The sequence below is a fragment of the Ovis aries genome, chromosome 3 (assembly GCF_016772045.2).
Source record: "Ovis aries strain OAR_USU_Benz2616 breed Rambouillet chromosome 3, ARS-UI_Ramb_v3.0, whole genome shotgun sequence".
Lineage (NCBI taxonomy): Eukaryota > Metazoa > Chordata > Mammalia > Artiodactyla > Bovidae > Ovis > Ovis aries.
In genome coordinates this window covers 216,599,239-216,669,377 of record NC_056056.1, presented here as the reverse complement: position 1 = coordinate 216,669,377, position 70,139 = coordinate 216,599,239, and the positions used below count along the sequence as shown (strand labels likewise).

Here is a 70,139-nt window from a genome sequence, read left to right as displayed (position 1 = left end):
CTGGGGTGGGGGGAAGATCCACTTTGCACTCTGTATCCTGGGCATTTCTTGAATTGTTCTAAAATGCAATGTGCCTTCCCATAAAGCAAACACAACCCTGTGAATTAGACAAAAGGTTCCAAACTCGATTATTTAAACCCAAGCTCTGAATCCAGGCTCCCTGGGTGCAAGTCTTGACTCAGCCCATTGTTAGCCTTGAGACCAAGCAGGCTACCCACTGTCTGCATGTGTCAGTTTCCTCATATGAAAATATTTTGGGGGCAGAAACAGCACCCATCTCACAGGGCCTGAGTGAGGACGGAATAAGAGCATGGATGCGAAGAGCTGTGCACCGGCTTAGATGAAGGCTCACGATTATTACCCTCTCCCGTCTGCTGCGAGCACTGGGTGGCGCCTAGCGGGGACAACCCATCTAGCACCCCCGCCTTGGCCTCAGCCACGAGAGCGCTGACCAACAGGCTTCAGTCCGTTTCTGTCCACATGAGGCCGCTCATGCCAACTCTGGCCTGCCAGGCCCCGTGGCACCGGATGCTGCCTGTGGCTTTGACCCAGCTCCCTAACTGACCCCCTGCCAGCCTGGTCTACAGGATCCTGACTCCTAGACTACTGGGTCCAGGGCCTGCCCTACACCAACCTCTCTGGGAGGATGAAAGAATCTCCTTGGGCTCTGAACTACCTCAACTCTAACTCTTGTCCCCAGAGCCTACAATCTGTTATCTGCCCCTGGGCCTCTGGTTTTCCAGACAAATGAGGGGCAGCTGGGCCGGCACTTACCTGAGTAGGTCGACATCAGTGTACCCGTACTTGACCTTGTAATCCCCGATGCGCCTGGTGCTCTCCTGCCCACAGATGACCCCCACTTGCTTGATCTTTCCTGCATCCAAACCTACCAAAGGGAGAAAAACACACCTCAGGCTTTGTTCATAAAGAAGAACCCAGCGGCTTCCCTGGTGGTCCAGTGGTTAAGAATCCACCTGCCAGTGCAGGGGACAAGGGTTCAATCCCTGGTCTGGGAAAACAGCACGTGCTTCAGAGCAACTAAGCCCATGTGCACAACTACTGAGCCTGCAGGCCCCAGAGCCCGTGCTGCATGAGAGAAGCCACCAGAGGGAGGAGCCTGCACGCCGCAACCAGAGACGAGCCTCCGCTCTCCACAGCTAGAGAAAGCCGTGCACAGCAACAAGGACCCAGCGCTGCCAAAACCAATAAAAAAAAAAAAAAAAAAAAAGAACCGAAAGGGGACAACACAGACATGTCCACAAAAACAAAGCAATGGGGACCCACTGAACAGGAAGCGAGGTCACAGCAGGGAGCCTTGGAAGGCAGCTAACCCCAAGTGCCCCAGTGTCCCCAGCCCCCCTGCTGTCGGAACACGCCTGGCTCAGAGTCCCTCCCCGACGGGAGACGAGACCCAGCACCAGCCAGCCAGGCTTCCTCTGCGGCCTGAGCTCACAGGGGAGAGCGGGGGTGGCCGTGGTAGGGCTGGAATCCCAGGACTTCTTTGGCCTCTCAGGCTCCACCAGCAACAGTGAGCACCAGGGACACTTGGAAGCAACGCCCACGTGATAACCCTTTCAACCCTTACACCATCCTGAGTGTTACTACTATCCTCGGTGCACAGAAGGGGAAAGTAAGGCACAGAAAACCCGAGTAAGATCCCAAACCACCAGCGAGTAAGTGGTCGAGCTGGGATTCGACCCCAGGCAGGCCAGTCCCAAGCCCAAGATCACAGCCTGTCCACGTTGTGCCTCTCTCTACACGGCCACAGAATGAGCCGCTGGGTTCGAGCCCCTCCCCCCAGAGCCCTCGGTCTGCACTGCCCGCCCCCACTCACCCAGCTGCGAGAGCCGGAAAAGCTCATCCTCGTTCTCTGTGGTGTGGTCCACGTTCAGCTGCGTCACCTGCAGGCCATCCACCGTGGATTTGCATAGGAGTGCGCGGTTTGTACCTGCAGCGGAATGTGAGCAGCTGAGCTAAGACTGAGAACACAGCGAAGAACAGGACACGTTGTGAAAAAGAGAGACAAGAGGCAGGCGTCTCACATGCGGAACTCCCTCAAAACAGCAAAGAAAACAGGCTCAGACCACTGGAGCAAGTCACTAGCTGGGGAGAGCTGAGGAGATCAAGGAATTCGTTCAGACTTTTCCAGTGTCAACCAAGGATGATTATGATTTGAATAAGAGACCTTTTTTCTAAGGAGACACACTGCAATATTTACAGATAACACGACAGTGTCAGGATTTGCTCCACAACAAGGCAGGGACAGAGGGCTGTGGATGAAATGAAACTGGCCGGGGGAAGGGATGTTGGGGCTGGGAGAGGGGCACACGGAAGTTCATTAAATGCTATTCTATTTGTTTACACTTTTGAATTTTTCCCATAATGAAATCTTAAGGGAAGGAGGAAGAGAAGAGGCACCATGTCAGAGGGATCTCTCGGAGCCCCTGCAGTAGCCTGCACCCAGGGGGCACCAGCTTCTCGGGTTCCCAGATGGCCTTTCTTTGCCTACAAACCCCATCAGCCCTGGGACCCCGCCCCACCTCCGGGCTGCACCTAGCCCATCTTGGTCCCCTTCACAGGACGCCACATGGGTCTTCCACAGCCAGGCAGCCTCTTCCTTCTCAGAGGAAGCCACTGAGGCAGAGCAGAGAGGGGATGCAACTCCCCAAGCCACAAGCCAGTTAGGGACAGAGTAGGGACTAATGCTAGGATGCCCGCCTCCTAGCAGGTACTTCAAACACTCTGGGCTGGGACCGAGATATCGTGTGCAGTAACGGGAAACACCCAGCGGCCTCAGGGCACTTGAGCTGCAGGTCTTGTGTGTCTGGGGAGCAGGCTGGCTGCCCAAAGGACTCCTGGATCCTGAGGTGGCCTTCTTCCCCACCGCCCGGCCTCGGGACAGGCAGGCGGCTCACCGACGTTGGCCACGTAGAGCCTGTTGTTGAGAAGGACTGCCACGACGGCCATGGCTCCTCCCGAGACCTCCTTCTCCAACGCCTTGAGTCTGTCGAGGATCTTCTGATACTGAGGCGGCAGCTGGTGCTGAGGGACACCCTAGAAGCCATCATGGGGGTTCAGAGCAGGCCAGGACCTGGAGACCATCTCACCCACCTGGCCCCCCTAAAGAGCGGGCATCTGAGGCCCGGCTGGGAGGGAAGCTGGCTGCAGCGCCAGAGCAGGTGTCTTTCAGGACAACCAGGCACGACCTCACTTGTCCCGGCAGCCCCGAAGGCGCCTAAAGCATGACGTGAGCAGGCAGATGACGAGGCCTGGACTGATTCGGGCCAAGGACCGACCTGACAGGGGCTTCTCTCACACCCCTGCCCACCCTAGCAGAGCCTCAGAGCACGGCTGCTCACAGCTAGCCAACAAGGTCCCTAAGGGACAGAACTTTCGCCCACCCACATCCCATCAGGAACTATCCCCCTAATGCCTGCTGCTCTGGCCCAGCTGTGTCAATGGCTCAGGAGGGACACAGCAGATGAGTCCTTGCTCCAAGCAAAGACGGGCCTTGCTTCTCCAGGGGCACAGGCTGAGGACATTACCTCGGGCAGCTGGGACTGGAGGCTCGCCTTCTCAGCCAGTGCGTCATCAATGGACTCCAGGAAGCTCCTCTCCACCACATCAAAAGCCTAGATGCAGGGGACAAGGAAGCGAAGGCAGGTTGAAATACCACTGTCACCTGAGGCTGATACGCCCCTTATTAATAGCAACAAGTCATAGCAACCACAGGTTGCCACGTGATGAGGCTTCACACAGGGCACCGCCAGGCACTGCTGCTCCTGCAGAGCAAGGTCTGACAAAGACGGCCCCGTGGGGCTGGTACCTTCCAGGAGGCATCACAGAGCAACCAGAGAAGCAAGAGATGGCAGAGAGGCTAAGGGCACAGGCTTACAGTCAGGCCACCTGGGGGTGAACGTCAGCTCTGCCCCTGCCAGCCAGTCTCAGCCCCTCATTGATGACACAGAGAAAGTGCTGCCCGAGAGTCACTGAGAGCATCCCCCCGAGCACCCAGCCCTGGCTCAGAGTGAGTCTAGGTCAGTGACAGCTAATGTCACCGCCACATCCTGAAGGCCCCTTGACACAGGCCATGCCACCACCTTCCTCAGGGGCAGCTGATAGCTCTGGGCCCTGGCCCCGAGTGATCAGGCCTTTGGGTGCCAAGGCAGGAAAATGGCTGGGAACGCTGTTATCGAGGAACCAGAATCCACCATTCTCATCTACAATCAAGCAAGCCTTGGGACTTGCTTCCAAAAGGAGATGCCAGGAGGAGAAACTCCAGAACCACAGTAAGCAGGAACGCAGAACTGGAAAACGACACCAGCCAACCAGGAGTGAGGGGCTGCAGGGAGCAGGGCCCAGGAGCTGCAGTCACCCAGGCCAAGCATCTGAGCCTCGTGGAAAGAAAGGGATCACCCTAAACACCCTGCTTCTACCAGGGCTCAGCAACTCCCACCTCAGCCCTGGGTCCAAGGTGATGCCCATAAGCCCTTCCCCAGGAGGATCTCCTCTGGGCCAACCCTGGAAGTCACAGTCGGCCTGCCCGAGCCTGGTACCTGCAGTAGCACCCGCCGCACGTCGGCCTCGGTGTGCTCAGCGTTGAGCTGACCCAGCAGGAGCTCCGCCGACAGCCGCTGGGCCACGAAGTTGGTCACCCGGTTGCCATCGTAGCCATTGAAGACCCCGTACAGGAAGCAGTTGTTCTCACTCCTGACAGAGAGACAGGGCAGGAGAGGCCTGAGACCAGGGCTTCGTAGGAGACTGACTCCAGCTCCAGAGTGAGAGGATGAGGAAAGCAGCCAGGGAGACAAAAGACACAGCGGCTGTGGCTTCAGGTGAGCACCTGGGTCCCACTCTGACCATCATTTCTCTCTGGCCATGACCTTCTGGGATGCCCTCTGTCCCCTGGCGCAGGCCCTCGGCTAGTCTGAGGTCTAGATGTGGAAGGGACAGCACAGACACCACCTCCTGTGGGCCACGCTGCACTGGTAAGCCCCACGCAAAAGAGCTGCCAAACTGCTTTTGTTGCAAGCCTGCTTCTGCCACCCAGCAGAGCAGTGGCGGCACCTCACCTGAACTTGAGCCAGTTGTCCTCTGGTGGATGGCTCTCAGTGCCCTTGCCGTCAGCGGAGTAGCTGCGGTTGGAAGCTGAGCCGACCCCCGAGAGGTGGCAGAGCGGCAGGTCGTCCGTCCAGCTGGGCTGCTGCTCCTGGGAAGGACACCAGGACACCAAGACACATTACCTTCTCGCCCAGGGCAGACCCCACCTCATCTTCTTTTTCTTCCCCAGCAAAAACCTAGCAAGCCCAAAGCCCCACCCAGAAGGTTCCACTTCCTCCTGGAAAACAACGATGCATTTATGAACAAACACCTGCAGAAGGGTTTGTATGGTTTCCGTCTAATCCACAAACGGTCCCCAAGACACCTGGAAAAGACTGGAGTCCCCAAACGCAAGGCTCAGCAGTGGTCTCCAGGAAGGTGCTGCACTACGGACGCCGCACGAGTCACAGACACAAGTGAAGGAAACTCCTCGCGTGAAACTCCCTGGTGGTCCCCACCTCACACCGCAGCCCCTGCGGCGCTGTTTCAAACTGCAGATTTCCAGGCCCTTCCAGAGTGTCTGATCCTGGTGGGGCTCAGGCTGTCTGCAGTACAGGCAGCTCTTCCCAACCTTGAGAAACTGACAAAGCTCAGCTGCACTCACTCTTCCTGGTACTAGGGTCTCCACCCCTGGTTCCTGCTTCACCCTGGAGTCCAGTCCCATCTGCACCCACCCCCACATGCTTCTCTACTAGTATCAAATGCCTGGAGTGCCTGCCCACATCTCACTCTTTCTTCCTGTATGGACAGCCTCTTTGTCTAATAATTCTCCCTGTCCTTCGCGACTCTGGCTAGGGAGTCACCGCCTCCAAGCAGTCTTCCTTCAGGAAGACCTTCTTCCAGACTTGGTTGCCAGCCCTCTTGCGTATCCCTACTACACCTGGTCCCACCAACCCTGCCTGTGTCTGACCCCCATTCTATCCCATAGGTCTCAAAGCAGGCTGTTCAGTACAACCAAGATGGAGCTTTAAAACATGCACAGCTGTCTAGGCGCCAGCTCAGACAGACTCTGCATTTCCTCAAGCTCCTTGGAGGACACACTGAACACCTGCATTCTCTAAGCCCCGAAACGACCCTGACACAAGGCCCAGGTGTGATCCATGGCGTCCCACTGGAAGCCTCCCCTCCACCCGGCCCCCACCGGGGAGCTGTGCCTGGTTCACAGAGGCACTCCTGTGCCCACCATGTTGAACTAGAGCAAACTAAAACAGCTGGGAAAATCCAAGTTCAGCTCAAGGAGAGCAACATTTGGATTGAAAGCTTTACTGAAAATTGAACAAGCACGAATACTGTGCACAACTTCTTACAAGTCAGCAGTCGCAGTCTTCAAAAAAGGATGTGAAAACCACTTCAGCCGGCTTTTGCAATCAGATATGTAAAACGCCTGTGGTTTAGCTTTTGTGGCACATTTCGTCTTTTGTTTATTTACATATTGACAGGGAGGGACTTTACAGCTTTTTTTTTTTTTTTTCCATTTTAATTGCTTCTATGCTGCACTTATTTCAGCAGTTTAGTTGTATGCTTTGCACCACAGAGCAACTTCAGCAGGCTGTGGGAGTTCATTTTTATTTTTAAATTAGCCTATAGTAACACTGCCTTTCTGGTGGGTAGGCCTATGAATTTTAACACTTGTAGAGATTTGTGTAACAAACTGAGACACCGAACAGCCACAACTGAGACAAAGAACAGCCCAGCAACCCCAAACGTACCCTCAGGTGCCCCTCTGAAGCCACACCCTCCTCTAACTCCTGGCAACCACTGACCTGTGCCCCATCGCTATGCAGTCTTTTCAAGAATGCCATAAATGAAATCACAGGGTACATAACTTTCTCCCTCGTTTACTGTGGTTAGCACATGGAAGATAAGCTTTATCATTGCAACCGTTTGTAAGTGCGCATCTTACTGCTATTAAATAAATTCCCAATGTTGTGCAGCATCACCACCATCCATCCCCAGAACTCTTTCCATCTTGTGAAACTGAAACTCTAAACCCATCAAACAAAAACTCTCCATTCTCCCCCTCCTCCAGCCCCAGGCCACCACTACTGTACTCCAGGTCTTTAAGGGCATAACCTTTTGACGCTGGCTTCTCTTGCTCAGCATTATGCCTTTGAGATTCATCCAAGTTGGTGCCTGCATCAACAGTTGGTCCCTTTTTATCGTACAGCAGTATTTCATCATACGCATGTAGCAGAGTTTATCCATTCATCCCCTGAAGGGCATCTGGGCTGTTTCCGGTTTGGGGTAATTACGAAGAGAGCTATTATAAACACTCATGGGCAGGTTTCTGTGTGAACATAGCTCTTCATATCGCTAGGGTAAATACCTAAGAGTGGGACTGCTGTTTAACTTTGTAAGAAACTGTCAAGTTGTCTTCCAGAGCGGTGTACCAGTTGCATCCCACAGGTAACGCACAAGAGTTCCAGCTGCTCTCCGTCCTCACCACTGCGTAGTATTTTTTTTCTTTAAGTCAGGCATTCTAAGAAGTGCGTACTTATATCTCATCACACCTTTAATTTGCATCTCCTAATGACTAATAATGACGTGGAACATCTTTTCATGGGCCTTTTTCGTCATCCACATTTCCTCCTTGGTGAAGCATCTGTTTAAGTCTCATGCCCATGTTTTAACTGAGTTGTTTTCTTAACTGGTGAATTTTGAGAGTTCTTTATATATTTTGGATAAAAGTCATTTCTTGCATATGGAATTTGCAAATATTTCCCCCAGTCTGTAGCCTGCTATTTCATTCACTTACTCGTGTCTTTTGAAAAGCAACTTTTTAGCTTTAGTAAAATCCATTTAATCATTTTTTTCTTTCATGGTTCATACTCTTGATGTAATGTCTAAGAACTCTCTGCCCAGTCCCAGGTCAAGAGATCTTCTGTTTTCTTCTAAAAGTATTATTGTGTTACATTTAGACCTGCGATCCATTTTGAGTTAATTTCTATATAAGGCAGGAGATTTTGGTCAATTTTTTTTTGCAAATGGATGTCCATTTTTTCTGATACTATTTGTTGAAAAGATTATTCTTTCTCCACTGAATTATCTTTGCATCTTTGTCAGAAATTAACTGGCCATACTTGTATGTGTCTATTTCTGGATTCTGTTCTACTCTGTTGATCTATGTGTCTATCCCTCAACCAACTCAATAATCTTGATTACCTCGACTTTCAGTTCAGTTCAGTTCAGCCGCTCAGTCGTATGTGATTTTAAGTCTATATTTTAAATCTACATTATAAAATTGGTCAGTGTGATGCCTCTAACCTTAATCTTTTTCAGGACTGTTTTGGCTATTCTAGTTCCTTTACCCTTTCCTATAAATTTCAGAATCAGCTCGTCTGTATCCACCAGAAAATCCTGCTGGAGTTTTGACTGGAATTGTTTTAAATCTATAGATCAATGTGAGGAGATGTGATACCTTCACTAGGTTGAATCTTGCAATTCATCAACATGGTATGTCTTTAAGTGCCCTTGTGTTTTCTTTACAGGATTTTTTAAAAATACACACAATTTCACCATAAGGGCTAAAAAACTATCCCGTGACAACATAAAATATGACTGAAACCTGTGAGTGGAATAGGAACAGCAATAAGAGCTGAGTTTCTTCTCAGCTCCCGGTGATGCTGGCTATTTATTAGATTGGTGTGAAAGTAACTGGTTTTGCACTGTTGATGAACTTTGCTGTTTGATACTGGCATATATCCTTAAATAAATGTGGTTATGTTATACATAATTTTAATGCACATTTCTCCCTTTTTTTTTTTGCTAATAATTTATTACTGCTGTTTATATTTACTTTAGACTAGGGAAATGATGTTAGACACAAAGAAAATTCAAGTGATCTTCTTATTTGAGTTCAAAATGGGTCATAAAGCAGCAGAGACAACTCGCAATATCAACAACGCATTTGGCCCAGGAACTGCTAACGAATGCACTGTGCAGTGGTGGTTCAAGAAGCTTTGCAAAGGAGACGAGAGCCTTGAAGATGAGAAGCGTGGTGGCCGGCCAGGAAGTTCACAATGACCAATGGAGAGCCATTATCAAAGCTGGTCCTCTTACAAGTACACAAGAAGTCACTGAAGAACTCAGTGTTGACCATTCTACAGTCATGCAGCATTTGAAACAAATTGGAAAGGTGAGAAAGCTCAATAAGTGGGTGCCTCATGAGCTGATCCCAATCAGAAAAATCATTGTTTTGCTTGGTAGGTGGATTCTTTACCACTGAGACACCAAGAAGACCCTTAAAATCATTTTGAAGTGTCATCTTATGCAAAGCAACAATGAACCATTTCTCACTTGGATTGTGATGTGCAACAAAAAAGGATTTTTTTTTTTTTTTTTAATCACTCCCTGGCCCAGCTGCCATGCTTCAAAGCTACACTCAGCCCTCTCCACATCTACTTTATCCCTGGAGGAAATCGGAACAAATCAGATCCCAAAACCTCCATGTCTCCCCATTCACAATACAGACCAGGTAAAGGGCCTGCCTGGGCTGAGGTGTATATGGGGTGGGTTTACTCTGCCTCCTCTTTCTATACAGTCAGTGTAAGAACACAGCCTGTGGTAAGCATCAGGAGGCCAAAAAAGGATTTTATATGACAACTGGCAATGACCAGCGCAGTGGCTGGACTGAGAGGAAGATCCAAAGCTTCTTCAAACTTAGACCCAAAGACAAACTTGCGCCAAAATAAAAAGGTCATGGTCACTGGCGGTCTGTTGCTGTCTGATCCACCATAGCTTCCTGAGTCCTGGCGAAAACATTAATCAGAGAAGTATGCTCAGCAAATAGATGAGATGCACTGAAGATTACAAGGCTGCAGCATTGGTCAACAGAAAGGGCCCGATTCTTCTCCAACAATGCCCGACCACCCGTCATACAACCAGCACTTCCAAAGTTGAATGAATTGAGCTATGAAGTTTTGCCTCATCTGCCATATTGACCTGACCTCTCACCAACGGCCTACCACCAAGCATCCTGACAACTGTTTGCATGAAAAATGCTTCCACAACCAGCAGGAGGCAGAAAATGCTTCTTAAGAGTTCACTGAATTCTGAAGCATGGATTTTTATGCTACAGGAATAAACAGACTTATTTCTCATTGGCAAAAATGTGTTGAATTTGTAATGTGTTGACTATTTGGGGCTTCCCTGGTGGCTCAGGCAGTAAAGAAACTGCCTGCAATGCGGGAGACCTGGGTTTGATCCCTGAGTTGGGAAGATCCCCTGGAGGAAGGCATGGCAACCCTCTCCAGTATTCTTGCCTGGAGAATCCCTAGGGACAGAGAATCCCTACAGTCCATGGGGTCGCAGAGTCGGATAGGACTGAGTGACTAAGCACAGCACATTTTGATTAATAACTGTGTTTCAGCCTAGTTATAATGATTTAAAATTCATGATCCAAAACCGCAATTACTTTTTCACCAACCTAATAACTCTCTTGACAAGCTGAGCTACAGGGAAATAAAACGAAACAAAAAACTACTTCATGGTAACACAAAATTGTTTCTTGCTCTAATCCTAACCTGTCTCATTTAAAAGCAACAAAAATGTCTGTTTCAATGTAAGTGCAAGCTTGACTCTTTGGAATCCCCATACAACATTACATGATGAAAGTATATTTGATTAATACATATATTCATTCAACAAATATTTACTGAACATTTACAATAGGCTGACATTACCCCTGCTGCTGTGGACACAGCAGAAAAAATAACCAAGGGTCCTCAACTTGAAATCTCCTTGCTAGGGAGAGAGACTTCAAACATGTTATACAATGAATAAACAAGGCACTTTTGGACAGGGAAACGCGCTACGGAGAAAACACATCAGGGTAAGGGGACGGACAGGGATGGGCAGGGCTCTTCTAGACGAGGACGTTACAGGAAGCCTCCCTGGGGAGGTGACCTCTGAGACAGACCTGAGTGATGAAGGAGCAGCGGTCATTTCAAGGAGCCTCCAGTTAGAGGCACAGTACACGCAAAGACCCTGAGGAAGAACCTAAAGTGAGCAGGGCTAAGGGGGCACGAGGCGGGCATCGCCTCTGTGGGGAGGAGCAGGAGCAGCAGCTTGTTCCTGTGTCACACACACGCACGCACGTGTGTGCCCAGGTGGGGACACAGGAGGCCTTCAGGCCACAGAAAGGAGTTCACTGCCACGGAGTTACTTTTCAAGAGAGAGATGTTGCCCTGAGCCCACGCACCACAACCACTGAGCCTGCTCTCTCTCTCGAGCCAGCGAGCCGCAATTGCTGAGCCCATGTTCCCAACTACCGAAGCCTGCGTCCTGCAACAAGAGAAGCCGCAAGAACCTTGGGCACCGCAGTGAGGAGTGGCTCCAGCTCTAGAGACTAGAGAAAGCCCGTGCACAGCAACAAAGACCCAGCACAATCAAAGATAAACTAATTAAAAAAAAGAGAGAGAAAGAAACATGTTGCCAATCATCCCCTATTACCTTAGATCTGATTAATATATCTTCATCCCCAAGAACCTCACAAAGGTCTCAGGACACCTGGCAAGTAAATTTTCACAAGAAACTCCTTTTCTAGGGTCTCTCTCCTGCCTCCAACTGGGATGAAGTTAAGCACAAGAATAAGCAGAGGCATAAAAGCAACTCCTCAATCACAACTGTCACTTGTCCTCTTGAAAAGATGGGCCAAGAAGCCAATATTTGGCACTCCGAAATGCCATTAACTGTTTTAAAGCATGGGAGAATACATTTACATGTTCTAGAATCCTGCCTGTGATTAACACTGAGATTAAGACGGACTGAACTCGTCCTCTAATGTGAGATGAACAATGCAAGTATGTCCCCCACGATGCAAAACCTGTCATCCGTGCTGCGATCACCGTGCTTCCCCTGCCATTTCTAACCCCATGAGGGACAGACACAGGTTTCCAGGGACTTGAATCTTTCCAACACATTCATACTTCCCAGCAAAAAATAAATTATCACCCAAGCAACTTATGGCCCCACTCAGCACTGAGAAATACACTATGAGAAAGACCGGTACATTAGTTTCTCTCACAGGAAGGAAACAAATTCAGGTGGATGACTGGGGAACTCGCCACGTCAGAGTGCCGTGGCAGGGGAACAATTCGTGTAAAAGCACTTCACGATGGGAGCACACGATGCTGCTCTCGATGCTGCTCTCGGGAGCAGGCTGATGCTGCACTGGCGGCTGCAGCCGCGTGGGGCTGACGTGAGCACAGCAAGCTCCCCATACCAGAGAGACTGCGTGTCTGACAGCGGTCAGTCTACTCAGCAAGCACCTTATTCTTCAGAGAGTATTTATGCCTAGTGCCTGGATACTTAAACAACCTCAAGTGCTTTTTCTGATATTTGATTTTCATAATGATGAGCTGTTAATATTTTGGAAATATATTATTTTATTAACTGGCAATCAGTGTTTAGGTCAACGGGTAAGTACTCCAGGGCTATTTTTACTTAAAGGCAGTCTTTGTCCATAAAGACACTTAAGGAAACTGTAATTGATGGATATTTTCTTAATGTACTATTCTATGTACACTGCAGTCAGTCCTAACACCAACGTCTTAGTGAGTAAACACAAGAGGTATTTGTGTTCAGATCAGGAACACAGCAAGGATACTGCAACCTCCATCACTTAACAACGAATTAGAGGTATTAGCACATGCAATTAGACAAGAGAAAAGGAGGAGGGCTTAAGACTTGGAAAAGACATAGTTACCTCTATCTGAATTTGATATGACAGTACTTGGAAATCCCAAAGAATAAATAATAAAACCAACTCAAAGGAAATAAATAAAGGCGGCAGGATAGAAAATCAACACAAAAAGTCAAAAGCCTTCATATACCTAAAGAAAAGATGCGCATCTAGCCTCCACGGGAAGATTCCTACTGTCAACTAGAATAGCAAAATCTTTTCTCTCTGAAGTTCTCTTGAGTCAGTCCCCTGCAACCACACTCCTGTAGAGGGTTTTTTAAACCTAAATTTTTATCGGTTGGATTATATCGTAATGCTTTCATCTCAGCCTTCCAGCCTGTTGACACAGTTTTGAATCTCACCCTTTGACAGATGGACAATCTCACTCAGCTGTCTTGTACAGATAAGGCCTGCTACAGAGTGTTCCAAATGATTTCCAAAAAACTGTGACCAGAACAAAAAGCGTGGAAAGCTAACCCACTTCTGATAGGACGTGTCCGCAGCAAACAAAGAAGGGAAGTAACACCTCCACTGAAGGTTTATGATACTTGAAAAGCCATGTGTATTTTTGGAGCCTCAAATGAAGAGGTTACTGACCCTAGAGGTACAGTCCCAGGAACAAGCACACACTTTAAAAAAAACCAACTATTCATGCATAGGAACCATGCTGAGCAAAGTTCTCCTTATTTCACACTGGCACTCTTGAAACGCTAAGTTTCTAGACAACTTAACTTGGTTTGCTATTTAGAGAAAAGAAGAAACTCAAAAAAAATTACCCAAAAAGCATATTAAAAAGTATCTATGGGAGGACTGGGCCTTCCCCTTTCTGTCTTTCTAAGTCCTGCCCATCCCCAAAAGCCCTGCTCAAATCTAACTGGTGCTGGAGGCCCGTGCTTCCCAAACCTCAACCATCCACTCACTATCTTCAACAAATCACCCACTTCATGTTTTTCCTTGTTAATATTATTAACTTATTAGGCTGTGCAGGTGTCAGCTGCAGCACGTGAACTCAGCTGCAGCACGTGGGATCTAGTTCTCTGACCGGGGATAGAACCTGGGTCCCCTGCACTGGGAGTGTGGAGTCTTCGCTACTAAACCACCAGGGAAGTCTTTCCTGTTTCTTCTTTAATTCCCCCCCCCCTTTTTTTTTTAATTCAAATGGTTTCATTTTGAATGTGAACTTATTAGTATTTTAAGTGGAAAACATGACTGCTTGCCAGATCTTGATGGTGATAAAAAGGAAAACAAAACAAGGTTAGGAAATTCTAACTGATCTCTTGGCCCACTGCACTGTGAGCTGAAGCCCTGTTCTCTTTGTTGAAAAAAAGGGAGATTAGCAAGAATCAGAAAGGTGTTTGGTCCTACGTACATAGTAGTTTTTCTCTTGAGAGCATCACAAAGTTTGAAAGAGAACTAAAGAACAAATAACTTTCATAAGTAGCAATGAGTTTTATACCAGCACACACTGACTACCTCATGAATGTGTCCTAGGCTCTGGGAAAATACTGCCCAAGGCGGCGGGGCCCTTTCCCTGCACAACCATGTACACTAGGCACCTGCCCCCCCGGCTGTTAGTTCTTTGGCTTTGCGGCAACTCTCAGGTTGTAGCCTGGTACTGTTAATTGGCTCCTTTATTTCACTGGTTCGAAGACACGTGTTTTCAACATTTTTAATATCTCGGCAGTTGGTGTATTACAAGTTAATCAGCAGTGTGCTTTCTTTCTTAGTAGTATACAGAATAATGATGTGTCCTTACAAGCAATAGTGTCTTAGACCTGATGACATCTGGGCGATTTCTCAGGTAGCTAGACTGCAGTCCCCATGGCAGCGCAAATGTTCAGTAACAAGTCGCCAGAGAATTCCAGGAGGTGCTGCCCATGTTGGAGTGGGAGAGTACTGGGTCCCCCCTGATTTCAGCAGTGGCCCCCAAAATCATTCTCACCCCGCTGTGGCTAAGCTTCAGTTCTATTCTCCCCCCTTGCTCCACCTCCATGGGGATTATCCACACCAAGCGTTCCCTGCTGATTCTATTAAAACCCACCAGACTGCCTACCCTCTTGCTTCCTTCCTCCACATTTCTGAACAGTTTTCGGAAAGGTCATTTATTTTCTATTCACACAAACCACCCACCCCTCCACCAGGCACCCACTGATGCATGCTTTCTCCCCCGCCTGCAAATGCCAGGCCCGAAGCACCAGCAGCAAGCAGCGCTTGAGCGCCTGAACACAAGTCGTGAGAAGCTGGAAAGGGGGCATCTTACGGCTCACAGAGCCGAATAAACACAGGCAACTGTGAGCATGGCCCACTTAGCTCTTCGACAGGCTACAAATTCATTTCTCACAAGAAAGAATCTGTTTCAAAAAGCTTAACTTTGACTGTGAGGGAGTTTCCAAAATTAATATTTTGGAGTACATTTCTCTAGTGATTCAACTGTATTTAACCCTTTAAGGACGTTACACCTGGTGCACATATATTTACGCATTAGCACCTCATGTACATATGTGACCATGTCACAAAAAATCCTCCATAAAAGCCCCTGTGGAGACGCAGCTCAAACTCCTGGGCAGCAGAAGTGGACAAAAGCATGATTCCAAGTTCAGGCCACAGCTTGAATATCAAATTATTATATGAAAAGGCCAAGCATTTTTGTGGCAAAAGTACCCGGATTCCTTAGAGGCAAAAAGGAAGCTCAGAAAGGGAGAATAAAGCCCCCAGGAAGATAACTCCGGGTGGGGGGGGCGGACAGTTCTTTCTCTCCAAAAAGCCTAAAACACCCTGACGCCTCATGCCGCCTCCATCTTTCTGAATGATCTCCTTTTCCTTCCCTGCTTCTCTGGGAGCAACTCCACCCCTGGCGCCCGCATCTTTCACCAGGGTTTCCATCAAAGGTTCTCTGTTTTCATCAGAGATATAGACCTGATACACTCTTAAAGGGGCTACTAATAACCATGGAGTTTACTGTGCCCTAGAGGAGCTAGGCAACCCACTCCAGTACTCTTGCCTGGAAAATCCCATGGATGGAGGAGCCTGGAAGGCTGCAGTCCATGGGGTCGCTACAAGTCAGACGTGACTGAGCGACTTCACTTTCACTTTTCATTTTCACGCACTGGAGAAGGAAATGACAACCCACTCCAGTGTTCTTGCCTGGAGAATCCCAGGGACGGGGGAGCCTGGTGGGCTGCCATCTGTGGGGTCGCACAGAGTCGGACACGACTGAGGCGACTCAGCAGCAGCAGCACAGCAGCTAGACCACATTTTGATGGTGATGAGATGGTTACAGGTGATGACCTAAAGAATGTTTTCACTTTAAGGCTGTATGTTTATTTCCATACACACTGGGGGGAAAATATGGCTGGGACTTGGGATATCATAGATATAACTGCTCAGGAAAAAAACTGATTTCAAGTGAACTTTTTTACAATTAAGCAAGTAATAGTTTAGGCAAACTCAAACTAGTGATTCTCCCTGCCCCCAAGGTCCCCCACCTCAGTAAATGGCACCACTGTTGTTCCAATGAAAACCTTGTAGTCCTTCTCAACTCTTCTTCCTCTGTCCCACACCCCATGCCTGATCTGCCAGCAAATCCTATCAGCTCTTCCCCGAAATGCAGTTAGAACCCAGCACTCCTCACCACCCCTCTGCCATCGCTGGCCAACCCTTGGTCATCTCACTACTGGACGACCAAGAGCACTGCGCTTCCACTCTCGCCACTCAAATGCCTGCCTCTCTACGGAAGGCTCTTGCTCCTGCCACAAATCAGATCGCTCCATGCCTCGACTCAAACCTGAGAGCATCTCATTACACTTAGCACAGAACCCAGAGCTCACATGAGGATACACAAGGCTCCCTCAGACGTCAGGCATCTACCACTCCCCCAACACTCACTCCACTCCAGCCATGCTGGCCTCCTGATGCTCTTTGAACAGGAGAGCCTTTGCATCCCTCTTGCCTCATGCGGAAATACTCCCTCCTACATGGCCCGTGCATCTCATCAAACGTCAATCTTCCCCGACCACTCTCTACAACAGGCTCTCCATCATCCTATCTGTGAATCCTGCCTTTTCTTCCTCGTACCACTTCCTGTGTTATAGCCTAGAAACTGTAATATCATATACAGTCTGTATTTATTGTTTGCTGTCTCCCTTACCAGAACATAAGCTTCATGAGGGCAGAGTCCCCTGTCCCTACTCAGTGCCTGCCACACAGTGAGTAGCCAGTGACATTGGAGGAAAAGAAACGCAGCCTTCATTCAGAGCAGAACCGCAGGTGGAGGTTCATGGCTGGAGCATAACCACACCAGGTCAGGCATGTAACATGTTCATTTAATACTAACAACGCTCCCGGGAGTACCCTTGGTTGAGGAAACCAAGGTTCAGGGAAGTTAAGAGAAAAATCAAGGTTCAGGGATGCTATGTGACTTGCCCAAGGGCATACAGGACTGGTGAGCTGTTTTATGAGGCTGTGAAGGGTCCGTGTTCTTTTGAAGCTACTTCAAAAGCTCATCTTCTCTTCAAAAGACCTTTCAAGGCACTACACCACCTGGGGACCAAAGGTGAAACTCCTCAGGACGACATCCCATGAAGCACTCAGCTAATCTGTCAGCTAATCAGCGCCCCCTCCCAACCCCATGTCAATAGGTCCCCAGCCCCTCCTACAAGCCTCCAATGACCTGGTCAAATCAGGCCATCAGCAGGCCCTCTTCACACTGACAGGAGAGTGCCGTCATCACTGCCTTTGTGATACAAGCTTCTCCATGCAGCACGGCAAATGCAGTACGGGTGGACATCCGCCCTGTTTATCTTCGTATCCCCAGGTGCAGTAACTACAGATCAGCATCCCTTACAGCCACCTGCGGAATGATGCTGTCTGAGCTCCTCTCAACAAGACTCGGGACAGCGGAGGGCAGGTCAAGCCTAGCACCCGTGCATGGACGCTTGGACACCCTGTGAGCAAAGATGTCTTGACCGTCATTAGGGTGGGAGGGGCCTAATGTGGGCACGCCCACCATTCCTTCGCCTTTCATCACAATGCTACGTGCTTCAAGCTAACCAGCCAACTTTTTAAAAGAATGCACACCACCCAGGAACACATTCTGGAGCTAGCAAAGCTCGCCTCTGTCTAACCCGAGTCACTTGGGCTCCATCGCACGGAGAAGCGAGGGAAGCTGGTAACCACTCTCTTCGGCAAGCCAAGTCAGCCTACAGTTCCCACTCCAGCACTTGCCACCATCCAGCCGCTATTTCTTCAATGTTTACCACACTGGGGACATTTGCACAGGGGCCCTGCCCTCCTAAAAAAACAGAAGGCTAGGCCTGCCTAACCAACTCAAGGGTGAGGCCAAACTGCCAGGCAGCAGTAAAATAAAGGGGCAGCGAAAGGTGTGGAGGGGAAGAGAGCATTCCCCACCAGGGAAGGCTGAGCACTGGACCTGGCTTCAAACGCCTTACAATGTGTTACATGCCCACCCAGTGGAGGTACGCAATGGTGACACTCTTCACTGTAGATCATAAATCCCTCTCTTCACTTTCCACTACAGGCGGCAGTCAAGTCCACAGACCAGTACAACAGACTGCCATGTCTGAGGAGGACGCAGGTGACTGCCAACCTGCCCTGGCAAGTCAGAATAGGTCCATGGTGCCAACATGCACCACGGACGTGAACGTGTGTCAAAAGGATGCAGAGGCTGGAAGACACCAGTGACAAGCCCACGAAGGTCCAGAATGAGAGGAGTGGAATCTCAAGACACGCCCCCACCTCCCGCACACATACACTACCTACTCTAGCCTAACACCTAAGGAAACTGAGGCCAATGGTGGACTAGTGAATTAGAACCAGGGTCTGAACCCAGCCGTTCCTTCCGTATAACCTAGAGGTTAAGAGAGTTTCTGGAATCAGAATCCCTAACTTGAATCCTGCCTCTGCCACTTACCAGCTGTGTGGCCTTGGGCAAAGGACCACCTCTCTGTGCCTCAGTTTCCTCATCTGTAAAACAGGAAGAATTACAGTATCTACCTCACGGGGCTGATATGAAAATTAAACTTACAAACAAATGTAAAGCGACTGGCACAAAGCCTGGAATACAGTAAGCCATACACAACGGGCTGGTGTTGCTATGAGGATTACCGACCGACCTGCCCGGGGCCGGGGTGGGCTCGCCGCTCGGGCTCTCTCGGCGGCCGCGCGCCAGTGTCCCTGCAGGGTTCAGGACGCTCGCACCCTCCACGCGCCCTTGACGCTCGCGGCCGCTGGACCGCGAGTCCGAGCCCCCGACCGCCTGGGCAGCAGCGCGCACGCGCAGGCCTTGCGGGGCTGCACGCGCCCCCCGGTCACGAATAAGGGGGGGGTGGGCCGGCCCGGGAAACGGGAAGGGTGACGGCCACACCCGGCCAGGGACTGGGAGGCAGCCCAAAGGCGCAGAGGGGGCCGCGCCTGCACCCGACAGTTCCCCCGCGGCTCCCAACCCCCAGCCCGAAGAGCGAGTGGGGTCCTCACACTCTGCAGCAGGCTCCTCCTCTGCGCCGCCATCTTGGAGGGACCCCCGCGGACGCGCCCGCCTCCCGGCGGAGCAGTCGAAAAGGGCGGCTAGAGCGGCCCGGAGCCAGTCAGGAGGACCACGCTATCAGGGAGCATGCGCGCAGCGCCACCCCACGGCCGGAGCAGGATGCGGCCGTAGCGAAGCGAACTGCGCAGGCGCGCTTTTGAGTCCTTGCTCCAAAGCGGGAAAAAGCGCGCTTCCTTTTGCGGTTGCTGCTCATCCTTTATTTGCGAGCATTCTCCAGAATCCGTGTCAGGTGGGGCTCCTAAAAGTTTGGGGTACTTTATGAGCAGTTTGGGGGCGGTTGTTATTCAGTCGCTTAGTCGTGTCCGACTCTGCCGCCCCATGAACTGCAGCACGCCAGGCTTCCCGCCTGCCTCCCAGGAGTATGCTCAAACTCCTGTCCATTGAATCGGTGATGCCCATCCGATTCAATGCCCAGCCAGCTCATCCTCTGCCCTCCCCTTCTCCTTTTGCCTTCCATCATTCGCACCATCAGGGTCTTTTCCAATGAGTGGGCTCTTCGCGTGGGGGTGGGGGCGGGCGAATTATTCATTCACTCAATAAATATTCTTTGGATAACTGTGCCTGACCCTTTGGGGGTGAAGCAGCAAGCAAGACAGGCCCTCAAACAACTAACATGTTAATTGGGGAGGACAACATTAACATATGTAAGTCATTTGAATGGTGCTACTTGCTGGAAAGAGTTTATGGATGTAGCAGGCATGAGAGTGTGGCAGGTTAACTGACAACAAGGAAGAACAGGAGGGGACAGCCAAGGAAAGGGAGTGGTGAGTTCAGGAAGGTGGGTGTCACGGAAGGCCAGAGGCGGGAACAGAGAGGGAGGGGGAGTGAAGGGAAGCGGGTAAGAGGGCGGACTCTGACCCTGCTGGCCCAGGCAGGAGTTGGGCTATTCATCTGGAGGACAAAGGCAAGTTGTTGACTTCTGAGCAAGTCATTGACATGACCCTGTTGGTAGAAAGATTCCTTTGACTACTGTGTGCAGAACTGGTGTTTAGAAGAGGATTGGAGTGGAGATGAAAAGACATTAGGAGACTGTTTACTAGATCGAGGCAACAGCCCCTGGAGTGGCCTGAGTCAGCTGATGGCCATCGGATGGACTTTATTTAGGAGATGAAACTGGCAAAGCTTGACCGTGGATTGGTTGTGGATGATGATGGGAAGATATGTGTCAAAGATTCAGATTTCTGACAAGAACAGCTAGGTTTCTGGAGAGGGAGAATTTTCAGTTTGGACGTGTTGATGCTATTTCTGTTGTTTTCTGCTTTGTTTTTGGCTGTGCAGCACAGCTTGTGGGATCTTAGTTCCCTGACTGGAGATTGAACCTGGGACCTCCGCAATGAAAGCTTGGTGTCCTAACCACTGGACTGCCAGAGGATTCCCTGGACGTCTTGAGTTTGAGATGCTTTTGAGACATGTAAGAAAAGGAATCAGATCATTCCTTAGACAGAGGACTAGAGCTCAAAGCAGAGGGTTTGCAAGCAAAGACAACAGAGAGTGAGCAGCTGGAGAGGCAAGGAAAGCAGAGGTGCCCCAGAACCCAGGGTGAGGGGGGGCATGGGCAACAACATGGCATGCTCCTGAGAGATCCAGGTAGAAGATAACCGAAGCAAGCCCATTAGATTTAGCCGTCCCAGGCCCTTGAGCCAGGCAATTCTGATGGAGTGGTAGAACAGAAACCCAGATGCAGTGAGTTGAGGAGTGGCCGGGAAATGGAGACACCAAGACCTTGAGAATAGGTGGTTCCTCCCAGTTGGTGGATTCGGGAGAGGGAGGGAAGGGAACATGGGTTTGAGGGAGGGTTTTTTCTTTTAGCTTGGGAGAAACTTGAGCCTGTTTGGAAGCTGAAAGAAAGGCTTAATAGAGAAGAGCTAACATTCAGAAGGGGGAAGAGGGAGGCAGTCTACAACTGGGATGGTGATTCACCATCTTGCTGTCCTACCAACACAGCTAGCTCCGCACAGCCCGAGATGGCTCCTTGAGTTCAGCCATTTCATCTGACTTCAGCCAGCAGAAAGGAAAGAGAAAAGTAGGAAGATGGCATTGTCTTCCTCCTTTTTTTCCTTTTTTTTCAAATTAACATTTACTTGTAACCAGTCTCACTGGCTTTCCAAGTGCCGCTAGTGGTAAAGAACCTGCCTGCTAATGCAGGAGACATAAGAGACACAGGTTTGATCCCTGGGTCAGGAAAGATTCCCTAGAGGAAGACATGGCAATCTACTCCAGTATTCTTGACTAGAGAATCCCCATGGACAGAGGAGCCTGGTGGGCTACAGTCCATAGGGTCACACAGAGTCAGATACAGCTGAAGCAACCTAGCATGCACGCACGCACGCAATCTCACTGGCTTCCCAGCTGGCACTAGTGGTAAAGAATCCACCTGCCAATGCTGGAGATGCATGAGATGTTCGATCCCTGGGCTGGGAAGATCTCCTGGAGTAGGAAATGGCAACCCACTCCAGTGTCCTTGCCTGGAAAATCCCATGGACAAAGGAGCCTGGCATACAATCTCCCTTCTCTTTTAAGGAGACCCCAGAGGTGCCTCATGACACGTCTCCTTACATCTCAATGGCTGTATCCTAGCCCCCATGACCACATCTTGGTGAAAAGGAGGTCAGGAAATGAAGGCTTTGAATGGAGCTACAAAGTGACCTACTACAAGTTGTGTTACAGAAAAAGATTGGGAAATGTATACCAAGAGGCTATGCGCAGTCTCTGCAATGAAGGTAGGAGAGGCTTGGTGGTTTGTCTATTGAGAAAAAGTCGAAAGAATTAAGATTTGGAGTCCAGCCCACTTCTTTCTAACTCTTGCCCCATATGCTGTCACCTGTGTGACCTTAAAGAAGCCACCTGCCCTCTCGGAGCCTCAGTGTCCTCTGTAGAATGGGAGTGATAATCTACCTGGCTGAATGACTGCAAGGATTAAATGAGATGCCACAGGAAGACCTGACCTATGGCAGGTGCTGAGGTTAATTACATTCAGATTACAATTTAATGTTTTAAAAAGAGAATATACATTGAGCAGCTACTGGATGCCAGGAACTTGTTGGATGTTTTTTCATCACACATTTATTTACTTCTCACTCCAACCTGGTGAGATGGGTATTGTAATCATCCTAATTCATAAAGCAGAAAACTCCAATTCAGCAAGTCAGCCAACAGAAATGTCAGAATTTGAACTCCAGTCTTCTGATTCTTCGTCTTCTTCCCAGGTCCCAGCACAGAGCTTCTCAAAGGGTTTGGGGGTCTTCCTAGTGGTCCAGTAGCTAAGACTCCCACTCCCAATGCAAGGGGCCCGAGTTCGATCACCAGTCAGGGAATCACTACAAATCACGCCGTCAGTCATTTTCTGATCCCACATGATGCAACTAAAGAACCAGCATGCTTCCGTGATGAGCGAAGATCCCACATGCTGCAGCTGAGACCTTGTGCAGCCAAATACATATTTTAAAACAAAATAAGCAATTTTTAAAAATTAAAAATAATAAGAGTTTTGACATTTCCTGACAGCGATGATAGGAGCATCTTGTTATTTATAGCAAGCACTTATTCACTGTACTGGAGTTTATAGATAATGAATGACGTGGCTGGAAGCCCTTAGATAACTTCTGGATGGAGGCTGATTGCAGAGGGACCAACCGTGTGGTTAGAGGGCTGGAGCTTTAGGGCCCCCACCCTCCACCTGAGGGGAGGGGAGAGGGGCTGGAAAGGGGAGAGGGGCTGATCACCAGTGGCCAATGATTCGATCACTCATGCCTGGATAATGGAATGTCCATAAAAACCCTCAGTGAAGGGGTTTGGAGAGCTTCTGAGTTTTGAATACGTCCACTTGCTGGGAGCGTGGCACACCTCAAACTCCGTGGAGACAGAAGCTCTGCTCTCTGGGCACCCTAACAGAGCTTACCTATGTACCTCTTTGTGTAGCTGTTTGTGTCCTTTGTAATAAACCAGCAATAGTAAGGTGTTGCCCTGAGTTATGTAAGCTGTTACAGCAAATTATGGAATGGGAGAAGGGGGTCAAGGGATCTGATTTGTAGCCAAATTGGACAGAAATGTGGGAAAGCTGAGGACCCTCTGTTTGCAGCTGAAAAGGAGGGCAGTCTTATGGCACTTGACCCTTAACCTGTGGCATGCGTGTGTGCTAAGTCGCTTCAGCTGTGTGACTCTCTGCGCCCCTGTGGACTGTAGCCCACCAGGCTCCTCTGTCCATGGGATTCTCCAGACAAGAATACTGGAATGGGTAGCCATTCCCTTCTCCAGGGGATCTTCCCAACCCAGGGATTGAACCCTTGTCTCTTACATCTCTGGCATTGACAGGCAGGTTCTTTACCTCTAGCACCACCTGGGAAACCCTCTTAACCAGTGGGGTCTGCACTAACTCCAAGTGGTTAGTGTTAGAATGAATTAAATTACAGGGCGCCCCATTGGTATCTGCAGAGGACTGGAGAATTGTTTGCTGGGGGAATCCACAAGCTTGCCCTCAGAAGTGTCCTGCTGTTGTGGGTAAAAACACGTCAGTAGAAGATGCCAAGACCTTTCCTGAAAACCCTGTGAGGGAGGGAGACCCTCCAAGGCCCTTCCCAGCTCAGCCTCAGCTCAACTGCTTCAAGTTTCTCAAACACACGTGTTTCCTGCCGCCATCTTTGTCCCATGTTGTTCCCACGCATGCCTGCCCAGTGAACTTCTGCTCCATCTTCAAAGCCCCTTAGCAAATGAAAGACCTTGGCATTTTTCTTGATCCTCTAGGATAGGAAGAATTTCCCTTTGCCATTCTAGGTTCTTTTTGGATGGTCTAATAGAATTAAATTGGCAAAAGACAGATCAACAGGAGAAAATCAAATTTAATTTCATCCATTCAGGAGCCCCAAACATATGAAGCTCAAAGAAGTGACTGAAGCAGGCAGCTTTTGTATCTTGCAGACAAAGAAACAATTATTTGTGAAGTTTGGACAAAACAAAAGGCTTTTTGCTTGGGGTAGCAAGTTAATGAAAGAGTAACAGAGTTTGTTTAGGCAGCCTTCTTGGCCTTGAGACCTTGCATTTCACGTTTCTGGAGATAAGGATTTCTCCTCTCATCCCGGTACACAGAGAATAGCTTCACATGGGAGATTTATTTCCTTCTTTCAAGGGGACACGTGTTCTCCCATTGGCTGTTCCCCAAGAAACTTTTAATTCAAAATAATCAATTTGCCAAAGTGGCATATTTGGGGGTAGCCTACCCTGAACCCCATCTGTTCCCTCACTACAAATCACACCCTCCGTCGTTTTTTGATCATTTAAAACCATAGTTATTGTTTGAAGTGATCTTTCCAAGGACAGGAACTATGGCAGGTCAGCTCTGGGTCTCCTCGCAGGCCCCCAGGAAGCTGCTTAATGACCATGTGTGGCATCACACTGATTAGAGTGAGATGGAGATGAATGGACACATTGGTAGATGCGGCAAGTGGAAGAGATAGTCCTAAGGTTCCCAAGTGACTTATGGGGAGCTGGAACTGAAACTTAGGGCTTCCAGACATGTACCCCCAAGCCTCTTTCCATCCCTGCCCCCAATCACTCTGATGGGTCCTCTTTCCAGAATTCCTCAAGTTGGATTTTCTAGGGAGCAGGAAGACACTGGGCTCAGCATGGCACTTGGGAGAACAAGTATGAAGTCATCACGCCTCCTGTTTACAGGACGCTGAGCCATGGTTTTTCCAGTAGTCATGTATGAATGTGAGAGCTGGACTATAAAGAAAGCTGAGCACCGAAGAATGGATGCTTTTGAACCGTGGTGTTGGAGAGGACTCTTGAGAGTCCCTTGGACTGCAAGGAGATCCAACCAGTCCATCCTAAAGGAGATCAGTCCTGAATATTCATTGGAAGGATTGATGCTGAAGCTGAAACTCCAATACTTTGGCCACCTGATGTGAAGAACTGACTCCTTGGAAAAGACCCTAATGCTGGGAAAGATTGAAGGGGGGAGGAGAAGGGGATGACAGAGGATTAGATGTTTGGATGGCATCACCGACTCAATGGACATGAGTTTGAGCAGGCTCTGGGAGTTGGTGTTGGACAGGGAAGCCTGGCGTGCTGCAGTCCATGGGGTCGCAAAGAGTTGGACATGACTGAGTGACTGAACTGAATTGAACTGAGCTCCCAAGGAGTAAGGGTGGATCCAAGGAAGTCTGCTGGGGACAGGCCCCCTTCTCCTCTGGGGTCAGTGTGCCTGGGAACCAAGCTGAAAAGTGGATCCTGTTTTCCTCAGGACAACCATCTGGGTCAGGGTTTGTCATCAATGCAAGTGCCAGAGGAACAGAGATCTCAAAGCCACTCACCCCGGTAACCATTCAAACAGGCGGAGCAAGCTCCAGGCGCCCAGGTGGGCTGGCCACCTGGCTGGGATGAGGACCCTGATGCACTTGAAGCACACACATGGCCTGGAACATCAAATGACTCCCTGCCACCACACCTCGGCCTTTCTAAAACCCTGGCAGCAGAAGAACAAACAGCCGTATGGCTTGTCGACCACCTTCTGGAAACTGAGACGGGCTGTCTCCGGGCTTCGCCCAGAGTTTGGATCCACTGTTTGTCATGAGGTCTGCAGCAAGGCTTTCAGTGGCTCCAGCCAGCTCCCCACGGAGCCAGCAGATGCCACCAGTCCTTTGTTCAGCCTCACACACAGCCCACAGCAAGTCTGGTCTGCAGGTAACAGCCTGGAAAGACGATGTTAAGAACAAAGAAGAACATTTGGAAGGGAGAAGAGCATTTTCGCCTGCATCTCACCACCCTCATCCTCACCTTCCTTTTTGCTTTCTCTGTTCTGACTGGGAACCCAGGCAGCTATGTTGGCCTGCTTGCCAAAAGAAGAGTGCGGAGACCAGCTTGGACTGAGCTCTTTGTTTTTCTGGGCTTTTCTTGGTCACGAGCATCTTGCCAGGAGGCTGTTGTGGTCTTCATATTGATCCTCTGAAGAGATGCATCAGAGTCCTTTGACTGGTCACCCCTTCATTTTCAAATGTTAGCTAATAAGCATGTTTCCAGTTGGGAGCTGTTATAAACAGCTCTGCAGCAGCCATTCATGTGATTAAAAACTATTCACTCAATTTCTTAGAGAAGCATAGTGAAATACATGGGGGGTGGGGGTGATTTGCTTTACAATACTTTAGTAAAGGAGGAAAAAAGTGAAAAGGGGGGAGAGAGAGTGAACCAATGGGACAAAATCAGTGTGCTCTTGGGGGTGATGGGTGTATGGGGTTTCATGGTGCTGTTCTCTTTTTTTTTGGTAGATGTCTGAAATTTTTCATAATGAAAAACTAAAAATAGAAATGTAAACACAGTCCCTGCCCTCCGGGAGTTCACAGTCCTACAAGGAAAACAAAGAGCCAGGCCCTGGCAGAGCAGTGTGACAGGGCAGACATGGGGCTAGGGGACCCAGAAGAGAGCCACCTCTCTGACTTAGGAAATCAGGGAGGGCTGCCCAGAGGAAGGGCCATCTTAGCTGAGGCCTGAAGGATACACAGTGAAGTGCAGGTCGCTCAGTTGTATCTGACTCTTTGCGACCCCATGGACTACAGAGTCCATGGAATTCTCCAGGCCAGAATACTGGAGTGGAGAGCATTTCCCTTTTCCAGGGACTCTTCCCAACCCAGGGATCAAACCCAGGTCTCCTGCATTGCAGGTGGATTCTTTACCACCTGAGCCACAAGGGAATACTACAGCGAGCCACCGAGAATACTACAGTGGGTAGCCTGTCTCTTCTCCAGGGGATCTTCCTGACCCAGGAATTGAACCAGGGTCTCCTGCATTGCAGGTGGATTCTTTACCAACTGAGCTATCAGGGAAGCCCATGAAGGATACATAGGAGGTGGTCAAATGACAGGGAAGGGAAAGATGTTCCAGGCAGAGGTACCTGCAAGAGCGTAGACCTGGCAGAGAAAGAAAGGCGGTGGCTGAAGCCTACAGCGATGGTCTGTCTGGCTTCAGTGTTGGTGTGCTAAGTCGCTTCAGTCGTGTCGGACTCTTTGCGACCCCATGGACCGCCGCCAGGCTCCTCTGTACATGGGATTCTCCAAGCAAGAATACTGGAGGGATTGCCATGACTTCCTTCACGGGATCTTCCCAACTCAGGGATCGAACCCTTGTCTCATATGTCTCCCGCGTTGGCAGGCAGGTTCTTTACCGCTAGCGCCACCTGGGAAGCCCTTGGTGTTGGTGAGATTGAACCAAAGCTGCAGCAGAGGCAGGGCTGGACCACTGATGCTTCGTGACCGTGGGAGTCTGGGAGGCCCCCAGGTGCCTGGCAGCTGGGGAAAGATGTGATCAGATCTGGATTTGAGGATGATCTTTCTGATCACTGGGACTCCTGGGTGCAGGGTGGATTGTGAGTGGTGGAGAGTGCCCTGGGCATCCTCACCTTTGTAGCTTTTTATTTCTCCTAAATTACTCCTTTAAGAATGCTCACCCCTCCCCCATACCCTGCTCTCAATTTCTCCATGCACTACTTCTATCCTCACTTGGGTTTACCTCACTTGGGTATACCTCTTCAATACCAGGGACGAGGGACTTCCCTGGTGCTTCAGTGGCTAAGACTCTGAGCTCCCAATGGAGGGGACCTGGGTTTGATCTCTGGTCAGGGAACTAGATCCCATATCCTGCAACTAAAGATCCCACATGCTTCAACTAAGACCTGGTATAGCCAAATAACTAACTAAATAAATTTTTTAAAAAAATAAGAAAAAAAAATAAGAGAGAAAGAAAGGACTAGGTTTTACTCATCTCTGCAACCCCAGTGTTTTGCACACAGCAGATACCAAATAAATGCTTTGTGAATGAATAAACTTTTATTGAGCACCGAACAAGTGCCAAGCGCTTTTCTCAATTCTTTACACATATGACTTCTTGTGCAGGGTTGTCATAACTATCCCTGTGGAACGTGTTACTATTACCTTTGGGTAGGATATGCCATCAGACTATGATGCAGGTCTGAAAGTCTGACGCCTGGGGGATGGCCAGTACGGGGGGTGGGGTAGGAAGGATCTCAGATGGCTGGTAGTGCAGTCGGAGGACAGTGTCAGCCAGGCCACCTGGGAAGTCCTGGCTAAAGGCACCATGTGTCTCGTGGGGACTAGCCCACGTTAGCTCCCCTCTGCTCAGTCACTGCAGCATGTTCTTGCAACCTCAGCAGCAACATGAGGGTGGATCTGGAAAGGCAGCAGCTGCAGACAGCTGTCAGCGATACACACAATCCCCATTTTACAGTCATGAAAACTGAGGCCCAGAGAAGTTAGGTCATTTGCCCAAGGTCACACAGCTAGGAAGCAGTGGCACTCCTTTGCTTCAGGGGCTGTCTTTGTGACCCCCTACTCTGTGACAGTGTTGTTAAGGGTTGAATCATGTCCTCCCAAATTCATATTTGAAGTCCTAAGCCCCAGAACCTCGTCACAGATGTGATATGCTGGATGGGGTGGAAGTGGGGAGGAATAAAGAGGATGGAGAGGTGGAAATCCAAAAGGTTTCCCAGAGGAGGTGCCCAGCCTTAGGCAACTCAGCTAACTTCTCTAAGCATCTTGAAAGTGAAAGTGTTTGTTAGTCACTGAGTCCACGTCTCTCTGCAACCCCACGGACTGTAGCCCGCCAGGCTCCTCTGTCCATGGAATTCTCCAGGCAAGAATACTGGAGTAGGTTGCCATTCCCTTCTCCAGGGTATCTTCCTGACCAACAGATCAAACCTGCGTCTCCTGCATTGCAGGCAGACTCTTTACCATCTGAACCACTAAGGAAGCCCTCTGAGCATCTTATCAATTGTTTATTTTCTTTAATGAGTAATTCTTAGGCAAAGCTCTAGTCATCAGAAGTGGATCGGTGGTTATCAGGGGTACAGGAAAGCAATTGGATAGCACTGTATGTATTATTTTATAAACTTTTTTCCACTGAATGTAATTTTAATGTTTTATTTTGTTATTCTTCTACAAGAAAGTTCTTTTCTTTTTAAGACAGTAAATACTTTATTTTTTTTTAATTTTTATTTTTTTTTAAATTTTAAAATCTTTAATTCTTACATGCGTTCCCAAACATGAACCCCCTCCCACCTCCCTCCCCATAACATCTCTCTGGGTCATCCCCATGCACCAGCCCCAAGCATGCTGTATCCTGCGTCAGACATAGACTGGCGATTTGATTCTTACATGATAGTATACATGTTAGAATGCCATTCTCCCAAATCATCCCACCCTCCCCCTCTCCCTCTGAGTCCAAAAGTCCGTTATACACATCTGTGTCTTTTTTCCTGTCTTGCATACAGGGTCGTCATTGCCATCTTCCTAAATTCCATATATATGTGTTAGTATACTGTATTGGTGTTTTTCTTTCTGGCTTACTTCACTCTGTATAATCGGCTCCAGTTTCATCCATCTCATCAGAACTGATTCAAATGAATTCTTTTTTACGGCTGAGTAATACTCCATTGTGTATCTGTACCACAGCTTTCTTATCCATTCATCTGCTGATGGACATCTAGGTTGTTTCCATGTCCTGGCTATTATAAACAGTGCTGCGATGAACATTGGGGTACATGTGTCTCTTTCAATTCTGGTTTCCTCGGTGTGTATGCCCAGCAGTGGGATTGCTGGGTCATACAGTAGTTCTATTTGCAATTTTTAAGGAATCTCCACACTGTTCTCCATAGTGGCTGTACTACTTTGCATTCCCACCAACAGTGTAGGAGGGTTCCCTTTCTCCACACCCTCTCCAGCATTTATTGCTTGCAGATTTTTGGATCGCAGACATTCTGACTGGTGTGAAGTGGTACCTCATTGTGGTTTTGATTTGCATTTCTCTAATAATGAGTGATGTTGAGCATCTTTTCATGTGTTTGTTAGCCATCCATATGTCTTCTTTGGAGAAATGTCTATTTAGTTCTTTGGCCCAAGAAAGTTCTTACTTCCCTTATGGTAATGGTATTCCAATGTAAAAGTAAAACCAAGATTACTTAACCAGTTTTCTTTGTGTGATGTCTTGGTTGTTTCCTGTTCAGGATTCAACTCAAGGTTGCATTGCAAATTCCTGTAGACTAAGATTTCTTAACTTTCTCAGAGCCTCTGACCACTAGGAGGAGCCTCCACCACCACCACTCCCCCAATAGTATTTTAAAATGCACGAAATAATATACCAAAGTTTATAAAGGAGATCCATTATATTGAAATGCATTTATCAAAATATATATTTAAGTTGGGTACAGTGGTCCAAAGAAGGTATGAGACCGTGGAGCAGAGCCGCCCCAGCAGACCCGGAAACCCACAGTGAGAGACAGAACAGGCCCAGCCGTGCGGCTTGAAGCACCCAGCCTCACCCAGCCACAATCAGCTGAGACCCACAACACCTACAGATGTGTGACTTTGTTTTAGAATAGTGCGTTAACACAGCAAAGGCTAACTGATACAGTGGGGGAGGAGTAGCCCTCCAACAGAACCCATCACCTCAGTGCATGTCCCACTTCTTGCTACCCCCTGGACTGTAGCATGCCAAGCTTCTCTGTCCATGGGATTCTCCAGGCAAGAATCCTGGAGTGGGTTGCCACTTCCTCCTCCAGGGGATCTTCCCGACCCAAGGATCGAACCTGTGTCTTCTACATCTCCTGCACTGGCAGGCAGGCTCTTCACCACCAGCACCACCTGGGAATCCCCCAAACCTGGAACAGAAGTGGCGATAAGTGTATGAAAAGATGCTCCATGTGTCTTCACTGTTGTTGTTTAGTCACTTAAGTCACACCCAGCTCTTTTGAGACCCCATGGACTGTAGCCTGCCAGGCTCCTCTGTCCGTTCTGTCCATGGAATTTCCCAGGCAAGCATACTGGGATGGGTTGCCATTTTCTTCTCCAGGGGATTTTCCCAGATTGGGGATTAAACCCACATCGCCTTGCTTGGTAGGTGGACTCTTTACCACTGAGCCAATGGGGAAGTCCCCCACACATCTTTGGGGAACTGCAAATTAAACAACAATGAAATACCACTACACATCTATTATTATGTCTGAAATTCAAAACGTGGACACCTCCAAATGTTCACAAGGATGTAGAGCCATAGGAATTTTGCTGTATTGCTCGTGGGAGTGCAGAACGGCACAGACACTTTGGAAGACAGTTTGGTGGTTTCTTGCAGAGTTAAACATAGTTGTACTGTATGGTCCAGCAATGACGCACCTTAGTGTTTATACAAATGAACTGAAAATTACACTCACACAAAACCTGCACGTGGATGTTTACAGAAGCTTTATTCATGATCGCCAAAACTGAAGCAACCAAGATGCCCTTCAGTAGACGAATAGACAAACAACTGTGGGACATCCAACCAATGGAATATTATCAAAGATAAAAAGAAATGAGCTCTTGGGAGTTCCCTGGCAGTCCGGAGGTTAGGACTCAGTGTTTCCACAGCTATGGCCCCAGGTTCAACCCCTGATTGGGGAACTAAGATCAGAGTATGCACATTTTTAAGGATTTTGCTGCAACTGGAAAGTTGTCTCCCAGTTTGCAGTTGCCATTTCCAGTCACCCAGCATAGAAAAGGGCCTGTTCTCCTGCCTCCGACACGAAGCCAAGGGTCCTGGAATTCTGGGGTTTGGGCCCTTGGGCAACACTGCTCTTTAACACAGCCCGTGAGACCAAGCTTTCGAATGTTCACTTTGCCCAGTGACTTGCAAGCCATGCTTCCTGTTTCCTGCTCTGACCTGGCTGCCACTCATCACCTGAGCCACCTCCCTTCCTCTGGACCACTGCCCTTCTTCCCAGAAATGGGTCACCTCCTGCCATCTGCTGACATCTCCAGGCTTCAGCTCCCAGGACGGCTTCTCTAGGCTCAACACTCTCCCTGAATTCCCTAAAACACAGCTACCACCAACCTAATAAAAATCTGACTGCAGGTTTGGGGAGAACAAAAAGCAGATTTAAACCGGAGGTTGCTGCTGCCAAAGTCCACAGTCTGGGATTCTCCACGGGGGTCACATGACTGTTTTCTTTTTAGCCCACCTCGGCCTCTGGATAGGGGTTCAATGCCCTTGACTGGACCCCTATTCCCCAGCGTGCAGCCTACTGCCCAGCATGCAGACCACCCCAGCCACCACCGCAGGGCAGAAGAATCCTGGCCTCCCATCTAAAGCGTGCTTCAGCTCCTGCTCTTGCACCTTCCTGCAGAGAGCAGTCCAAAATCAAGTTTGGGGTTGGGGCTGGGGGCGTCCTTTAACTACCTACCCAGTTTATATAATGGATTAGAATATTTAATACCTTAGTCTAAAGCAGCTAGCTTGGAACGTCCCCAAGAGCATCAGGGGGCTGTTACTTCGCAGCTGCCTAAGAGGGCTGGAGGAAAGGGTCTTTCCAAAACAATTTGGAACAAAGGAAGGGTCTTCTCTGTAACAGATCCCCTCTCCTGCCCGAGAATGCAAAAGCTGTTTATAACCTATACAATGACAGTTTCTATCATCAGCAGTTTTATACAGTGCACTCTCCCACGGTACCTCATGACACTTTATTATTTAATTTCTTTGGCTATGCCAGGTCTTAGTTGCATGTGGGATCTATTTCCCTGACCAGGGATCAAACCTGGGCCCCTTGCATTTGTGAGCATGAAATCTTAGCCACTGGACCACCAGGAAAGTCCCAGATAATTTGGTACATGTTAAACAGTACCTCAATTTGACTTAACTCATATTTCTGTGATTACTGGAAAAATTGAACTTTGGCCCATCTTTACTTCTCACTGTGTGAATCGTCTGTTTAGATTATGAACCTGCACTTCTGTCTGGTGCTGTGCTGTGCTCACTCGCTTCAGTCGTGTCTGACTCTCTGCGACCCTATGGACTGTAGCCCACCAGGCTCCTCTGTCCACGGAATTCTCCAGGCAAGAATAGTGGAACGGGTTGCCGTGCCCTCCTCCAGGGGATCTGCCTGACCCAGGGATCAAACCTGCATCTCCTGAATTGCAGGAGGACTCGACTGCTGAGCCACCAGGGAAGCCCTTTCTATCTGGTAGCATGTAGGAAATATTTTCCCTGGTTTTTCGTTTTCACTTTATTTGTTGACATAAGAAGCATTTACATTTTTACATAGTCAGGTCTCTCAGTATTTTCCTTTCTGGTCACTGCCTTCTGTGTTAGGCTGACAAAGACCTCCCCTACCCCAAATTCACATAAATCGTCACTTAAATGATTGTGTGGTAAAGCACCTGCCTGCAGTGTGGGAGACCCCAGTTGGATCCCTGGGTCAGGAAAATCCCCTGGAGAAGGGAACGGCTACCCACTCCAGTATTCTTGCCTGGAGCATTCCAAGGATGGGGGAGCCTGGTGGGCTACAGTCCATGGGTCGCAAAGAGTAAGGCACAACTGAGCAACTAAGTATCCCATTTGGAGTTTTAATGCCATGTAAGGGATCCAACTTGACTGTTTCCATATACATAGCCGATTTCATATTAAAGTCTTTTATTGAATAGTCGCTTGAACTGCTTTGGAATGCTACTTTCATTAGTTCTGTAACTCTTATACGCCAGTTCGTTTTTAAAATCCTTACCTCCCAGGGATTTAACAATGAAGTAGCATCTCCAGGGCCTTTAGCACGAGAACATAGAATCTGCTCCAAACGTGTTGGTTCTTGTCCCTTCTCCTTCTCTTTTCCAGTCCCACTTGCCCCCTCCTCATGCCATACGCATCTACCGTTTGACCTTGGGATTCTGGGAACAGTTCCAGATTCACAGAAGGTGCTAAGGCCTTTGCCATTTGGGCCACCAAACTGCTTTTCTGGCCTGTTAGTCACCTCAGCCAAGGTGACTTTGCTGTGAGGACTGGATGGGTGAGCCCCGGGAAGATGATGGTAATTACAGAGTGCTGGGGAGGTGGGAGCAGGTGATCAGGGAAGACTTCACGGGGGAGGTGACCTTGGAGCTGAGTCTAGGAGCACAGAGGAATTAGGCAGACAGAGAAGGGAAAAAGGGCGTTCTGGAACAAGGGGACAGCACGAACAAGGGGTGGGTTTGGGGGGTGTTGGGCAATGGTTGAAGTCATGGCAGGAGGCTGGAGACGGGTCTTGACTGCAGTATGCAAGATTTTCCTTGTAGTGTGTGGGATCTAGTTCCCTGACCAAGGATTGAACCCAGGCCCCCTGCATTGGGAGCACAGAGTCTTAACCATTGGACCACCAGGGAATTCCTACAGGTGATGTTTAAAGCCATAAGACCAGGTGGGTTCATCCAGGAAGCGAGTGTGGATGGAGAAGGCCAAGGATGGACTGGGCGCCTGCCATGTTGACAGCTAGGGCTCAGCTGATGCCAGTGGCCCAACTGATATGACTTTTAAAAAGCCTGTGGATTTGGAAAAAGCTTGAGGAAAAGGCTTTTGGTTTTGTTGAAGTTTTTCCAGCATTTGAAGTAGCATTTTCTAGGACATGTAATTGGGACAGGCTTGGGAAGACAGCAGAGATGGGTGAACCCAGAGGAGGGTGGATGGTTTACCGAAGCCAAAGCCTTTGCTGATTCAGAAACATTCAGAGCCGGGGGAATTGCTGCACAAAAGCCTTTAAGGATCTGTGAATTACTGGAAATATATACAAATATTTCAACAAAAGGCAGCAGAATGCCTAAGAGCATGGGTTTTGCAGGTGGGGCCCTATAGTACTTCAGGCTCTGCCTCAGCGTGACCCTAGCGGAGCCCAGCTCCTCCTCGGCAGAATGGAATAAGCTTAGTGCCTCTATCCACAGGTGTAAAAGAAGTGAAACAGACACTACGAAGTGCCTACCATAGAGCTGGCCCTAAAGGGAAAAACAATTTTCTTCTATACTTCTACTCCCAGTTCTGACAACAAAGCTATGTGGGTTTCCCACACCAACCAATTCTCTGACACCAGCTGAGTGTCCTAACCAAACCTTATTTGGTTTTTTGTTTTTAAATAATTTTATTTATTTATTTATTTCTGGCTCTGCTAGGTCATTGTTGCTGCGCAGGCGTTTTCTCCAGTTGCAGCGAGTGGGAGCTATTCTTCGTTGCAGGGCACAGGCTTCTCATTGTGGTGGCTTCTCTTGTTGCTGAGTACGGGCTCTAGGGGGCTTGGGCTTTGGTAGTTGTGGCACATGGGCTCAACAGTTGTGCTTCCCAGGCTCTAGAGCACAGGCTTAGCTACTCCAAGGTATGTGGGATCTTCCTGGACCAGGGATCGAACTCGTGTCTCCTGAGCCAACAGGGAAGTCCCCTATTTGGTTATAACACTATGCACCTGGAGTTAGGGTCCCATCCCTCAAGTTAGATCAGTTTCAGGGACTACCCTAACTTCAGAAAATACTCCTGAGCTACTGGATATAAATCAGTGGTTCCCATGGTCTCCTCCTCGGGTTCAATACTTTGCTAGAATGGCTCACAGAACTCCAGATAGTGCTTTACTTATTACTGCCTATTTATCATAAAAGGATGCCTTTCAGGAACAGCCAGATGGAAGAGACACAGAAGGCAAGGCATGTGGAAGGGGTTGCAGGACTTCCACACTATCTCTGGGTCTGCCATCTACCCAGCACTGACCTAGAAGCTCTCAGAAGCCCTTTAGGTTAAGATTTTTATGGAGTGTCAATACTTAGGCATAATTGATTGACTCATTGGTCATGGGTGATTGAACTCAATCTGTAGCCCCTCCCCTCTCTCCAGAAGTCAGCGGGTAGGGCTCAAAGTTCCAACCCTTTAATCACAGGGTTGATACCCCTGGAAACAATCCCCCATCCTTAGGGGCTTTCCAAGTCACCTCATGAACATCTGCTCAGGTGTGGTTAAAAGGGGCGTATTACGAACATAAAAGACAATTCTCTTAGCCAGATCATTCAGAAATTCCAAGGATTTTAGGAGCTCTGTGCTGGTCAGGAACTCGGATTAGATGAAGACTAAGTATATGTTTCTTATTATAGCACAATATTACAGGCCCAGTCAAGTGTAGCTGTCTACCCGACAAGGAGACTAAATGGAGGAAAAAAAAAGATTCAGAATTGGACTTCCCTGGTGGTGCAGTGGATAAGAATCCACCTGCCAACTCAAGGGACACAGGTTCGATCCCTGATCTGGGAAGATTCCACATGTCGTGGAGCCACTAAGCCTGGCACCACAGCTACTGAGCCCTAGAGCCTACACTCCACGACAAGAGAAGCCACCACAGTTGGGAGCCTCCACACCGCGACAAAGGCTAGCCCTCGCCTGCCACGATCAGAGGAAGCCTGTGCGCAGCACCAAAGACCCAGCACAGCCAGAAATAAACAGATTCAGAATCGGGTAAAGGGGAAGTAGAGGGCACTGAGCTCACGGGCATGTGACCAGTGCAGTCACACAGGGGCCTGGTCTCAGCAGGGATCCAGTTTTCGGTTTACTGTCTGCGTGTGGCATCTTGAAATTCTTAACAAGTTTCTCCTTGAGCTTGTTTTGTAAGAGAAATCCAACGGGACGACAAAGCATGTGTGTGAGCAGGGAAGATACAGCAGGTGGCAGCAAGCAGGCTCTGGCCAACAAGAACGGCGGGCAGTGGACAGTCTGGGTGAGGAGCAGTTGGCCTGGCCACCGGGCGTGCACCCACATGGCTGGGCAATCTGAGACACTGCGGGGCTGCAAGGGGCCAGGATCTGTGCCCAGACTGGCAGCAGTAGAAGATGGCTGCGGTCCATCGAGGCTGTGATGAGAAGGGACCCCACATGGAAGTGGATCCTGTAGCATCTACAGAAATATAAACGCTGCAGCCCAAGTCTGCGAAAGAACTGCCAGGACTCTTGCAGTAAACTGTCAGTAAATTATTACAAAACCAAAGCATACACGTGGATGTTGCTATAAAGCATGTCAGGGAGTCATTAGAATTCTTCAGAGCTTGAACCTCTCATTTTGAAAGCTGCTGCAGCATTGCAAGTATTCACCGGCTTAGAAATAGAAATTAAATTTACAGACCATCTTCTATAGAGAGGAATTCCATTTTCAAGTGAAGTTGCATTATTAGTGAGGAAGGCATTTTTTAAATTAATTTTTCCTTGTAACTGAAGGTAGAGCAAGCTAATGTATAAACAAGTTATTAAAATTATATACAAATCATGAAGTCACTCTGTTTCTTATACAACTTCCATAAGTTACAGAAAATGTTGGGGAAAACATTAAAATGTCACTGTATAAATTTACATTCAAAATTACAAGTCAGACTTACATGAAATTGATTTGCATGAAGAGTTAAATCTTTTCAGAAAATGGTTCCACAAGAATCATTATGTGTAGATGCGCTTCAACTTATATTTTGAAAGTTTACTAGAAATTTCTCCTAATGTGACAGCCTATGAAATATTCTTAACAACTCCAGCAACAGTTGCAGCAGCAGAAAGGTCCTTCTCAAAATTAAAAATTATAAAAAAATTGTGATCGTGAATTAGCCAGGAATGATTGTCATAGCTTCCTATTATTTCAATTGAAACGATACTAGCAAAAGTATGTTTTGGTAAATGAATTTGCAAAAAAGTGAGTCAAAAAAGTTTAATAGTTAGATATCATATTAACAAGGTGTATTGTATTATATAAATTTATGACAATGAAAATTTGTTTTGCAATTTTAGGTTTATAGTGTTATTCATGTATCACTATTACCTCTTACGTATAATAAAATATTTTGAAAGGAAAAATCTTTATATTCTAGTACCTTTAACTGTACTACTTTTTATTGCTTTCTTTTGGCTGTGCCGGGTCTTAGTTACAGCATGTGGGATCTAGTTCCCTGACTGGGGATTGAACCCGGACCTCCTGCACTGGGAGTGCATAGTCTTAGCCACTGGACCACCAGGGACGTCCCTTTTATTGCTTTTCAAAGAGGCTGTGCATTTAATTTTGAACTGGGCTTTGAAAATTATATAGTGGCCCTGATTCTCAAAACTACTAATATTTTTTTAAAGCATTTTCACATTTTCCCCAATTGTCCTGACTAAGCCTTTCAGGCTTTTGCAGACTTCCCTCCAGTCCAGTGAATGGCCATCATATGATGACTTTTTGAAAACCCACATCAGTGTGGAGGGCTGGTCATCTTGGAAGGCTGGCAGTCTCCATTGGGATGTCCCGTTCAGCCCTTTTAGGGACCCATCTTCTTGACCCAGGGCATAGTCTTTTGAATCACTCCCCCACCCCCACCCCAGATGGCAGATCTGAGTCCTTCGCTGTCAATTTTTGAAGTCTTTTGACAGGTAACATATGTGCTAAGTGCTTTGGTCACTGCAGGGTGGAGGGGACACCCGAATCAAGATTCAAGGACAGAAAGTGCAAATGGAGAACGATGTGACTACTGCCGCCGTTCAGCTGCTCGGTCGTGTCCAGCTCTCTGTGACCCCATGGACTGTAGCCCACCAGGCTTCCCTGTCCTTCACTGTCTCCCAGAGTTTGCTCAAACTCATGGTCATTGAGTCAGTAACGCTATCCAACCATCTCATCGTTTATAAATCTTCTTGAAGACTGAAGGGAAAGGCTGTTACAGTGAGGCCCAGGGTCTAGCCAAACCCAAAGGGTTGGAGCCCAGTCCCACCATGTCCCAGGGGTCTGCTTCAGGTTAAGGATCGTCTGCTCAGAGGGGCTCAGCACTCACGCAGTTGAGATTTTTGCTTGCATGTTGGTTTAACAACTATCTCCCCTGCTGGAAGGCCACCTCTGTGAGGTCAGGGACTGTCTACCTGGTTCACTGTTGAACTCCTAAGGCCAGTACAGAGTCTGGCACTTTACAGGATCTGTTTAAGTATTAAAACAGCTCAGGGCAGCTAACTTTAAAAACAGTGTCCTGCAAACGTGGGTGTACATAAGCGCATGGGAACGGTCTGGAAGGAATGAGGTCGCGCTCCTAATCTTGGCTGCCTCTAGAAGGGACCAGGCTATGGAGTGGCGATGGGGTGTGTGCGCGTGTACACAAGTCAGGTTGGGGGGTACTGGCTTCAACTGTAATGATTTTACATTTTAACTAAACAATAATGAACAATAAAGCATGTTCCAGGTCAGGGGAGACAGAGGCGATAGGGAAATGCCAAGCCACACTCACGAAGGACAAAAAAAACACCATCACGCTCTGCATCCGCTGGTGGGTTTTGAGTCTTCACTTTATTACTATGTCACCAGAAGTCACCACCTTCACTTGGTTCACCACAAATGGACAGATGTCATAGAGGAGGGTGCCACAGGGCCACTGGATTCACTCTTGAGAGACTTAACCAGGTGGTGGGGGAGTCCAGAGTGGGGGCCCAGGATGGGGACCGCCATTCACTGCGCACACGCACACACACACAGATATATTTGTGGAGCCTTATATTATACATCTTATATATAGAAAATATATATATTTATACTATACACAGGCAGTTACGTTGCGGGCAAGGCGGGGGCACCCAGACAAGGGCTGTGGGCACCTGGGGACGGGGAGTGTCACACTGAGAGGCAGCGCCAAGAGATGGGTGGACACGTTCATCCTCCCACAAACTCTTGTTAGGAGGGGTGCTCCCCCTTTGTGCTCCATAGAGAATCAAAGGGGTCTTGGGCCAAGATTGGGGGCTCCCAAGGGGTAGTATGGGGGGAGAGGGTCTTGGTTACATGGGGGAAGCCTGGGACCCCCAACAGTCTTTGAAGATCAAGAATCACCTGGGAAGGTTGGAGTGGGGAGAAGATGCTGGGACCGTCTGAGCTAGCCCCAACAGTTACCCCCCAAGGAGTGGCAGGAGCCACACCCGGGCAGATGACCTGTGACTGCACAATCAGAGGCTGGAGACCTGGATCCGGAACCTCAACCGTGGACAAGTCACTGTCTTCCTGGCCCGGACTTCGCCCCATAAGGGTCCTCGAAGCTCTAAACTTGTGTGGAACCCAGTTTTCCTTGCCCTCTCTTGTACTCGATGAGAGGAGGGGGTCCAAACTCAGCGAGATCAGACTGCAGGGGTGCCCTTCTCCAAGGAAAGGCTTGGAAGCAGGGGGGAGGCAGAGGAGGGGCAGCAGGGAGGGAAAGAGGGTGTCACTGACCTGTGAGCACTGGCTCCAGGCTTGAGGCCTCCAGGGGATTGTCCTCAGCCAACAGAAGCAGCAAGACTTCCCCACCAACCAGTGAGAAGGAGAGTCAGGAGCGCTGGGTCTCAGTTAAGTCCTGCGCTCCACATCTCTGGCCCTCTCTTTCTCACCCACCAGGGCACAGCCTGACCACGGTGGGCTCCTGCCTGGGCAGCACCCCAGGACTAGTGGGGAATGCTGAGTGAAATGATTCAGCACCCCCACTCCTGGCAGGGGGTCTGGTAAACCTTCCCAATCTGGGGGGGGGGGGCAGGAGACTCTGTAATAAATACCCAGTACCTTGCGCTCTCACCCAGCATCACCAGCAGCTGGTCAGTGCCCCAGGGAACAGACAGGCAGCACCCTGGGGTCTCCCCAGCAAGGGAGGGTTTTGGCAGGGAGGGGACGAGGGGGAGGACTTCTCATAGCATCCTGTGTGGACACCAAACTTTCTCTGCCAGAAACAGACCACATCCACCTGCACCCTGACCTGCTTTGCAAACCTCTGGTCTAGTGCAGGCTCCACTGCTCAACTTGGAGGATACCAGAGTCCCAGCCTGTCCTGACCTGGGCCACCCTGGGAGAGCCCCTTTCCCAGATGTGGAAAGCTGAAGTCCCCAACAAGCAGCTGTCACCCGGCTGTCTGGGGTCCTCTCCCGTCACCACTGCCCCTTGGGAGGACTTGATCAGACCTGATCCATGCTCCACTGCCAACTCACTCGCGTGCTGAGCCTCAGTTTCTCCTTCTGCTAAGTGGGGGCAATGATGCTGCTTCTCTGCCACGGAAATTCCCGCTCCTTCCCTCACTGGCATGCTAACACCTGCCCGTCCTCCGGGCCCCTCCGTGGGGACCCGCAGTCCATACAGCTGTACTCACACAGCACCTGGCCCCCGTAAGGGACCCAGGGTCCAGCGGTCGGTTTAACGCTCATCTCTGAGGACAGTCAGCTCCTCGAGGGCAGACACCCCACCCTTTGTGTTCCTGCCACGAATGCCCCATCACTGCTGAGTCAAAAGGAAAGTGAATGGCTATGACCTGCTTCGTAGGGTTCTCGTGGGGGCTGGTGGTGGGAACTACCCAGCACAGTACCAACCCACAATCCCGCTGCCCCATTCCCCGAGGCACTGGTGGCTGGACCTCGTCCCCACAGTCTCCCCGCTTCAAGGCCTGCCCACCCCATAAGGCTCAGTGGAGAGCCTGCATTATCCAGAGTCCCTCCTCAACCTCCCCATGCCTCGGGGGACACCTGCCACCCTCTCCCCTGGCCTGCGGCCTCCCCCGGACTTCCATGCCCGAGGGGCTCTCACCACCCATCTTGGGGACACTCTGTCCCACAGCAGCAGCTTTCAGGCGTAGGCCGAGCTGGGTCTAGAGCCCTATCTTCCCGCAGGGAGCCCAGTCACTTGGCAGGCCTTCTGGAAGGCCTTGGCTTGGCCGTCCCCACCCCTCGGCCCCCAGCTGACCCTGGATGAAGGAAAGGTGACACAGTGTCCCAGATCAGTTCTGTTTCCTGGGAGGTCACAGGGGCAGGGAAGGGGGCACCTGCTGGCTGGCTGGGGCGAAGTTGCTCAGGTAGCAAGCCCAGCTCTGCCACTCGCTCACTGTGATCTCGGGCCGAGCACTCCCCCTCCAGGCCTCCTTGTCCACCCGGCCCCAGGCAGGGACTTAGCGCGCCACTCCTAGAGTCAGGGACAGTGGTCAATCCGTCGGGAGGCCGTGAAGGCCTGCTGGAGCTCCCGGGAGGATGCACCCAGCTCGGAGTGGTACATGGGAGCCAGGCCAGCCCTCTCGGCTCTCTCGCCCGGGAAGGCAGCCAGGGGAGAGGCCAGCGGGATGTGGGGAGAGGGGCCTGGAGGCAGGGCTGTCCCGCTGGGCGGAACAGTCGGGGCAGAGCAGGCCCCTGGCTTGCAGCAGAATCAGGGTGTCTCATGGGCTGAGGTCCCCAAGGCCTCCCAGAGGGACTGTAGCACTGAGCGGCGGAGCCCCGGGCTCAGGGATGGGAGATGGTGGGGACCCTGGGGGACAAAAGGTGCTCTGTAGTCGGGCAGCCTGTGGTGGCCCCACCTCTATCACTGGCTGCCTGAGTGACCCTGACCTCGCCAGGCCTGTCTCCTCAAGCATAAAATGGAGACGGCCCAATACTCCGAGCAGGGCGGGGGTGTCACTCCTAGCAGATGACAGCCCCCAGTGTCCTGCGGTACTCACACCCCGCAGTCAAACCTTCCCAGCATCCTCCAGGTGGAAGATTCTCTCCATTCCTACCTCTGGTTAAGAGCAGGGCCTCCTCCACATCCCCTCTTCCTCGTCTCCGGGGACCATCTGTCTTAGCACTCGTGCCAAGCACAGGCCTGACATACAGTAGGTGCTCAATGAAGACTCACAGACAAGGAACGAACTCAACCCCCAGGGCACCGCACACCTGCACACACGTGTGGACACCCCCAGCACCTCACTGCCCCGCCCACCCGAGTGGCCCTGGACCTCAGTGGAACCACCTGGAGGTGCCGGGCAGGGCAGCCAGAGAGGGAGCAGGGGGGCTGGGTGTGGAGGGAGGGGGCAGGGGGCGGCTGGGGTGGCTCAGGGGCAGGCGGGGGGCAGGTGGTCCCTGTGGCTCAGTAGCCCTGCGACTGGTAGCCCTGGGGCTCGGGCTCGAAGGCGCTGGCCGGCTGCTGGTAGGTGCCGCCCATGCTGGTGGGCTCTGGCCCGGCGCTGGGCTCCACGTAGGGGGCGTAAGGCATGCTGGAGTCCTGGCTGGGGTCCATGTAGTCCTGGGAGAAGAGGGCCGAGTCGGCGCCAATCTGGTACCGCTGGAAGGCCAGCACAGCCTGGCCCGCCTGGGGACGGGGGTTGGCAGGGACAAGGACAGGCGGGACGGGGTGGTTAGGGGAGAGACAGACAAGAGCACTGGGTTAGTAGAGGTTAGTCCACAGGACACGGACAGTAGAGGGTTAAATATCCTCAAAACACGCTTGAGGGGGGATGGAGGAAAGCTGTCCTTAGAAGCCAGCCCAGAACCACACTGTCCAGCCCATAAGAAGTCTGGAGATCACCTACCTGATGACCCCTAACGCCAAAGGTTACTGAGGGCAAAAAAAATTTCTAGAGTCTCCACTCTGGAGTGTTAAAATGACCTAAGCCCCATAATATCCTTCTCCAACTGTGTTCTTAGGATGTTAGATGGGATGGAGAAAAAAATTTCTTGGTGGGACAGATAAATGTCGGCCTCTCCTAAAAGTCATTCTGTCCCTCTTGCAGCTAGGCATAGCCATATCACTAAGCTCTAGCCAATGGGTCGGCCCCAAGTTCTCTTCTCACCCTTTGACTTGATGCCTAGAATGCAGATGTGAGAGCTGACACTGTAGCTGCCATAATGGACCATGAGGTCCACGAGCCAAACTGTAAGGCTGGAAGAGGCCTCAGTCACTAAAGACTTCCGGAGTCACTTATGCCAGCCCTGGACTGTCTTCCCAGACATAGACTTTTTTTTAGATCACTGTCATTTGTGATTTCTGTCATTTGCTGCTGAACCTAATTCTAACTGAAATGCTTAATCAAATAAGTTTGGGAAACTGAGTTAAACAGAGGACCACAGGAGTCATCAGAGCTCTGATTATTTCATGTATGCTGGGATCCCCAAGCAAGCAACCACTTATCTGACCACTGAAGCCCTTTTTACATACAACTCAGTTGGGAATGACTTGTCTACAGCATATACACATAGGTGGGAAACCCTTTTTAAGTAAAAGCAATTACATTATTATTAAGGACAATGAAACTGATCACACCAAGCTAGGGAATAAGTTAAACCTGTCATTAAAAGACAGTGTTTACAGGTTTATGCTGAAAGCCTTCTCCAGAGGTCTTCCCAACCAAGGTCATCTGCCTGTGATGGGAAAATGCTTATGTTCTACATACTTCTGTGTGGGGGCCAGGAAGACTGAGGCCTAGAAAAGGGGGCCTCATGGCAGAGTCAGTGCCAGAACCCAGATCTGAACATAGGGGTCCTGCCCCTTCCTAGGCCAGGGCCCTCCCCATCTCCTTCCTTTTGATCAGCCAGCTGACAAGGCACTAAGTCAACCAGGAACCTGAGAGGACCAACAGGTGAGAGGCAGGGGCAAAGTGCCAGGGGCCTGGAAAAGGCAGACCAGACCTCAAGGAGGTAGGCCGAGGAAATCAGGAGCGGCCCTTTCGTATTTTCCATGATGTTACTATGAGGTCCTGGCTACAGGGTGCTCAGATGCAGGGGCCTGGGGAAGGGAGATGGGAAGCCCCTCCCCCACCCAGGGTAGGGACCACGTCTCCAGCCCCCTTGAGCCATCAGCGAGTCCACAAAGAGCACAAAGGGAATGGATGAATCAGTTCCTGAGAGGAATTTCTGCAGACATGGTCCTCCCGAGCTCCCTGGCTCTACTGCTATCCTGCACGGAGGCAGAGGCCTGGAGCCGATGACCTTTGCAGACCCTTCCAGGGCGGGACTCTGGCTACAGGCAGCTAGTGCTATCTCTGCAGTCACTCCTTCAACCCAGCTGAGTTAAGGACTCTCTGAGCCATCCAGTTCAAAGAGCCACAGACAGGAACCGTGGAGGGGGTGTGGGCCCCTGCTGGGCCTGGGTGCAGAGGTGAAGCTGGGAGTTCTGTTCAGAGCCCAGGGACCTAGTGGTCCACCTGGCTCTACTTCTTCAGAGCAGGCGCACTCTCTGCGGCATCTCCACTGCGCAGGGCTTTGCCCTGGGGGCCGGTCTGTGTTCCAGGGCAGCTGAGGGCCCCAAGGAGCGAACCTGTGCAGGACTGGAGGCCAAGGTCCTTTGGAAGATCAGGGATTCACCACACAGGAATCACTCCCAAAGAAGAAGTTATGAAGGTGTCCCTGACTCCTTGGAGAGAATGAATGAATGAACAAAAGAACTGACATTTATTGAGCATCTCTGTGCCAAGCCCTGTGTCAACCTTCGTTTCATCTGCACAACAGCCCTGAGAGGTTGGTTCATTATCACTTCTCAATCCAGGGAGGCAGACTGAGGCACGGAGTGGTGCATGGCTCTGCCCAGGGTCCCACAGCACACGAGAGCAGAGTCAGACCAGGAGTCCCCTGCTGTGCTGGGCCAGGCCCCTTTTGGCAGCCAGCCTCCACCGGGACTGTAAAATTGGCCTTCATATTGCAGCTGTGGGAGGGCCTCTCAGCCCTTATGGAGCCACCTCCAGCCTGTGGCAGTGCATTTGAGAGAGATTTTGGTTTCTCTCTCTTCTCATCCCCAGCCTGTGGGCTCCTGGGGCCAGGAACCACCTGTGATTCATCACTAGGCACAGAACAGTTGCTCAATAAATGTTTACTGAATGAACACACACATGAAGATCAACAAAGGAGGTGATGAGAAGTGGTGAGCCTTAACTGGCCCCTCTAGCCAGCCTTCTGCTACCCTGCACACCCTGGCATCTTGGCTGGTCCAGGCAGTGGGCTGCCCTTCAACCTTGCCACTGAGCATATACTTAGGGCTTCCTGCTTCTGGAAGCTGTGCAGGCCTACGGCTGTGCCGAGGCGGGAAACAGCGTGTTGTATTCCTCCTGGAAGGTAAGGTCCTTGAATCTCCGCACGGCCAAGGCTGCGGTCAGGCTCTGCCAGGAGAGAGCAGGGGTGAGGCCGGCGCGGAAGATGAGGGGGCAGGCAGAGGCACCATCAGGGAGGTTGGCTTCAGGGGGCAGGTCGGCACCTGTCAGTCAGCCATTCAGACTCCGCCCCTGGAAGTCCCGGTGACCACTCACTCACTCCTCCTCTGCAAGCCCCGCCCCAGGGGAAAAGGGATGTCTAGGTGTCCACAAAAAGAAGAAATGTGGCCAGGATGGGCCCAGGAGGGGAACAGGGAAGGCTGGCTGCAGCATGGTCTCACAGGAGTGGCCGGTGCTGGTGCCTATATACAGCGCCGGGGGAGCTTCTTGCAGAAGGCCGAGGACAGCTGGAAGGCCTGGATGGGAGGGGGATGTGGGAGGGGAAGGGAGAACCCTTGGGAAGGGGGAAGGGAGCCTACATGACCCAAGATATCTGCAGGAGGGAGACAGGAGAAGAAAAAACATGTTGAGAGGACAGGGAGCCAATGGGAGGAGGGGACAGTCACGCTGCCATACCGACTGGCGCGCGAGACCACCAGATCCAAAATCCACAAAGGGGGCAACCTCTGGCCAGGGGCGCCCAGAGACATGCTTTTTTTGACCTACATATATATGTAGAGGTCAAATATATATGTATTTTTAACACAAAAAGATCAGAATCCACATAGAAGTTCAGATTCCTGGCCTCCCTGGGAAAACCAGAAGCCCTGGCCTCTGTGGGTCCCCAGTCCTGCTCAGAACAGGGCCTGGGTAGACCCTTTCAGGATGCTGAACACCTGCCGCCTGGTCCACTCACGCCTTATCTCATTCTGCCTGCCAGATGGGCACCTGTGTTTGTGACACAGCCCACTGCAAACCCAATCTCCCCATTTTACAGACAGGAAGGCAGAGGCCCAGAAAATTAGGAGAAGCCCCAAGATTCAACCCAGGTCTCCTGACTCTCAGCCTCTGCTCTTTCTCAGCCTTGAACCTCAAAGCCTTATCTTCCCATCTAGGCCTCAACCTTCTCGTCTGTAAAAGGGAACAGTAAATAACTACCACCCAATGACCAGAGTGGTTAGGAGGGGAAGCTGTTTCCACAGGAAGGGTGCCCTGAACCAGAGCCAGGGTCTGCTATCACCCCCGACTGTCCTGGCTGGCAAAAGGCAGCGGTCTCCCTCCTCAGGGAGCAGCCCCGCCGTGTGCATTGAGGCGGGAAGCAGAACAGAGACCCTGGCTGTGCTCAAAGGCCACCCGCCCGGGAGCCCGGCTGGGGCGGGCAGGTGCAGGCTGGCTGGACGGCGTACTCACCCACGTGAAGATGGAGAAGAAGGAGAAGGCGATGGCGGCCCGGGCCGCGTCTGTCCCCTCGTTCAGCGGGTTGTCCTTGGGCTCGGAGACCTGCCACTGGTTGGCCAGGAAGCAGAAGCCCACGAACCAGAGGAAGGCCCAGAAGGCTGGGGTGGGCACAGGGCCAGGCAGCCCACGTGGGCAGAGAGGGCGGGTGGGGAGGAGGATACGGGAAAAAAGACCGAGGAACCGGGGAGGTTCAAGGGCACGTCTCCCACGCTCCCCACCCACAGAGGGAGAGGAGGTGGGGGGGTCAGAGTGCGGGGAGCACGGGGAAGCACAGGTGAGAACAGAGAGGCCGGCCAGACCCGGAGCAGGAGAGACCCCGGGGAAGGAGGCGGCCAGGCCCGGACCAGAGTCAGGGAGGGGCGGGCAGTGAGAGAGGGAGAGACGGGGAGAGGGAGACAGAGAAAAGTCAGTGAGCCTCGGCCGCGCTGCTCTAAGCTCAGCCAGCACAGGCTTCCCGGCTTAATCCCTGACTGACCCGTGGTCCAGCCTGAGGCCCGCAGCTCTTCTGTGAGGGGCTGCCACCTGAGCCCACCCCCAACCTGGCTGCAGCTGCCCAGAGCACTGGACCGGGGAGGACGAGGGGACACGTCTATCTGCAGTCCCACGGAGCCTTGAGGCGGCTGAGGGTTCCTTTGAGAGCCCAGGCCTGGGAGTTTTAGGGGTGGGAGCCTTGAGGGGACAAGTCCCCCTCTGGACGCCCACCGTCTACCTAGAGAGGCCCAAAGCTGCTCTGGATGAAGAGCGTGCGTGCCCAAGGGCTGGCACCTAGAGCCCAGCCCCTCCCAGAGGCACTGCTGGGGAGCCCTTGAGAACCACTCGCGGCATATCTGTACCTTCAAATCAAAGGGGCCCCAGGCCTCACTGCCTGCAGACCAGGCACATCCTGAGAGTCCTGGAAGTGGCTGGAGGGGCCCCAGACTGAGACCCAAGAGCTCCAGGCCAGGGACACCAAGCCCAAGCCTCCTCCAGCCTCTCAGACTCACTGGGACAGAGGCCAGGGCACCTCTGCCAAAGCCGCTTCTAAAGGGCAAGGGCAGCTCCCCAGCCCCAAGTCCTGACCCTCCCAGGGCACCTAATGTGTGCAGGTCCTTCGGCCATCGCTCGGCTTAGTACTCACAGGGCTCCACCAGGGAGGGGGGCCAGAGGAGGCCAGTGAAAGCAAAGGAACCCCCTCTGGACATTGTGTTCCTACTCTGCCATGAGCTGTGGGCTGTCTTGAGGTCTCGGGCCCCGCCCTGGTCCTATACAACCCTGCTGCCAGCCTTGTGACCCCAAGTCTGTCCCTTTGCAACCACCTGCACCTCGGTTTCCCCATCTGGAAAATGGGCAGAAGGGTGGCAGCCACCTCCCAGGTGTGTGTGAGGCTGAGCAGGACCACGGTCAGGAGAGCCCCTGGCAGACTCTGTGCCGCTAGCGGGGGGAGGGGGCACAGTACCCACTGGGGTGGGGCTCACCCGAGACGCCGATGTCGGACAGGACGGCCTTCTTCCGGTCCTTGACGCTGCTTATCTGGGGGAAGTACACGTCCAGGGCCAGGTAGAGCAGGCAGGTGAGGAAGGCGAGCACGCCCACGGTCACGCCGTAGCCACAGGCGTTGGGGTTGCGGTTGTAGATGCAGAACTCCTCGCTTTCCGAGGGGCTGTTGAGGTAGCCCTCATTCACGATGGAGCCGAACACCACGATGGAGAACACCTGTGGCGACAGGGGAGGGGTGGGGGTGGCCGTGAGACCCGGGCAGGCCCCTCCTAGCGCCGGCTGGGCTGCCTGCCCCTCTGTGAGCCCTCTTCATCCCAAACAGTCATAGGGCCGAGGTGCGGCACGCAGGTCAGAGGGGGAGGCCCAGAGAGGGAGGGAAACTTGCATGGGGTCACACAGCACAGGTGGGATCAATCACTTCCTTCTCCAGCTGGAGGCACTGAGGACCCCCCACCGCCCAACCACAGATGTGGCCCTACTCCCCTTCCAGCCAGGTGCTAAGAGGCCTTCCTGGGCCCTGACACCAAGGTTCCTCTAGGACTGGACCCAGCCTCCCGAAAGAAGCGGTCTCAGCCCTCCAGGTGGTGAACTGCCACGCCTGCAAGCCCCTGGCTGATTGTGGCATGAGCCAGCCCCATCACAGGTTCTGCGGAATGACAGGCTGTCCTGGGCTCTCAGGCCCTGTTCTTGGTCCCACCCTTCCCTGATGCCCAGGCGCTGACAAGCAGAGAGAATGACAAAGGACCAAATACACCTGTTACGACCTTGTCCATTACAGGGCAACCTGCAGGACCCCAAGCGTCACAGGCGTTACCTCCTTTAACGCCCCCAACAACCTCCAAGACGGGTCTACTTCAGCTGAGTTGGCTGCCAGCAGGGGTGGTCCCTCCTGGCATCTACACCCTTGTGCTATCTCCTTCCCCTTGACTGAAGGCTGAGCCTAGCATGTTGCTTCTCAGCAAAACAGACTATGGCAAGAAGTGACGGGATGTCACTTGTGTGAGGAGATTACAAAGACCCGGCCTCGGTCAAGCTCATCCTCTCCGGCCCCTCCTTGCTCGCTCTGAGGGAAGCGGCTGCCAGATTTGGAGCTGCCTTATGAAGAAACGTACGGACGTGGAACTGAGGGAAGTCTCCAGGCAACAGCCAACTGGGAACTCGGCCCACAAGGAATGAGGCCTGCCAGCGCCATGAAAGTGAGCTTGACGGCAGAGCTACCCTCAGCCTTCAGATGAGACCGCAGCCCTGGCCAACACCTCAATGTGCGAGGCAGTGGCATCTGACTAAGGAGGCTCCTGGCCACGGAAAGTGAGAGAATCTAGCGCTTTTGTTGTTGTTGTTGTTAACGTGTGCTTTCCTTATTTGGCTGCATCAAGGCTTAGTTGCAGCGTGCAGGATCTTGGTTGCTGCAGGATCTTGGTTACCGCGTGCAGGCTTCTCTCTAGTTTTGGTGTGTGGGCTTAATTGCTGCGCCGCATGTGGGATCTCAGTTTGCTAACCAGGGATTGAACCAGCATCCTCTGCACTGGAAGGCGGAGTCTTAACCCCTGGACCACTAGGGAAGTCCCCGAACATTGCCTGTTTTAAGTCATTACATCTGGGTGTGCTGTGGCACAGCAGCAGCTAACGAATACAGTCAGTATCCTTGGCGTTTTGCAGATGAGACACGGAAGGTGAAGGTGTCAGTTTATGTGCCCAGAGTCACACAGCTGGGACGTGGCAGAGCTGGCTTCAAACCCAGCGACCTGATTCTGAAGTCCATGCTTCTTCCTCCTGCCTCTCACCTCCCCTGAAACTCTGAGGATGAAGAGGCCCAACCACAGTCAATGGACAAACACACAGACAGGAAGACAGAGCCTCAGATGTGGCCTGCAGTGAACCTGAGGCGCAGCTGCATAGGACTTTTTTTTTTTAACTTTTTATTTCATATTGAAGTATAGCTGATTAAGCTTCGCCGATGGCTCACTGGGTAAAGAAGCTGCCTGCAAGGCAGGAGACAAAGGAGATGTAGGTTAGATCCCTGGGTTGGGAAGATCCTCTAGAGAAGGAAATGGCAACCCATTCCAGTATTCTTGCCTGGAGAATTCCACAGACAGAGGAGTCTGGTGGGCTACAGTCCATGGGGTTACAGAGTCAGGCACGACTGAGCAACTAAGCACACCGCTGATTAACAAAGTTGTGATGGTTTCAGGTGGACAGCAAAGGGACTCGGCCACACAAACACATGTGTCCATTCTCCCCCAAACTCCCCTCCCATCCAGGCTGCCACATAACAGAGTTCCCTGTGCTATAAAGCACGTCTTTGTTCGTTATCCATTTTAATGCAGAGGATTTTAATTGCCCATTTCCCACTTCATTTTGCTTTCCAATTTTTCCACAATGAGGAACTATAATTTCAGTGTGAACCAGATACATTTTTGTCCTTAGCTAACACCCTGGATGGGTAGAGGCTCCATGGCAGGTGTGAGAAAAAAATATGAGAAGCATCATTTTTTAAATGGCATTTTTAAGATGTCTACACATGGATTGTATAACGTACTAGATATATCAGTGTAGTAGTAATATATATATATAACAAATCTACATTTTTTATTGAAGTATAATTATATATTATATGTTACAAGTATATAATATATACTTGTGATTCAGTTTTTAAAGGTTATACTCCATTTACAGTTATTATAAAATATTGGCTATAGTCTCCACGATGTACAATAAATCCTTGTAGCTTATTTTATACATAATAGTTTGTACCTCTTAATCCCCAACCCCTGTATTGCCCCTCCCTGCTGATAACCAGTTATTCTCTTTATCTGTAAATCTGCTTCTTTTTTGTTGTATTTACTAGTTTATTGCATTTTTTAGACTCCATATATAACTGATATACAGTATTTGTCTCTATCTGATTTATTTCACTTAGCATAATATCCTCCAAGGCCATTCATGTTGCTGCAAATGGCAAATTTTCCTTCTTTTTTATGACTGAGTAGTATTCCATTCCAAGACAGATTTAGAAAAGGCAGAGGAACCAGAGATCAAATTGCCAACGTCCGTTGGATCATCAAAAAAGCAAGAGAATTTCAGAAAAATACCTACTTCTGCTTTATTGACTACGCCAAAGCCTCTGACTGTGTGGGTCACAACTGTGGAAAATTCTTAAAGAGATGGGAATACCAGACCACCTGACCTGCCTCCTAAGAAATCTGTATGCAGGTCAAGAAACAACAGTAAGAACTGGACATGGAACAACAGACTGGTTCCAAATTGGGAAAGGAGTATGTCAAGGCTGTATATCGTCACCCTGCTTATTTAACTTATATGCAGAGTATGTCATGTGAAATGCCAGGCTGGAAGAAGCACAAACTGGAATCAAGATTGCCAGGAGAAATATCAATAACCTCAGATACACAGATGACACCACCCTATGGCAGAAAAGGAAGAGGAACTAAAGTGCCTCTTTATGAAAGCGAAAGAGGAGAGTGAAAAGTTGGGTTAAAACTCAGCATTCAGAAAACTAAAATCATGGTATCTGGTCTCATCACTTCATGGCAAATAGATAGGGAAACAACGGAAACAGTGACAGACTTTATTTTGGGGGGCTCCAAAATCACTGCAGATGGTGACCACAGCCATGAAATTAAAAGGCGCTTGCTCCTTGGAAGAAAAGCTATGACCAACCTAGACAGCATATTAAAACGCAGAGACCTTTGCAAACAAAGGTCTGTCTAGTCAAAGCTATGGTTTTTCGAGTAGTCATGTACAGATGTGAGAGTTGGACTATAAAGAAAGCTGAGTGCCGAAGAACTGATGCTTTTGAACTGTGGTGTTGGAGAAGATTCTTGAATCCCCTGGATTTCAAGGAGATCCAACCAACCCATCCTAAAGGAAATCAGTCCTGAGTATTCGTTGGAAGTACTAATGCTGAACTCCAATACTTTGGCCACCTGATGCAAAGAACTGACTCCTTGGAAAAGACGCTGATACTGGGAAAGATTGAAGGCAGCCTGAGAAGGGCACAACAGAGGATGAGATGGTTGGATGGCATCACCAACTTGATGGACATGAGTTTGAGCAGGCTCCAGGAGTTGGTGATGGACAGGGAAGCCTGGTGTGCTGTAGTCCATGGGGTAGCAAAGAGTCAGGCACAACTGAGTGACTGAACTGAACTGAGTATGCCATTGCATATATATACCACATCTTCTTTATCCATTTATCTGGTTGCTTTTTTTTTAAAGTATATTTATTTTTATTTATTTGGCTGCATGGGGGTCTTAGTTGTGGCACACGGGATCTTCACTGTGGCATGCAAACTCTTAGTGCAGCATGTGGGATCCAGTTCCATGACCAGGGATTGAACCCTGGTCCCCTGCACTGGCAGTATAGAAATAGCCACTGGACCACCAGGGAAGTTCCTGTCCATTCATCTGTTGATGGACACTTTAGGTTGCTTCCATTTCTTGGCAACTGTAAATGATGCTGCTATGAACCTTGGGGTGCATGTATCTTTTCAAGTCAGTGTTTTTGGTTTTCTCAGATATATGCCCAAGAGTGGAACTGCTGGGTCATATGGTACTTCCATTTTTAGTTTTTTAAGACACCTCCATACTGTTTTCCACAGTAGCTGCACCAATTTACATTCCCATCAAAGGTGTATGAGGATTCCCTTTTTTTCACATCCTCATCAACATTTGCTATTTGTGTTCTTTTTGATGATAACTATTCTGACTGATGTGAGGTGATACCTCATTGTGGTTTTGATTTGCATTTCCCTGGTGATTAGTGATGCTAAGCATCTTTTTCTGTGCCTGTTGGCCATCTGCATGTCCCCTTTGGGGAAATGTCTATTCAGATCTTCTGCCCATTTTTTAATCAGCGTTTTTTTTTTTTACAGGATTGTGTGTGTGTGTGTGTGTGTGTGTGTGTTGAGTTGTAATAGCTGTTTACCTATGCTGGGTATTAACCCCTTATCAGCCTTATCAATTGCAAATATTTTCTCCCATTCAGTGGGGCTGTCTTTTTGTTTTGTTTATAATTCCATGGACTACAGTCCATGGGGTCGCAAAGAGTCAGACACGACTGAGCGACTTTCACTTTGTTGTGCAAAAGCTTTCAGGTTTAATTAGGTCTCATTTATTTATTGTTGCTTTTATTTCCTTTGCTTTAGGAGATAAATCCCCCCAAAATATTGCTAGGATTTATGTCAAAGAGTGTTCTGCTTATATTTTCCTCTATGGGTTTTATGTTTTCTGGTCTCACATTTAGGTCTTTAATCTATTGTGAGTCTATTTTTGTATATGGTATGAAAGAATGCTCTGATTTCATTCGTTTATGTGTAGCTGTCCAGTTTCCCCAGCATCACGTATTGAAGAGACTGCTTTTTCTCCACTGTATATTCTTGCCTCCTTTGTCACAGGCTAATTGGGTTTCAGATTCACTCACACTTCATGGGAGGACTGACTCAAATTTTTTTCCCTAAAGGAGTGCATGATCTAAAGTTTGGAGATCACTGGTCCACGACACTGTGTATTAAGGATTCTGACCCAAATATTCACTACCAGATGAGTGGAGAAGAAAGTTGTGGCGCATCCATACAGCGGAATATTACTCAGGCACTAAAAGGGGCAGAGTTCTGATACAACTTGAGGGACCTTGAAACTGATGAAGAAAGAAGCGAAAGAAGCCAGACGTGAAAGGTCAGTATTATGATTTCTTTTACGTATTATACCCTTAACAGGCAAACCATGGCAAATAGACTGGAGATCACCAGCGGCTGGGGAAGTGGAGAATGGGGAGTGACTACTTAACGGGCATGGGGGCTCTTTATGGGGGTAATGAAAGGGTTTCGAAACTAGACAGGCAGCAGTTGTACCACACTGTGAACGCACTAAATGTCACTGAACTGTATACTTTGAAATGGCTCATTGTGGGTAATGTCAATTTTTTTCTTCAATTCAAAAAAAAAAAAAAAAGAAAGGACTGATAGGCTGTGTTCTGGTTCAGCCACGGGCACCGAAGTGGGCAGTGGGGGCCCGTGAGCTACACGTCTGCCAATCCTGAGTTGGGAACGTACATGTCACCACAACCCCAGGCCTGTGGAGGCCTCCGGGCTCACAGCTCTGCCCAGTCACAGGCTCCGGTCTTCACAATCGCCCCATGGAACAGTAAGGGCGATCCCTACTGCCCCCAAATTACAGAGCAGGAAAACTGAGGCTCCGAAAGAGAAGGTGTACAGGCTGAATCGGAGCCCAGTTCCCCTCAGTCTCAGCATTAGGCTCTCTTCCAGCTGACCGAGCTGGCTCAGCCTCAGGAGGTAGACCCCTAAAGGAGGGGCGACCCTTTATTTCCAGAGACCCAGGGGATCAGCAGGAAAGCAGGCTGTGGGGCCAGAGTGGCAGGTCTGGCGTTCGCGGTCACAGGAGGGGAGAAGTGGGAAGTCCTGACTTCAGAGCGGTTGTCAGACGGATCCCTGGACTACTGACACAGCCCAGAGGAGCAAGGCAGACGCCAACGAGAGATGAAGGCGGGCTCTGACAGGCAGCTGCCTGGGCCGTGCACTGCACAGCTCCAGGGTCCACCACTCAAACAGCCCCTTGGACTGTGACCGAGATCAGTCTAAGACTCCTACCAGAAAACCGCCAGGTCGGGAATCTGAGGCCCTGTCTTCAGATTCGGTCACTAGACACCACCGATCCAGCAAAATGGAAAGACAGTGAAAGTCGCTCAGTCGTGTCTGACTCTTTGCAACCTCACGGACTATAGAGTCCATGGAATTCTCCAGGCCAAAATACTGGAGTGGGTTCTTCTCTAGGGGATCTTCCCAACCCGAGAATCGAGCCCAGGTCTCCTGCATTGCAGGTGGATTCCTCACCAGCTGAGCCACATGAGAAGCTTGAGAATACTGGGGTGGGTAGCCTATCCCTTCTCCAGCGGATCTTCCCGACCCAGTAATCGAATCCGGGTCTTAAAAGCCTCTTGATTAGAGAGAGACTTCAGACACGAGGAGTCACACAGACCGGATGGATTTAAACCCAAGCCTGCTCCTCATGCTGTGTGGCCTCCAGCAAATGACATAACCTCTCTGAGCCTCAGCTTGGTCCTCTGTAAAAATTAACCTTCCCTCCAGGGCTGATGGGAGAACGACATCAGTGAGTACCCAGAGCAGAGCGGCTGGAACTTTGTAGGGTTAACTGCCTTCTCCAGAGGCCCTGGACACTTCCTTACAGATGTGCTCCCTGGGGGCTGGAACAAGGCTGGCCTCCCCCACCCCGGTGGGGCCCCCTCCCACAAAGCAGCCTTCGAGGAGGTTGTGGGGGGAGGGGAGCAGATGGGAGGAAGTCTGGGCTTTGGCAGAGGAGGAACCATTAAGACAAGCCCTCTTGGGGGAGAGGAGCAGGGCGTCCTCAGGGAGGCCAGAGGAAAGTGCTGGCAAGGACGTGTCCCCAAGAGGGGATGAAGCAAGATCAAAACAGCCTCCGAGGGGCCTGGAGGAACCACAGGCAGAGCGGAAGGAGGGGGCCTCGGGCCAGCTCCTAGCCGCCTGTCCTTCAGAGCTCCCTGCCCTTCTCTCCACAGACACAGCCTCGGGAAGGCATTCATCACAGGTCACAGGCTTCCTGGTGCCTCACGTTGGGCTGAGAGGGGGCGTCCGGGGTGACCACCTCCATGGAGACACAGATGTCGGGAGGTGACCAGCTCTGGAGGGACAGGAGCAAGGGGGCAAGAGCCTGGGTCACATTAGCCTGGGTGCTGAATCTGCCTGGTTCCTTGTCTAGCAGGTGACCTCAGGCCGGTCACTTAACCTGAGTCTCAGTTTCCAAGTCTGCACAGTGGGGCGATAACAGTACCTAAACCACTGACGTTTTGTGAGCAATGAGTGAGGTCCTGCATGCAAGGATCAGCCTGTGACCTGGAGTGACCTGTGACCTGGAGCATCCAAAAGGTGCCAGACTGACCCTAAACAAGTGGAGCAGATAATGTAGGCCATGACTCATGGGAGGGAAGTGGCAGCGATCAGGGAGAGAGCCCTGAGCAGTGATTTCTGAGCTGAGCCAAGAAGGAGCCTAAAGGAGCATCAAGCGGGACAGAAGGAGACAGACCGGGTGAACGGGGGTCACCCAGTGAGCTCTGAACAGACGCTTGTCTGCAGGGATGTAGGGCCATGGAGATATCTGGGAGAGATGCTCCGTGGAGAAGTAGCCGAAAGTGCGAAGGCCCTGGGGCAGGAATGAGTCTGGTGGTTGGAGAGGCACACAGAGTATGGCTGAAGGGAATGAGCAAGGTGAGGTCACCCAGGGCTTCAAGGGGAAGGCGGAGTTCAGGAGAAGGTGAGTGACTTGATCTGAGTTAGGTTTTAAAAAGCATCACCCCGGAGAGGAGGAGAAAAGACTGTGGGTCAAAGGGAAAAGCAGGGGGACCAGTGGGACCAGGTGAGGGATGAGGGGGCAGGGCTGGTGTGGGTCGAGGGATGGGGTGAAGGGGTGGGAGGGGACTGTCCTGTGGAGGGAACGTCACCAGAACCTGCAGACAGAGGCCTGCTGCTGGGAGGGGAGGGGGTCGTGGGGGGTCCTGCCAGGTCCCCTGGCTGCAGGGCTGGGCCAGGACAGGGAGCCTCCCAGGGCCAGGCTGAGAGTCTGCTGGTCAAGAAACTGAGGCTCCATGAAGGGAAGAAGTATGGCTACGAACACACAAGCAGGCCCCTGCAGTCTGCCCACACTCCCTACAGACATTCTGAGCCCAGGTGAACTCCTGTTTAGCCGCAGTCTCCCCGCCTGACTCAGCGGGCTGCTCAGGATCTCAGTGGGGGCCAGGCCCACAGATGAATCCCAAGCAGGAGTGTGTGCAGGGTCAGGATCAGGGAGGGTGGGAGGCAGCCCCCGCTAAAAGCAGGCCCCAGCCTCAGGTTTCTGTTCCACAGTCAGACAGAGGAGGAACCGGGATCCCTCCAGACCCACGATGGGAGTGAAGAACACACTCTTGACTCCGAGAGGTCCCTGTCCTTATTCTCATTCTACCCGCATCCGGGGGGCCTGCCCAGGTCACATGGCTGGTTGGGGTGGATGAAGACTCAAACCCGGGTCTCTCTGAATCCAAGGCTGGTGCCCTGTGTCAGGCGTCCTCTGGGGTAACCTGCTGAGGCCGGATCTATAGGGACGGCAAGGTGTACACAGGGCAGTCACCAGAGAACCGGAAATGAAACCCAGATGAAATTTGATGCCGGCCACAGCTGCAAAGGCATGGGAGGGAGACGCTCACCCCGCAGAGCAGATCTGCTGCAGGGACTGGAGGCAGGTCTGCGGAGGCAGATCCAGCAGCTGGGAAACAAGAGAAAATGAGGGTGGGGGCCTCGGGGGGCCCCTGGTTACTGGCAGGCACAGGAAAAACAACATCCTTCCCTTGCACTAAAGAAAATGTTTTTTTTTAAAAAAAGCACCAAAGTAAACCGGGCCAAGACGCTGTTTTTTTCCCACCATCTTTATAATCCAATCCTGTGTCTAAAAAAAAAGAAAACCCAGATTCCAGATGGCATTTAGAGCAGAGCTATGCCAAACTCAGAAAAATAAATCGGCAGGGACCTCAGCATCTCAGGCTCCTGGAGTTAGACACACAGAGACAGAGACTCCAGGACCGCCAGACCCTGCCTGGCCTCCCATCTCTTCCTCTCTCAGCCCGCAATTCAGTCATCCCAGAGGGCCAGTGTGGGCAGAGCCACAGGCTGTCTGATCATTTTGCCCCAGCAGTTCCCACCTCCCAGAACGCCCTTCCCCACCTTTTCCATTTTTCAAATAGGAACGAACTCCTTCACACCCTTCAAGACCCCGCTAGGAGGTGGCAACTTGCAGCCGCCGTCTGGGACACCCTCTTTCCTAGTCACCCTCCCCGACCCTGACCCTGGACATACTCCTGCTTGGGAGTCATCTATGGGTCTGTCCCCTGCTGAGACCCTGAGCCAACCCACAGCCTCCACAGGGGCCCTGCATCCACTGGGAGTGCTTGACAAAATCATCTTGTTTAATCCCCATCAAAACCTCTAAGGAAAAAAAAAAAACCTAAAAACACCCCCCTACACATTAGGAGATGCATACCACAGTATATAAAATAGATCAAGTCCTACAGGATAGCACAGGGAACTGTATTCAATATCTTGTAATAACGTAATGGAAGAGAATCTAAAAAAATCCATAAACATATACGTAAAACCGAATCACTCCGCCGCACACCAGAAACTAACACAACATTGTAAATCAACTACACTTCAATAAACAAACAGCAGCAAGAAAACATCCCCCCAAAGCAGGCTTACTCAGCCCATTTCACAGACAGGGAAGCTGAAGCTTCTCTAGACTTTGGCCTGCCCGTGGCCAGCCCACCCGGAGCAGGTCAGTGTAGCGCCAGGTCTCCCAGGCTCAGCGCCCCTGCCAGCCCCATTCCAGGATGTGAGTCAACAAACCCTTAACCTTCAGCTGCCTCCCCATGAGGAAGTGAATTCCAGACCCCAAACTCCAGGAGCAGGTGAGCCCCAGGAGTGACAGCTGCTATCCCGCGCCTGTCTCCACCCACAGTGCAGGAGGGGCCTGGCCCACTTTCCTCCACGTCTGCACACGGAGCTGGCAGCCTGGGCCTGGCCCACTGCCGGGCATAAGGCTAACTTCGGCTCCAGGGAGAGTTGGCCCAGCTGGTGCGGTGGGCGGGGGGTGGGGGTGGCAGGGGGAGGTAGGGGCAGAGGTCACTGCTATTTGCCAGGAACTTCCCAGAGGGCTGGCTTTAAACACCTTTAGGCACCTGCTGAGTCTTTCCCCATAAACTATGGAGAGATGAGGCCGGGAGCCTATACTGCCCACCTCCTTTGCTATTTCTGGGTGGCATCTTCTGCCTCACCCTGTACAGGGGCGTCTGCTTCCAAATTGGGCGGCTGGGAGGAGTCCCTGGTCCTAGCCTCACACTGCAAGGCAGCCAGCTGACCTGCTCACTGGCTCTCCACTTCGCGGTCTGGGCTGCTGTCCACTCCCAGGCCGCTATGTTCCACTCCCAGGCCGCAATGCTGCTGCCTGAACCAGGACCGCCACCTCTCCAGCCTCCTCCAAGCCGGCTCCAGACGGCCGCCAGGGGGCACTCACCACCCCCCAGCTCTCATCAGTCCCTCCTGTGCCGTGCTTAGTCGCTCAGTCCTGTCCGACTCTGTGTGACCCTATGGACTGTAGCCCGCCAGGCTCCTCTGTTCACGGGGGTTCTCCAGGCAAGAACACTGGAGTGGAGGAGGCTCCAGGGAATCTTCGGTACCCAGCAATCGAACCGGGGTCTCCTGCATTGCAGGCGGATTCTTCACCAACCCAACTACCAGGGAAGCCTTCAGTCCCTCCTGGGCTGAGCAAAAAGTCCAGTCCCTAAGATGGATTCCCAAGGTCCCCCTACTTGGGCCTCTGGTCTCATCTCTGGTCCCTCCCAGTCTTCAGCGACCTCCAGCCCCTTATATGTCCGCACACTGACCCCCACTCAGCTGCTCAGACCCCAGAGTGGGCGTGTCCTCAAACCCCATCCAACCTGGCTCCTGGGCCTATTTCTTCAGCCTTCCCCAAACAACTCTGCTTCCTCCACGCCCCACACACTTGTCCAGGCCACCATCCCCCGTCGCCAGGCGATGACAGCAGCTTCCCAGGGCCCGTGTGCCACTCCTGCCCCCTGCCCCATCCACTTTGCCACAGCTGGAAAGCTCTCTTCAGACCTAAGCCAGATCACATCACCCCCTGCTGCATCCCACACCTCCACGGAGAGAGCCCTGTCCCCACCACAAACCCCAGGGTTCCTGCCTTCCGCTCCACCTCCTTTCCTGCCATTCTCCTCTCGCTCCCTCCTAAGCTCATTCCTGCCTCAGGTCCTTTGCACAGCTGCTTCCTTTGTCTGGGATGCCTAGAGTCCCCCAGGTCTTCCAAGTTGGCTCCTGCTGGTTCCTTCTTGATATCCAAATCTCAGTACAAGCCACTTCCTCAGAGAAGCCCTCCAGACCTGACTCCCAGTATTTGCCAATGCACCCACTTACTTTCTTGATAACATCATTATGTATTTTCTTTTTCTTATGTATCGCTTCTGTTGTTGGGTGTATGTCTCTAACTCAGACCCAGAGGGAGGGTCGGGAGTGAAGAGCAAGCCTGAACGATGGGCACTTGAGTTGAAAGAGTATTCTCTCCTCGGCACCTTGGCTTACACACCTCTAACCACGGGGAGCTCGCTCCCTAACAACAGGCTGCCAAGTCCTCTCCCTCAGTGAGAGCTGAACCGCCTTCCTGCCAGCGTCCCTGTGAAACCTCTGCCTCCTGGGCCTCCAGGGGAAGGGTGGATGAAGGGGCAGCCAGGCACCTGAGGGACGAGTCAGGCTGTGACGGCTCCCTTCCCGGAAATGGGCCCTGCCTCCCCCGGAGTCATGTGAGGGGAGGGGCCTAAGCCAGCACAGCGGCGCGTGACGGGCACCGGGCGGGCACTCGGCTTCCCCGAGAGCCTCGTGCAGAGCCGCGGGGCCGAGGCGGGGCGGGCGGGCCCCCTTCTCTCCTCCCTGGCCCCGCTGCCCCCTCCGCAGCCTTAGAAGCGACCTGCGGCGGATTAGGCCGTAATCTTCCTGCAAGCTGTTCTCGCGTGTGCTCTCCGCGGTGGGGGTGGGAGTGGGCTTGCTGGGCAGGGGCCCTGTCCCCGAGGCACTGAGATTCAGCCTGCTGATCCGAAGGCATGGCGTCTTCCCCCTCCTGTGGCTGCACAACCGCAGTGGGGCAGGGAGCCCCCTTAGACATGGGGAAACTGAGACCCACTCGCCCTGAAGACGGGAGACTTGAATGGAGAACGTGGGTGGAAGGAGGGTGGGGCAGGGAAGTTCCCAGCTTCATTCACCCACATGTGAGCCCCGACGGGACGCAGGCGCCGTCTAGCACTGGGGACGTGACTGTGGCCTGATGGACGCGGTCCCTGCCCCCCAGAACTTACATCACCACGTGGTGCCTCCCGGCCTCGGCCTGCACCCCTGCCAGCCCTTCTGCCTGGAACATCCCCCCTGCGCCTGGCTGGCCCCGTCGCTCCAGCCCGTCCGGCCTGAGTGTCTCCACGTCACCTCACTCTAGGTCTTGCGCTCACCTCCGGATCTTAAGTGGTTTCTCCGCTGCATTTCCCTGTGTGAGCCTCGCACAGACCCGACACATTAAAGAGGAGGCGAGAGTCCTGCTGGAACCACCGGGAGGACGTACAAACCCCTCACTGGGCCAGATGCAGCCGAGAGAGGCATTAATGACGATCGGCCATGGGATCTGGCCACTTGAAGGTCACAGACGATCTTGACAAGGTGGCGGGGTGGGGGCAAGGGCCTGAACGGGGCGCACGTGTGAGAGAAAACCAGCGAGCAACAGCAGGGACAGTAACCACAGCCAAACCTTCTGGAGAACCAGAGGACTGGGCGAGGGGGTAGAAAGAACACGCGTTTGTAAGCTGACAGGAGAGAGCCAGAGTGGAGGATGGAGGCGAGAGTGGGGAAGGAGGAAGAGAGGGAACTGGAGTCCTTGAGCAGGTGACGGGGGCATCCGGTGGACCCTGCGAGCCTCGCCTGGCCGCCGGAACAGGAGAGAGCCTGGGGGAGGGCGGGCAAGCGGAGGCCAAGGGTGGATGCCAGCAGGACTTTGCCAGGTGAGCGCAGCAGCGACGCAGGAAAGCTAGAGCCCAGAGCAGGTAGGTGAGACCACCCAGGAGCCCAAGTTGGAGAGGGGCACAGAGAGGATGGGGTGAGGGCCGGGGCACCACGGGAGGGTCCCGGGTAAAGGACACAAGGGAGAGAGCTGGGAAGATGGGAGGGGAGGGGAGGGGCGGACACCTGAGTTCTCACCAAGAATGACAGCCAGAACCAGGGTATGCCGGGTGAGAGTGGCTGAGGCGGAGAGGAAGGAGGCCAGCCGGAGAGAAGCAGGGAGCTGCAGAGACCAGGAAGGAAGGCAGGCAGGACGGTGCTGGGGCGGGCAGGCAGGCGCGGCGTGGAGTCTCTGCATTTTCGAGGGACAGGGGAAGTGACCCGGGGGCTGGGCCACAGTGAGGGCAGTGGCTGGTCCGGAGCTGGCCTGAGATTCCAAGCTGGGGGAGAAAGGTCTGCGAGCAGCCTCAGGAGCCAGGAGGACTCTGTCCCATCTCCAGGCTCAGCGGAGGGAGGGCATGAAGCAAAGAGTAGTCCCCACCAAGAAGGCGGCCTGTCATTCTTGGCCCGGGGAAGCAGGGCCGGGCAGGACCAGGTTACCCTGCAATTTTAAGGAAGGGGTCCGGGGGTGTTCAGAGGAGGGTCAGAGATCTGGGAACAGACCATGTCCTCTTGACCCCTGGACCCTGAGCTGTTTGAGTAGCCCAGGAAGGTTGGGGCTCCTGGACGCTTGCTTTCTAAACAGCCTGGGACTGTTCCAGCCAAAAGGCCACCCCTTCCCCACGGTGCCCCTCCCCCATGCATCTTCCCCAGCAGAGGGGGTGTGAGCACGATTCCTTCCTGGGTGGGAGGGCTTCCCCAGAAACACGAGGAGGGTGTGGGCCACCCTGCCGGCTCCAGCTGACACTGTCCGGCTCACACGCTTCTGGCCCTAGGGCCAGGCCCGCTCTGCAGACCCCCACAAAGCATTGGTGGGGGTCAGGGGGAGGTTGACATCGCTTCTTCAAACACTTACTGGTCTCAAAGTTCCCCACCTGCAATGTGCTAGGAGCAGAGGAGGGTTCTTAGAGGGTGGAAAGGCTGGGAACTCACCAGCCCAACCTGTCCCCTGTTCCCATCTGACAGATGGGGAAACGGAGGCCCCATCTTGGCCTGTTACTCAAGTCACACCACCCGTCACAGTCGGAGTGGGCGCAGAACATGGCCTCAGGCCTTGGGCCCCAGACATTCCTGACGCCCGGCCTGGCCTCCCCTCCTACCAGACAGCTGGTTCTTCCGGTGGAGGTGCCAACGCGGCTCCCATGCCAGTTCTACCATCTGCCCTTTCCCTTCCCCACCCCCTCCTCCTGGCTTTTCCTTCTCTCCGCTCTCCCTCCCCCAGGCTTCGTTCTTTCTCCCCAGGCTCAGGCCCGCCTAACGGCTCTGCACAAGTGGCCGTGTGGGACTCCCCATGTGGCTGGGGACTCCCCAAAGCAGGAAGCAGGGGCCACGTCCTGAAAGTCAGGTGCAGGCTGCAATCTCACTTAAAGTGAGGCGGCGGGGGGAGGGACGAAACCCACTAGACAGGGATGTCGTGCCCAGAGGAGCGGATTGGGCAGCAGGCCCTTTATACGTCCATTTTCACAAACTGAGTCAGGTATCCCCTGGAGCCTGGGTACCCCAATCCCATGCTACTGATGAGGCTGGGACTTTCCATCCCCTTCTGGTGGCCCTGTGGTCAAAGCCAAACCCAAGACTCCTCAAGCTCCTGTACCGTCCCAGGACGTGAGATGCCCAAGACACACGCAGAAACCTACCAGCCCTCTCCTGACCCCCTCCTAGGCCTGAGAGTGATGGGACCAGCCAGTCACAGGTCAGCCACACGCGAGGAAGATTTCAAGACCTTCAATGATAAACGCCAAAGGAGCCCCGGACCCAGCTCCCTAAGTAAGTGGCAGGGCCTTGCCTGGTGCTGGAAGAGGACAGGTTGGACCATTCCACACATTTCCTGCTGGGCCTCCTTCCCCCAGAATCCTCCCTAAGTCACACCTCCCACTGCAGGAAAGCTTCCAAAACACGCCTCTTTTCTCGGCTTGAACTCCCTCTCTGAGGCTTTCCATGGCTCTCAGATGAGGCTCAGCTTGTGAAACTGGCATCCAAGGCTTGCCCTGGGCTGCCCCCCTGCCTGCCCCCATGCCTCCGGACCGACTTCTCACTCTCACTCACACACCCAGGGTCCCCAAGAGCTCAGCATCGTTTCTGAAGCCCACTCAGACCTGCTGTTCCTCCCAACTGGAATATACACTTCCCCCACCTTCTTTATCAGGATCAGCTCAGGAACCATGCCCCCAGGCAGAGGTAGCCACTCTGCACTGGATCTCCTCTCTTCCTTGACACATTCCAAGCCTTCTGGATGGTTCCTGTCGATTCAATTTTGTTTTCACTGGACGAGAGGATTGCTGGTGGGACATACAGGCAGGCATCCAGCAGGGATTTGGTGTTTGTGGAATGAACGAACGCCAGAGCTGGCCACAGGCTCTGTCACCACCCTGGACCTGTTTTACCCACTGCCACTGCAGGCTCCAGAATTTCTAGGCAGGACAGGGAGGGCAAATGGTTGGGAACAGAGACAGGGGGTCTAATTTTGAAGGCGCTGCGTTTGCAAAGCAAACTTGGGGTTTTTTTGTCCCAGCCCATGGCGTGTAGGATCTCTGTTCCCCAACCAGGAATCGAATCTGCACTCCCTGCGGTGGAAGCACCCACCAAGTCTTAACCACTGGACCTCCAGGGATATCCTGCCAATTCAGCTTTTATACTCAGTGTTTGCTTGCAGTGATTGAGGGAATCTGATAAAAATGAGGGTGTAAAACTGTTCCCTCAAGCCACTCCTTGACGCCACCGCGACTCAGACAGGGAAGCCACGGGTGGTACGCTGAACGTGGACCCAAGTAGGCTGGGTTGGAATTGCGGCTCTGACAGTCCCAGGCCCAGTCTCTGTCTCCAGACAGCAGACAAGTCACCTCCAGCCTGCCCCTTACTTCTATCCTGGCGGGAAAGATGTCCCACTCTACTTACAGCATCCTGAGTGTATAAGCTAAAGCCCTTACGAGATCAACTCTGAAAACAGCAATACCTCAAACAGTTTATTGGTTAATTTGTGCCAAAACAGAGTATTAATCCAGAAAGAAAAAGAAAACCTCTCATTCATCAGCGCCACTATTTTTTTTCCCATGGGTCATTTCAATGCTCTAAAGGTAAAGATGTACATTTCAAACAGAAGGAGGGCCTTCATATGAAATCAGCTAGCTCCCAGCGACGAGGGAGCCTGATGGGCTGCCGTCTATGGGGTCGAACAGAGTCGGACACGACTGAAGCGACTTAGCAGCAGCAGCTCCCTGCTCAAACTCCTTTGTTCTCACCTGGCTCTGGACAAAGAAAGGGGTCACTGACGGGCTGCCGGATCAGAGCCAGACTGGGCACCTCTGACGGGGAGACAGAGGCACAGTGGGGGCCACGGCTGGCGCCAGACCTCCTGTTCCTCCAGCCAACACAGAGGAGCAGCTCTGGGCTCTACCTGCTCTACTGAACTTCACCTTGCCCTGGTCAGGAAGGGTCCAAGCTGGAATCCACCAGAGGACTCATCAGCTCCCTCCCTACCTTAACCCTCAGGGTCAGTTTCTCAATCACTGTGGTGAGCAATCACCCTCACATGTTGGGGGAAGGAGCGAGCTAGGGGGTTGGAAGGTGAACAGGGGTGGAGAGGAGCTGAAAAAGCCTCAGTCATGAGATCAGGGGGTCCTGTGGGCCTGGGGGCTAGGGTTCTAGGGTAGGTCCAAGTTTGGTGACTCTCTGAAGCTTACATGCTTTGGGGGCCCACTTTCAAATAAATAACAGAAATAACAAAGATCTTTTACAGATTTTTACACAATCAAGAGCCCATGTGCTCTCAATGCTAGGGCCCCTCCAGGGCTGCAAGAAGGGTCTGGGGAGCACAGGAATCCTGGACAGAGTGACCGGCCATCTTGTCTGTCTGGGACAGGGCTGCTCCCAGGATATGGGACTTCCTGTGTAGAAGGCAGGAAAGTTCTGGCAAACCAGGGAAAATCGGTGATGGATGCTCAGACTCCACTAGCTCAAAGGTGAAGCTTAAGACCTGCCAGACTCTGTGGGGAGCAGAAGGAACCCGAGGGCAAAGGACAGGTCGGCACATGTGTCCACGACATGACCCCAGCATGTTAAAATGTCTCAGGACACCATGTGTTTTTGAGAAAGACTGGAAGGAGACAGAGGCCCTTCTTATGAGGTGGGATCACATGGGCTTTTTCTTCCTTTTTTTTGTGGTAAGATACATACAACATTGGAATAGAAAATGGCAACTCCAATAACCTTGCCTGGAAAACCCTTTGGACAGAGAAGCCATGCTAGGCTGCAGTCCATGGGGTCACGAAGAGTCGGGCACCACTGAGCACACACACACATAACGTAAAATTTACCACCTTAACCATTTTTAAGTGTACAGATCAGTGGTGCTAAGTATGTATATATCATTGTACAATCATCACAAGTGACTTGTGTTCTCTGTTTATTGGCAGGTATTACTTCTAATGACTAGGAAAAAAAACCTATGTACATTTTTAAAAGTGTCAATCAGCCTGTATCAGACACCTCTGCTCATGTAAAGGTAGTGAGCAGGGCTGGGAGGCTGTGGGGGCCTTTGGGGTATTGGATGGGGGCTGTGGACCCAGATGACCCTTATCCTTCCCCAATCTGAGATCTCAGGATTCCAAATGCTTCCTGATCCAGGGAAAGCACTGTGCTTTGGAGACAGGAAGGTTTGAGTTCAAATCCTCTTCGTTTGCCACCACGATGCTCAGTAACCCTGGGCCTCTCTGAACCTCAGATGCCTCAAGTGCGTCTCCAGGGGAAATAGGTGAGCAATCGTGAGTGCAGTCCTGCACACAATAGGTGCGTAGTGACTTTTTCTGTCTTCGGCTTGGAAGGTCCTCCCTGTGCATGGATGTGCACGCCTGTCAACCCTCCTCATTCTTCCAGGCCCAATTTGACATCACCTTCTCCAGGAAGCTTCTCTGATTCCTCCCCGAGCGCTCCCAGCCTCTCTGCCTGGGGGTGCCTGGCTCACTCCCCGGCAGGACCGGAGGCTCCCTGGCACTAAAGGGATGTGTCTGAGTCATGCCACCTTCCCTCTGGGCCTAGCCGACTCAATAAAGCTTCGCTAAATGAAGCCATCACCAGCAGAAGTGACCCAGGCAGACAAAACGCCCACACCCCCTCACAAAGCCGGTGACTTCACCCTCCCAGGCCAGCGGCCCAGAGGCCAGGTGAGGGAAGCAGAGCACAGAGCCGGCCCACCTGGTCAGGCAGGTGTCCCCCAGAGCTGCACTGTTGCCGAGGATTTGCCAGGGTCTCTGCGGAGCTGGAGACGACACGGATGAATGAACCTGGCACCACAAACCTTCCAAGATGTACCCCTGGGGTGCCTGGCCGTGGGCCATCACCGGGCTTCCCTGCCCCCAGAGAGCTCCCCATCTGGGGGGCACTTGAGAAGCCTGGAGTGTAAATGTTGCCACGATGCTTCCTGAGGCACCAGAGGCAGGTTTGAACGTTTTAAGACAAAGCAAAGGTAAATAGCTCCCTTTTCCTCTGGGAGGCCAGAGATAAACACCCAACGGTCCCACCCATCACACGCTAATGTGGCCCTGAAAATCCAGGAAGTGAGGGAGCTTGAGCATGCCTTGGCCTCAGCGGGCTTCAGGTGCACCCCCTGGGGTGGCTGGTAGGGCCCCTGCCCAGTGTCCCCAGTGCGGGCACTTCTAACATAGGCCCACAGGCAGGGGCCCCAGGCCTGCAGAGGCAAGACCCTCTAGTGAGTGGGCCTGGGCAACCCGAGGGAGCCCCAGATACCCCTTTCCAGAGAGGGGCAGGCCTCCCTTCCCTGGGGGTGCCTCCCAGGCCATGTGAACCCTTCGCCGTGTGCTGGTTCTGTCCCATCCTCTCCTCAACCCCAGCTTTGAACAGGGACCCCCCCACTCAGCTCTCTGCACTGGGGTATTCTGCCCTCACCAGGCTGGAGGTCAAGTTCGGGCCTCTCTGCCCTTCTCTGTGGGCAGGGGTCCTTTCTCCGGCTCCCACGCCCCACTGCTGGGGCATCCAGGTGTGTTCAGGGCTTGTCCCCAGCCCAAGGAGGTCTCAAGGAGGCTCCTCCCATCTGGCCACAAATAGGGAAACTGAGGCAAGCCAGAGGAGGTGACGCTGCCCATCTCAGAATTTAACTACTTGTTTCCCAGGAACATTTCTCCAGTGGCTTCCAGCCCAAGGTCACGCTGCGGGAAAGGCAGTTCCCAGTGGAAGCCAGGAATCCGGCTCCCGCCGCGTCGCTCCACACTGTCCAGGTTAAGCCACAAAAGCCCGGTTTCCTGCCCTCTCCTCCTTGAACGTCCATGGCAAGCGCGCGTGCACCCCCACGAGACGATCCACGCCCTGATTCACCCCCCCACTCTCAAAAACAAGGCCACCTGGTGATTCACCGACACACACCCCCCCTCAAAAAAAAAAAAAAAGCCACCTGAAACCAGGGTTTGGTCCCCACGGTCGCCAGTCCGCCCAAGCGGCCGCACGCAGCCCGAGCCGTGAGGTGGCTGGTCGCGGCCTGGAGGTCACCGCGACGCGGGGGAGAGCAAGTAGTAGGGTCACCGGGAAGCCAGGGGTGGGGGAGCAGGAAAGCCTCCGCGAGCGCTGGGCACCCCTGTCCGGGGGCTCGGGAAGGAAAGAGGGGCGGGCGTCAGAACCCCGGGCGGACGGCTCCCCACCAGCGGCCGCGCCCGGGTCCCCCGGTGCCCCGGGGGTAGTTGGCGTCCGTCCCGGCGCTCGGCCCTTGCCCGCACCTCCCACCCCGGCTCCCCACCCCGAGTCCGGCCGGGCCACCCGGCCGTCCTTACCCAGGAAACGACGCGCAGGATGGTGTGAGGCTGCCGGACCAGGGTGTAGGGGTCGAAGGCGCCCCCGGCTTTGCCAGCTCCGTACGCACCCCCTTCCATCGTGGCTGCACCCGCGCGGTGCCCCCCGTTCGGCGCGCGCCGCCGGCCCGTGCGCGTGCGCGGCGCCCCCGCCCCCTCCCCGGCTCGCGCCACCCGCGTGGTCGAGGGCTCCCGCGAGGGGGCGCTGTGCGCGGAGGGAGCCGGGCGGGCGCGGGTTCTGCGGTCCGGGCGGAGGGCGCGCTCGTCGCCGGCTTGGTGACCTCTTTGCTAAGTAGAGGGGGCGGGGGGACGAGGAGGGGGTGTGTGTGTGCAGCAAATGCAGGGCTTGTCGCCGCCCCCCAGGACCGGGCCGCCCTGCGACCATCACTGCCCCCTCCGAGCCTACGCGGCTCTGGGATGAAACCACCTTCCTTACTTGTTTGCTGGTTTCCTGGCGATCTGTCTTGCCCCCAATATAATGAGCGAGGAGGGACCGCCTTTGTCCTCTTTATGGGGTGCTTGGGACACAGGAGGTGCCGCAGGAAGACTTTTCGAATGAATGAACCGTGAATGAATAACCTTTCTCTCGAGAGCCTTCTGAAGCACAGCTCCCCACCCCCTGCCCAACCTCCTAGCCTTCCACCTTGCTTTTACGCTCACTGCTCAAATCCTATGTGTCCTCCACTCCCAGCCTGGAGGGGTCAGCGATACTTGGCTCAGAAACAAAGGCGGAAGAAGGACAATAAATTCTT

The 70,139-nt window shown here is 51.9% G+C and overlaps 2 protein-coding genes and 1 non-coding gene across 6 annotated transcripts in view; all 3 read right to left on the bottom strand.

The window, feature by feature from the left end:
* Positions 1 to 19,329, bottom strand: part of TAB1 (TGF-beta activated kinase 1 (MAP3K7) binding protein 1) — a 26,582-nt gene extending 7,253 nt beyond the window's left edge. For both annotated transcript variants that reach the window (XR_006059482.2, XM_027968123.3), the window contains exons 1-7: positions 19,274 to 19,329; positions 5,073 to 5,209; positions 4,557 to 4,710; positions 3,546 to 3,632; positions 2,916 to 3,054; positions 1,835 to 1,948; positions 775 to 886 (exon numbers count right to left, since the gene is read on the bottom strand). Coding sequence is in view for 1 of the 2 variants with exons in the window: in XM_027968123.3 (XP_027823924.1) it covers positions 775 to 886; positions 1,835 to 1,948; positions 2,916 to 3,054; positions 3,546 to 3,632; positions 4,557 to 4,710; positions 5,073 to 5,209; positions 19,274 to 19,306 (776 nt within the window). In the remaining variant the exon portion in view is untranslated. The remainder of the gene's footprint in view (positions 1 to 774; positions 887 to 1,834; positions 1,949 to 2,915; positions 3,055 to 3,545; positions 3,633 to 4,556; positions 4,711 to 5,072; positions 5,210 to 19,273) is intronic.
* LOC114114255 (small nucleolar RNA SNORA51) lies at positions 9,545 to 9,680 on the bottom strand. Its single transcript, XR_003589085.1, has one exon. It is a non-coding gene; the product is annotated as a small nucleolar RNA SNORA51 (small nucleolar RNA).
* Positions 19,330 to 39,409: 20,080 nt separating the features above from the next.
* SYNGR1 (synaptogyrin 1) lies at positions 39,410 to 69,519 on the bottom strand. 3 transcript variants are annotated; one of them, XM_027968125.2, is made up of 4 exons: positions 69,370 to 69,519; positions 48,759 to 48,996; positions 47,257 to 47,402; positions 39,410 to 43,196 (listed from the first exon to the last, which is right to left on the bottom strand). In XM_027968125.2, exons 1-4 carry the CDS (start codon positions 69,466 to 69,468, stop codon positions 42,975 to 42,977), a joined length of 705 nt encoding a protein of 234 aa, XP_027823926.1. In that variant the 5' UTR covers positions 69,469 to 69,519; the 3' UTR covers positions 39,410 to 42,974. The 3 variants fall into 3 exon arrangements, with proteins under 3 accessions (XP_027823926.1, XP_042103688.1, XP_027823927.1); XM_042247754.1 differs by having other exon boundaries at positions 39,410 to 43,130; XM_027968126.2 differs by lacking the exon at positions 39,410 to 43,196 and adding an exon at positions 45,675 to 45,975.
* Positions 69,520 to 70,139: the final 620 nt, after the last annotated feature.

Excerpts from the sequence above, each read along its gene's own strand:
- SYNGR1 (XM_027968125.2), bottom strand. The coding sequence starts at position 69,468 with ATGGAAGGGGGTGCGTACGGAGCTGGCAAAGCCGGGGGCGCCTTCGAC. Across the intron at positions 48,997-69,369 it reads TCCTGCGCGTCGTTTCCTGG|GTGTTCTCCATCGTGGTGTT; the intron begins GTAAGGACGGCC and ends CTGTCGCCACAG. Across the intron at positions 43,197-47,256 it reads TCTTCTCCATCTTCACGTGG|GCGGGCCAGGCTGTGCTGGC; the intron begins GTGAGTACGCCG and ends CCCCGTCCCCAG.